This window comes from Aplidium turbinatum, chromosome 1, assembly GCF_918807975.1.
Source record: "Aplidium turbinatum chromosome 1, kaAplTurb1.1, whole genome shotgun sequence".
In the NCBI taxonomy this organism is placed as follows: domain Eukaryota; kingdom Metazoa; phylum Chordata; class Ascidiacea; order Aplousobranchia; family Polyclinidae; genus Aplidium; species Aplidium turbinatum.
The window spans coordinates 43,522,994-43,593,574 of record NC_137472.1 but is presented as its reverse complement, the minus strand read 5'-3'; the positions used below and the strand labels follow the sequence as shown (position 1 = coordinate 43,593,574).

Here is a 70,581-nt window from a genome sequence, read left to right as displayed (position 1 = left end):
AAAGTTTGAGCCCAAAATAACAATTTATGACAATTTTTGTCACTTTTCCACTGACATAAAGCAACAAAATTTAAAATCAATTAAAAAAAAAATCAAACACTTCGCATTCAAATAAAAACAAGAAAAAAAAAAAGCACTTTTGTCGATTTAGGCTATGTGCGATTGATCCAAACTTATCTGGCAGCCCTGCTTAAAAACTGACTAGGCTTGATTGCTGGCCAACGTTCGATTTTTATGTCAAAAACTAAGTAATTTATCATTAAAAACTCTTGCGCTGGTTTAATTAAATTGATTTATACTGATACAACACACACTAATACAGAAAAGTTTAAAAAACAACTGAATTTAAAACAAAAAATTTTAGGACAAACTTTGAACGGATTTGATAATGGGCAGCAAACAAGATGTTACACAATAGAATGTAAAACAATTAATCCACATGGCTTACTAATCATTGTTTGATCAATTTTCTACCGTACTGTACTTCAATTGCTTCACTGGATAATAATTTACTTTCCTCATCCCTATTTTTTCAGAGCTGAGGCTGGCGAGTCAATTGCTTGTTTGCTACATGCTTGTTTGTGTATGACCTTTCTGACTAACAGGACAAGTAACTACTAACACTAACAGTTTGGCATTTTTTTTGGCAGTTTTTTCTGAAACCCTGAAAAATTTGGCAGTTTTTTGGCAGTTTTTATGAAACATTTGGCAGGCAAAGCTATTTTGGATCTGGCAACCCTGGTCGCATATTTAACTGTTCGCTTGGTGCTTGCTAGCTGGACAAATTTTCCGTCTTTTATCTAAGTAATCTGTTCTGTAGTGACAAGTTTTAGTGGTGTACGGCATTGCATCCAATTTCGACAGCTTTGAGGCTATTTTTACAGAAATACAATTATGAAAAGACGTTTCGAAGGAGTGTTTCTTTTTCGGTCATTACATACAGACGAACGGATTCGGGAATCTTATGTTACAATTTTCCCACGAAGAGATTATGGTTTACCGCTGTGACCAGCTATGTAGCGTAGTAATGTGTAGGCCTACATACAGTAGGCTATCAAGCTAAGGTAGTTTTTACTTGACAATTTATACATTCTGTTGCGTAAGTATGTAATTATATATGTTTTGTAACTTGATGAGCAGTTTAGCAAAACATGCATCCAGGGGCCAATTTGTGAGAGGCTTTTGAGTAGCCTACTGCTAATAACACTAGTAGGCTAATGCTAACTATCCCTGAATGCTAATAACAAAGAGTTGTGCAGTTCAGAATCTAAACTTGCTTGTGTCTGGCAGTTTTATCTTCCATTAACCCACTTTTTATAAATCTTATCAGAAAAAAGCATAGAGCTTATTGAGAGAATTATGGCATTAAAAGCAACATCAGTCTTATTCTAACGGAATCATTTTAAAAGTAGTGTTTTTTATAATGGATTTTTAGGGAGCGACACTTAGTATATTACTAGGAGCGACAGTTAGTATAATACTAGAATTTTCTTGATAGGCACTCGCCACATATCAAAGTTGTTAAAAAACTCTGAGGCTGAGAGCCACTGCAACCAGACGAAGGAAGCCAGCGACAACGAACCGCGTGGGCTACTCCATGCTCTTTATGAGGACACTGGCGAAGACAGCATAGACGAGGTTGTAAAAGCGTACTTGGAAGAGAGGCCATACAAAGGACCATTAACCGTGGGCGCTTTTCCAACGAAAGATTTCCAAAATACTTTTTTTCGCTACAACACGCCAATACCTTCCAGTGCTGCGGTTGAAAGAATGTTTTCAATGGGCAAAGACATATTGAAACCAAAACGCAGCAAAATGTCAGACGAACACTTTCAAATGCTTGTGTTTCTTCGTGGAAATTGAAAATAAAACTTGTTTGTTTCGAGTGGTTTATACCGTGTGAATGTTTGGCACCTAGCAAACAAAATGAGTTTGCGCTAGTGTATGCGCTGACGCCGCCAACTTTTTTTACAAGTTGCGTTGACGCATGCGGCGTATAACTCAGTTTTTCGAACGTTTGCGTTTACGCTGACGGCGTCAATATTTTTTGTATGCGCGTACATCACTGGCTTTTATAGATGGTACCCACCGGTATAGCCGATTTTTTCTAAATGTTACTTTTGCTCAAGCCCAATTTTACTTGAGCGGTGTTACAAAATCATCTTCAGTGAAGTGAAGAGAACATATACAACTAGTTTTACATGGCCCATCCCAGTTTCGAACACTTGAAGAAAACTTTGAACATTTTTTTTTCAGCACCTTGTTTTGTGGGAAAGCGTGAAAAGATAGCACACGGTCTTTGTCACTGTCACATATACAGCAATTTGTGGGCTTTACCTCAACCATAAATTAAGGGTAGGCTACTGTTTGTGAGATACTGTTGTTACACTGCAAATGGCTATAGCCAGATTAGGATAAATCAAAAATTATCTAAATTGTAGCTCTACAGAAGTTTAGAAAAACTGCCAATTTCAATATTGAATTGAGATGCTGTTTGATAAAAATAAACTCTATCGATTTGATCTAAACCGGATAGTAATAATAAGTTGACTTTTTCATTTCGGTAATTCTCATTTTGCACATGCTTTAGACCAGGGGTCGGCAACCTTTTGCTAGTCACGGGCCAAATGTCGAGTGTACAACTCTTTGGCGGGCTGGAATTTTCATTAATACTATAATTCACACTCATTTCAGTATATTACGCTACATTGCTGCAATCTCAATCATACCAATCACAAAAGGAGCAAATTATATGTAGCCTATTCACACTTCAACAACACAGCATTAATGTGCTGCTTGCTTTGTGAAAGTTTTTCAACATCTGGTGACAAGTCAGATGAAGCAAGAACCAGAACATTTTCTAAATGGGCGTTGGAAATGTGTGATCTTAGCTTGCTTTTCGTGAATTTCATTATTGAAAACATTTGTTCACGTGTGTAGCCTACGTGCTATCAAACATCGATGCCATTTTTTTTGCATTGTTGGTCAAGCTGGGATAAAGACCACTTTCAAGAAGGTACTTTTTCTAAAATTTAAGCTGCGATATGCCCTTTGTATGAAATTTTGCCTTCAATTCGTCACTGCATTGCATTTCAATAAGGTCCATTTGAAATTTTTCGGGAATGGTATTGGCGTCCACATCAAACGAAGTACTGAATAGCCTGAATTTATTTTGTAGAGAACGAATGTCGGAAAAGCGTGAGGTAAATTCAGTAATTAAATTTCGTATCACAGTGACAAATGCAGTGTTGCTACTAGGTTTGCTCTCCTCCAGTATAGAAAAGTGAATATAATTTTCCTTGTCCAGTTGACATTCCCAGAGTCGTAGTTTTGTTTCAAATGCGAGTATGTGCCTCCACATCTCATGTAGCCTATCAGTTGTTTTTTCCCCTGAAGTTGCAAATTCAATTTGTTCAGATGTGACGTTAAATCTACTAGGAAAGCAAGATTAGATACCCATTCTGTCTGGATGTTTTTGGGAGGTGTAGAGAAAATTAAGCGGCAGCATGTATCACCACTAGTCGTGAAAAGGCATCTTGCTTATATCAGGTAACTTATAGCCTACACATCTTGGCGACAGGCCGACTGTCTCAGAATACGCAATTGTTATAGCCTACTTTTTAACTTTATGGAAAGTTTATTTATGAAAAGGTTTATAGAAAGATACCTTAGATCCTGTTTTGGGTGTGTCGCTATTGGCGACACTTCTGCGAGCTCACTAATGTACAATAAAAGGCTACACATTTGTATCTTTCACAGAAATTTTGTGCTGACTAAGCTAGTGACTACGCCCTTGAAGGCAGGGGTTTCGTAGCTTTGTGTCGTTTTTACGACCCATTATGGACTTAAAAATGTCTCTCTTTATTCGACGAACCAATATTAATAAAACTATGCTGTAAAAACAAAACGCGATTTAATGAGGACATAGTCATAAACATTTGACCCAAAATTTTTTTAACTTTTCAATAACTGCAGTAGGCCTATTTACTGCACGTTAACTAAAAATTCAACCGAGCTTATTTTTGAAAGCTGCATCCCACAACTTATGAGACTATGGTATGCAAAATTACAAGTGACATCGCTGAAATTACCTTGAAATCGCTTATTCAGTCCAAATTGTCCGCTTCTTTAAATAGCCATCCGGTGAGAGCCTCATTTTTTAGGTAGCCACTTTAACAAGAAAAAATTTAGCCATTGCCACTGAAACCTCGAACCAATCATGAGCTATGTTTTCCGTGACGTAAAAAAGGGCGAAATGAAGATGATACAAAGGAAATTAAGTGATGAATTCTCTGTCAACTGGTTGGCTTGGGGGTTAGGGTTAGAAAGTAGTCATTTCCATGATATGGGTTCGATTTCCACCTCTACCATTAGGCTACTCTTTTTTCTTCTGTAACTATCAAATAAAGTTCAAAACAAAAACCAACTTCTCTGACTGAGTCCTAGAAAGGTCACAATTAGACGGTAGCCGCTTATAACATGTTCTGATTGGTTCAGGTTTCAGTGGCAACGGCTGAATTTCTTCATGTTAAAGTGGCTTCCCATCTTTTATTCCACTCCAACAGCTGCCATATCTCGATCCGCAAAAAAAGATTTGGTGGATCAAAAGTTACATCGCAGAAAACGTAGGCCTATACAGCATATGTGTAGGGCTGTAGGCTACATCAAGAGCCGGAGTTTTGGAGTATTTAGAAGACGGAGTCCAGTCTGATTTTTTTGCCAGTTGATACTTTTAACAAATATTTACTCTGTAGGCCTACTTGACGCAGTTGTTATTTTTGGAAAGGCTGCTTTTATGGCATTATTTGGCAAGCAGTAGCCCTAAATTTTTGATTTAAAAACATGCTTTTCTTTTCATGACAGAATATAGAAAAGGTAAGGCTGTAGGCTTAGTTTTGTTCGTATTGAGCTATAACAAATCTGGTCTGATATGGTTTTTGTTTTGCGTTTGGAGTCAATATCTCCAAAATGTTTGGAGCAGGAGTGGATTTAGAGTCCAGAAAACCTGACTCCGTACACCTCTGGTAGCCTATATTGGCTTGATGTTGTCCCAGTGTCGCTTCGGTATCATTAACAATTTGATCACAATGCACTAGATTACGGGCCATCAAAGCTTTATTATACAGGGACCAGATTATTGTGAGAAGCATGCTCGTCGGATCCATCTAGCGAGCTGTGGTTTACTTGCTCCTAGCTCTAAGTCAACAACAGACCAGCTTTCTGAAAGTTAGGCAACTTTTTAAACACTGATGCATAAAGTAGCCTACAAAGTTTTAAGATAGCCTATTGCTTTTTGGAAAACTTGACTTTCCCATTACAATCCCACAAAGTTTTTACAACTTACAGTAATGTAGGCTACCGGCAAGGGCGCGGAAAGTAGGGGTGCTCAAGGGGCTTCAGCCCCCCCTAGAGCTAATTCAGCCCCCTTGGAATTTTCTAAGCTTGCTTCAGCCTCCCCTAGAAAATTCTGAAAATTGAAGTTACATAACATATTTTCAGAAAATTATTCGAGCAATAATTGCTACGATGAATCGAGTTCCTGTTAGCCTACGTGTGGTCGCGCTCATCATTCGCAATAAGAGTCGTCAATCACAGGGAGCTATAATACCTCGCAGTAGCGGTAGCCTACCAGCCACCCTCCTTAGGCTACTAACACGGCGGTCCATCGTTTATTGGACATCATTTTGCAATATCCACTTTGCAGCATAAAACAGCAAGAGATCTGGTTGTTATAACGGAGTGCGGGCCAAACTTAAAGCGATATGCCCTGGATCGTTATACATTCACTGCAGTAATAATGCTCTCGATTTGATTTTACAAGACGTTGTAAATGGGAAAGGGCTTATTGCAGATGCCTTAAACTTCGTTCACGGTGTTGCAGTTGTAATTCGTGAATCGATCGTCTAAACGTTAATTTTTATTCATGTCGCTTTTTGGTTCCGATGAAGTTGCCTGCAATTTGCTGGGTTTGTTTCCTACTCGTTGGTGCGTTCGTGCTTCTGCCCTCGCTCATGTTGTTTACTGCCTTCGCTCATGTCTACTCAATCCTAGCTGTTTGACTATTGCAATGTCTGACCCACATGACAGAAGATAGTGCAATGAAAGAAGACGCACGTGCAAAGATATTCAGCTTGGTAAAATAAACACGCATTTGCTTTATTTTGCGATTACCTGCAGCGGTAAAATTTTTCAGTTTGCAGAAGCCGTCGCAAGACAGCTCCAAAACAAGAAGATCTCTACTTCTTCATCTTTGGATTATCACCATTTTCCGCAAACGGATCAAAAATCTCAGAAAAGGTTAATCCGTTTCCATGCTTGTGGAAGCAGCGAACGTCTTTGCGTCTGCCAATAACCTAAAGACGCCAAAGAATCCCCAAGTGAGCAAAACTCTAGCAAGATTTCGAAACACAGAGGAATCGGATGCTTTGTCGTCTGCGGGAGAAGGAGCGTGGAAACGGCAAGAAATCGAAACCCTTGATTTTGTTCAAGCTGAGCTTGATCGAAGATTCGACCAGGTGGATCTGCTCACAGCAGCCAACAGAGAGAAGGCCCTTCTGAGCTGTGCAAACGGTGAGGAAGGATCTGATACTGAGATCAGCTTACCCGATGCCATCAGAAAAGATCGCCTAAAAACGGAAATTACCTTGCTCAGCGATGTTGTAAGTGGAAAAACCGCAAACTCCGTTCAAAAGGTTGCTGAGATACCATCGCAACTAAACCCTCGAAGACTAGATTGTTGTTGTGGAGCTCTGCCTTTGCCTCCCGGTTTCAGCTGCATCATCAGAACGTTCTTTTTCTGCTCTGTGGCGCCTGAAAACATGGTTGAGAAGCTCAATGACACAAAAAAGACTTAGGCTAGCCTAGCCTACTGGTCTTGCGTTGATGTATGTCCACCAAAACATTTTGAACACTGTCGATGTCAAAAAATCATCACGCAGCTCATAGAAAAAAACCTGAGCGAAAAGCAATCTTCGGAAGCGTGTGAGAACTCAGTTCCACAAACTGTCGTTTTGATATCACTTTCTAATTTGTTCGTTTTCATTTTAATTTTCTGAACAGCTGCTTTTGTTGTTGCCGTTCTTCGTTTCTTACAATGTGTATGTTTTTGGCGTCTTATTACACACAGGAGGGGACCGACAATACCTACTACCAGTTTTAAATGTTCAGGGGGGTCTGGGTGGCGAAGCCCTCCAGACGCTCACGACACTACGGCAGCTTCAGCCGCCCCTAGAGAAGAATAGTTCCCGCGCCACTGGCTACCGGTAAGTATATTTTCAAACAAAAACGTCAGTTTGTCTTTTTATATATAGTCTACATTGCCAAAGTCTTGATTCATAAAACTGAAACCATCAAATTGTCTTTGATCGATGTTCATGATGATTAGTCTGTTGCAAGGAGACATCTTCATCTTTTCATCGGTGTAGGCGTGGTTGAAGTTTGTTGGTTTGCGAAGATCTTTTGACTAAAAAGAGATCAAATCAAGGGGTGCATGCAATAGCAGGCCATGTTACAAATGACAGCATTTATACCGTTATGAAAACGACCAAACGAATAAAATCGTTAGTGTCCCGAAAAACTTTCAGGTGATTCACATCGCAGTGGAATCTTCTAAAAATTATTTGATTTGATCTTTATCCTCGGGCTAGAATTTATTATTTGAAGGGCTTAATCCTGGTAATTTGCACAACCTACTTGCAGAGGCTTTGAACCACTGACGCAGTATTACAGTGTTGTTGTCGGGGAACTATTCCATCCACTCGATGCCGCTGAATGGAGAGCAGTTCTGAAATGCGTTGCTCAAGCGCACACCCCGAGAGCTAAAACAGCGGCGCTTGATCTTGAGCGTAACCACTGAGTTATCGGAGTGGACAAAACAATACAAATTATCCTGTTAGCCACTAGAACTGTCATAAAAAGGCAAATGACATTCATCGGGCACGTCTATTTTAAGCACGGAATTGAGCACTCGGTAATGATGGGGTGGCTTCCTGGTCAGAGGCATCAGGGGCGTCCACGTTTAGAAATGTTTAATATGGACAAAGCCGAATGAGTCTATACAACCGTACTGTTCAGACATTAAGTTTTCATGAATTTTATTTTTAAAAATCTGTTGCAGCGCGTTCTATACCTTCCCAGCTAAAGATGATCACTGATCAATATACTGCATGTAGAAAGAACGGCTTTTGATTAGAGGAAGATAAAAAGACAACCGACAAGAAAGCTGACCCAAATGTTGGAGCTAACCATCACAATGGAATAAGGCAAACCAGCAATCCGGTTTGTTCGAATACTCGGATTTTTTGTAGCGGAGGAGTGACCACCTCCATGCCCTCTGCACCCTTATCTCCTACGGCTATGCCTTTAAGGGAGAGACAAGATCTAGATTCTGGAACCACCATATTGCGTTATTTTGGTTGATGACGTACGTCATATCAGAACTGAAAGGAAAGCAAGAAAATGGTGACAAATGGTATTTGAAAAACCTCCGTCTTGCCCAGCGGTTCTCAAACAGTGGGCCACAGACCTTTAAAAAATTGCTAAATTTATTTAAAAAATAAGTTTCATCTGTGCAACTATAGTTAATTTTACAATCGTGTTTTTGTTTAGTAGTTCTGATTGTAGTAACAAACTAACAATAAATGATGCTGCTGTTATTTGCTACAAAGTGGTAATTTTTATTCTAATCATTATTGAAATAAAAGTTTTGACAGCGTGGTGCTATGATCGCCTTCTATTGAATCACATACCGACGTTGATTTTAAGGAAGGGTACGATAACCATGTGGTTCTCATAGGGAACCAATGAGGAATTTGTCACCTGAAGGAAAGATCGTTTTGGGAGGAATGCAAACGAAATGAAAACTTATTTAAATTAATCTATTAACACGCCTAAGTTAATGTGTAGTTTAGTTTAAATATAGTTTAAATTTGCCTATAAATATTTTACGCAGCCAGTTAATATTTACGCAGTATTCTACCAGTTAGTTTTGGCAGTTAGTCTTGGTCAGTATCTTAGGCTACTGCAGATTCATTTATTTATTTATTTAGTGACAGTTTTTAGGTTTTGCTTTCTTATGTTTGCTTTTTAGGCACTAAAGATGCTCTAAAGTTAGAGCGAAATGCATATGCCAATAGGGCTCTGCTGATTTTCCATGTATTTTGTAATAAAGAATGACTAAGTTAATGTATTTATGAAAGAGCACATACGTTTAGGTCAACGTTGAGTTTTTATAAGACTTTATGACGTAATCGGCTACTTTGTGATTACAATAAAGCTATAACTGAAAGCGGCAGCCTACTTGAACTTCTGTAGATCCGTTTTCATTTTTGTTGAGGAACAATTGACAATAGTTGAGGCTTTCAAAGGAGGTATACAGCATAAACGTTTAGAACCACTGTATATTGATACAAGTTGGCCAATAATGTGTAGGAGAGGGTTTCCCAAACTTTTTTGGGCCACGGACCACTATTTGTAAATGTTTTTGGGTCACGGACCACTAATTTTTCGTCAACAACTTTTTAACTGCAACGAAGGTGCAACGAGTAAGATTTACGATACTGGATGGATAGCAAAAGCTTTTGAAATCATTTAAGTTGTAAAGAACTGCGGCAATTATCTTTGACAGGGTATGTAGCCTACTGTACAACGTAGATGTGCGACTTTTTAATTTCTTGTCATATTGCCACGGACTACCTGTGCAGTCATCGCGGACCACCAATGGTCCGCGGACCACAGATTGGGAAACCCTGGTTTAGGAGAAAGTATCTCACTAATGCTAAGTTGAATAAACAAACTGTTTTGAAATGTTCTGCTGTTTTTGCTTTGAAACCTATTTTGTCGTTTTCTCCTTGCATAAAAAGCACATGGGTCACAGAAATTTTGTACAACGAAAATAAGCGACGAAAGAAAAAAGGTTGAGAACCACCGGTCTAGCTACTTAATTCATCCTGAGTGGAGATGAACAGAGTGTTGAACTAATAATCTCTGCAAAGACGATTATTTACAGAAATTTTACATCGACACAAACGTAAACAACTCAACGTTTTTAATATACAAAGAAAATGTTATGTGAAGATACAATCGATGTGCAATGCACGCATTCAAACCACAAAGAAAAAAGTGTGTACTGCAAATTTTGTAGACGATGATTAGCTATAGAGAATTAATGCATTCCTAAATATAAGATTATATAAAACAAACAAACAAGTATAACCGTGTACTGAGATGGTCTAATATACGGGTGAATCAATGCATCAGTACCAATACAAGAGCATGCGACAAGCCCATTAATATCAATAAAAAAAAATTACTAACATTCATACAATAATTTATTCACGATGATTTTTCTTCTCGTCAGCTTTTTATTTCATTGTCATTAGAATTGGTGGAATTTCTATTTTGTGATTGAGAGAGAGGCGATCTTGATTGTAACAAAAGTCAAAGTTTGGGGCTAAACGAATAATTCATGCAATTCAATCGCTTTCACATGGCATTGGGCTTTGCTTACGATGCAATATCTAATTGCAGTAATAACTGCGTTTAACATCATGCATGAGATGTAGCTAGAAAATATGGCAGATACACTAAAACCGTAATTTCCAGACGTCAAACGCTATTACTATCTGTATAAAAACATTTCATTAACACAATTTTGGAAAGAGCTAGCTTTATCTCGTCAAGCATTAATTTTGTTAAATGGCCATGATTTTTAGGTCTTCATGTCCAGTCTAGTGGTTGAAGCACTCGACTCAAGATCACGCGGCGCTGGTTCAGCTCTCGGGGTGTGCGCTTGAGCAATGCATTTCAGGACTGCTCTCCATTCAGCGGCACACAGTGGAAGGAGTAATTCTCCGGCAACAACAACCGGAAATTTCACTCTGTCAATCTCGGTAACGGCCCTGCGTTAAAAGCCTCTACAGTCTACATGTATGCAAAACTACCAGGAATAATCTAACAAGGCTTTGCCAGTCCGAGAATAAAGATTCAAAAACCAACTAAACCAAACAAATTCGTAAAATTCAAGCAGAGAATAAGCTAAACAAACACCATCCCGTCTACGGAGCAATACAAAAATACTTTTAGATGAATGTAGTGTAAGAGTGAGTAAAAAGCTGCAAAATTGTGTTTTCATATAAATACTTAGAGATACAATTTTAACATCGTTTCTACGTCTAGCAACATTGAAAAGATACAAAAATTGTTGTTGTTTATTCGGTTTTTGATTCTAGTCTCAGGTGAAGTAAAACAAAATCACTTCGAACCATAATAGCGTGGGACCAAAATTCCAGTAGGCAGTGCAAGGAAAGCATAGAGAAGAAACAGAAGTGGTCTCCCAAAGCACAGAGACGCAAGTGCTTGTTGGTAACAAAGTTTAGCTGAAATCAGGTGAAATAAGGCACGGGGATCACCCTAATCTCTTTCATGGAATGGTCAAACTTTAAAGATGAAATATCGCAAAACAATCTCAGCTGAAAATGTTGTGTTTACGTAAGACATTTGTCATTAAAAGTAAATTTACAGGTGAATACGAGCCAATTGCAAAGCTAGCAGCGTTTAGAAAGGTGCCCTCATGTCAGATGCGTAAATACAGTACTTGAAGATGTTTCACTAAAAGCTGAAAAACTATGATACTGCAGTACTGAAAAATTGAAGTGGTGTAAGTCTTTAATTAATATCAACATGTACTACTTTACATTGCATGATTGGATGTCTTGGATTTACTTTCAATGTTATATTGATATGGTTAGTAAAATGCAAGACTTAGTGCTCTCTGTGCTATCAAGTGTAGAGGTGATTTGCAATAACCTTTCGTTAATTGAGCTTTCGAAACAGATTCTTACAAATTGGAGAAAATGGCTGAAAAGTGCTGTCAGAAGTGTCTCAAAACGTACTAATCGTGCATTTTCGTAATCGCTAAGACGGCAGTAAATAAATTACTCTTGTGCATGTAAAAATTTTAACAGAACACAAATTGCACGAAATTAAATGCTTATGACCTATAAATCTCAAATTACAAACTATCTACGATGTGATGAAATTGCGTGGTTTAAGGTAACTTGGAAATACTTTACTTGCGTGACTTGTTATCACCTGATGACGTCATTTCCAGTATTATATCGGTCACGCATGATGTTCATGACCCACAAAAAACTAGAAACTTTATACAGAAATCTCATTCAAGTGTTTGCAATCTCAAACGCAAAGCTCTACTTCTACAACACCCATCTTTCCCACACACAACACTGGAAGTCTGGAACAGCATTAAAGGTGTTTGTTTCATTTCAAAAATAGAAGTTTCATGAAAAATGAATGTCAACTAATCACGACTAAAATGCCAAATGCTGACTGAATGACAACTGTTGAAAACAGAAAGAATAAAAACAACCTGACTAACCGTAGATCATCGATTGGTGATTGAACGTTTGCAGTTTCGTGTCGAAATAAATGCGTATAAAAAAATGGAAGTTAGTTTTTATTACGTCAAGGAGATGAAACAATCTTTTTAACTTGCAACAGAATCAAGTTTATGTTGTTCTGCTTGGATATAGAATGATTTACCCAGATATGCTAGAGTCAATGGCAAGCTTTTGTTCTTTCTCGGCGATTTACAAAAAGTTATAGCACAGTTGCCAATTGTTGCATGGAGTAAAAATAAAAGTCGAAAATTACACGGGGACATGGACAATTGGACATACCAGACAGCAAAATCCGCCATTTTGACATTGAATCAATGTAAAAATGACAGAGGTATAACCTAACAATATCGCTCATTGCTTGCAGTATCCGTGGTGACACACGCAGCAGGGAAGTAAGTTTTCCAGTCCTCCATTTTTTACATTGATTTAACCTCTAAAGACGTTGAATCAATATGATTAAGGAGCGACTTTCCTGATTCCGTCCATTTCCCCAACAACATTTTGAAGCGAAGCACACAAAACTTAAATATTTCTTCTACTAGAACTTCACACTTTCATTCTTTACACAATATCTTATCATCATTGCAGCTATAACAGGTTAATGTAAGCTCCTGCTGCCAGACGAAGGATGTGAAGAAAATTTGAGGAGTGCAATTTTAAAAGCGCCAGTCACAAAACGTCAGTTTCGGAAAACAGTTTCAAAAACTCAGAATGCTCCTGAAATCATTTATATCTGACAGCAGTGAAAAATTGGCTTGGGTACTTTGCTTTCTTCGGAGCTGAAATTTAGCTCATGAAAGTTTTAGTTTCGCTGGAAACTTTTAATTGACTAAAATGTGACTTGGGCATTTTAAAGCTGCCTAGTCAGCAAACGTTGCGTTTTCCCACGTTTAGCGAAAACATTGTAAAAAGACAACTTCTACTGACTGCTGAAAATTGAATGAAGCTGTTCAACAGACATATAGTTAAATAACATGATGCGTTCTACTGGTGCAAATTAGGCTGAACTATCGCAAGATGTGTAAAGGGACCAGTAGAATGCGTCATGTTATTTTACTGACTGGGTACACTCTTTCTATCGTGATAGCGTCGGCTGTCTCAAAGGGAACCCGTTTGATATTATTTGAAACTGCACGATTTTTACTAAATTAAAAAAAAAATCACGCAATATCACCACCAAACATTAGCTTGACTACAAACTGTGACGTCACTAATGAGTTTAACAAAGCGACGTTCACTTCGTTGTTAGACTTGCTTTGGTGACCGGGACAAAATCTGTGTTGCTGTAAGAGAAGCCATCGAAATCTGCCTGGTCTATGTTTTTCAGGAAGGCCGAGTCAATCGGCGTCAGATTAGGCTTTCCACGGGTGAAATACTTGTCGAAATTCTCCGTGATGTTCTTCGTCTGTCCGATTTCGTGAATTCAAGTCATCAAGGAAACATGGCGACGAGGTAGCAAAGCCACAACGAAAGCCCGGAAAACGGGAATCAATCAATCGTGATTCGTGTGACGCAATGGTGACGTGGCAAAGCGCCGAAGAGAGTCAATCACGTGATCCGCGTCATAAGGGATGCAAACAACACACAACAGCACGAAGGAAAAACATGAAAAATAAAAAAAATCAAATTCAAAATAATAAAAAGGTACGATTTTTCAATTCAAAACTGAATATTTAAGGCAGATTCAGCACAAAACTTGTGCAAAAATTTGATTGAAATGATCACTAAAAGCTGCAATTGAAAATACATTTCAGAGATCCTGTATAATTTTAACAACAGAATATAACTTCAATTATTATTGTCATTGATTGCCAAGATGCCAAGACGAGATCATGAGAGATTCACAGCATCGATTCTACTACCAACAAAAATATTGCTTAGCATGCTGTTGATCTAATTTGAAGTAATTTTGGGATGCTCAATCGAAAGATGGTAATATTTCTCCCAAAGCACGTTCTTTCACTGTCTTTACCTCCGATTTTCTAGCCAGAGTGCGATTAATTCGTATATATCAATACCATAACGTCGGTACGTATTTAATTACATGTTTAAGCATTTATTGCAAAACCAGTACTTTTATGATTGAATCCAACAGGACTAAAAAATGGCATTATCATCAATGTAAAAAACGGCCGATTTGCCGTCTGGGTTACCAGCTGGGTGAAACTGTGCCCAGTGAAAAAAAGATAATCTTGTGAAAGGTACGTACGATCTTGGGCTTGAAGGGAGGTTGAATCTCTCTAGCGGCAAGCTTGTCCCAGTTGAGCATCCGGAAGAAGGCGTGATCTTTTATCTCGCGTTGATCCTTAATGCCCAACCTCTTGCTTGGATGCTTTTGCAGAAGCTGTGATGAGATAGGAAAAAAGATGAAACGTTTTGAACAATTTTTACCTAAGATTACCTAAACAATCTGTATGGTGTATACCACACTACTAATAATCACAAAAAACGCAGCAGAAAGTCATCTACAGCCACCTTACCTCGGTTCTAACATAAGTAAAGAAGTGGCAGATTTTGTTAAAAAGTTTTGATTTTGAAAGCCTCAAATCGAAAAAGCAGTAATTCTATTCCCAAGCAGAACAAACAAATTTAAAGACATCGAACCTTAACTTGCATTTCAGATAAAACAAAACTTTAAATTTAAGGCATGAAGATGAATAATTTATAACACAGAGGCACAAAATTAAACAAGGACTTTAACAGTTGTTTGAACATGCACCAAGCATCGGCGGAAAACTGTTGTGCAACGAGCCAAACAAAGAAATGTCAAGGTAAAATTGCTCGAGTGAAGTGTAAACATTTGTAAGAGATACAGTTCGGGTATCAATAATTGACGAAGCACGAAGGTTTCACATGAAAATCTCGGACGCTCGTTATCATAAACATTTGTTTTTTTTTATTTACAGTTTTCCTTGGTATCGCCCTATAGCTATGCAGGTGTATTTGCTGGAAAGCAGAATTTCAAACATCCGAGCACCACCTTCTTGTTGCCTAATTCAGTTTAAAACTGACGAAAATCACGCTTTGTAAGACTGAAGTTGATTCATGCCAGTTCTGCAACCTTAACACTGGAGTATACGTTTTAAATACTCGATCTCTAACCCCCCGTTGTCTTGAAGTTAATTAAATTATAATCACTTTTGATTTGACTGCTCTCCGGTCAGCCAAAGAATCATTTGCATGCTCAACACATTCTACTGCACGTGCTAACGCCAAAGACGACCCGCGCTCAAGAGTTGAAACATAGACGGTTCATACATCAATGCGATTAAACCAAAAATAAAGTCAAAGTTGATTTTGCTTGCAATTGCTTCCACTCTACGTGTGGCGCCCGTGAGAATAAATGATTTCAATGGCGTGACCCAATGATCGGTGAGATTGAGCAAGTCATCAGACAAATAAAAATTCGTGATGTAGTTAATTACATTTTGAGAGCAGAAATACAATAGAAAATATTGAAAACATTGGGCATGTATGTCCATTATGACATACTGGTCAGGGGTAACAGGGGCGTCCAATTCAAAAAACTTTTTAAAAATTTAGAAGCATGGATTAATAAGCACTTGGTAAATTTAAATTATTGTATTTATTAAATTAAAATATTAAATTGGTTTAATTAAATTTAGTGTGAACATTAGACGATCGATGAAGATGATGATGAATAAAGGTGCCATCACCATCACCATACTTATAACAGTAACACCAACAGTATTGAAACCAGAGGATCTCGTGTGCGATCATGTCGCTTTTGAAACATTTATCAAGTTATTTCTGCTTAAACATTACCCACGCTTTGTCACAAAGCAATTTGTCCACAAGATTTGGCTAGAAAAATTTCCGTACAAGACAACACAAAGCAACACACCAAGTTAGTCGTCAGCCGAACACTGAAGCGTGTACTGAAGGATAGAATTTACTTTAGCAAATCAAAACAGTGAAAATTCATTTCTTCAAACTTTTAGGACTGAAAAGGTAACACAATTCCTTACAACTGAATATACTTTGATAGAAGTACCTAGCCTCAATCATTTAAGGCATTCCTACAACGCTTTTTTGATTGAGATCTGGTCTTTTTTCTGGCAAAAACAACTTACTCCTTTGCAGAGGGCGACGGCTTCTTTGGACATAGATCTCGGATAGGAAACACAGTTTTCCATAATAGCTTGGAACAACTCATCCTCATCTTCTCCGTCAAATGGTGGCTGAAAGTGAACGAAAAAAATCAACTCCATCGTTTTGGAAATAGAATTAAACTTTTCTTTTTTATGCACTAATCAACGCCAATACACGTGTGTTCTTTTTTCTACTTGTCTTTACACTTGTTGCTATTTAAATCGTAAACAAACCTGGCCTGCTAGCATTTCAAACAGCAGCACTCCATAAGCCCACCAATCCACAGACTTCCCGTATGGTTCGTACACAATAATCTGGATGGAAGAGAAAGCAAATGCTTTACCCAGACGGCAAAGTGACGGGTTTTGCTATGTGGGTAGCAACAGAGTTGACACTTCATAAAGAAACTCTTCAGTCTAACGTGTGCACGGAGACAACACTCAACGAAAGTAACTCTAAGCTGCATTCCAAAGCAACAAACTGCCTTGGCGTACGGAAGCAGTATCGAGATTGAATAGAGTAGATTTCGATACATGAACCAGAGCAACTAAAACACCCAGGTATGACCAAAAAAATACGTTTCATCATCATACAACTTGGTGTGTAGCTTTAATTTACTCCGTAGTTTGGACAGAAACTAACACGGAGATGGTAAAATTACACAGGGCATCTACCTCGGGTGCGATGTAGTCCGGTGTGCCACAGAACGTGGTGGTCGTATTTCCGTCTCTTATGTTTTCTTTGCACATGCCGAAGTCGGCGATCTTTATGTGGCCACTAGCATCAAGCATGATGTTGTCCAACTTCAAGTCTCTGGCAATCGTAAAAAAGACGAATGTACTGTCTTATAACACAAACGACGGTCGTTCAAAAACCATTTGACTGAAAGCTACGATAACATCTTTCCTTTAAAAGTGTCTTATTCAATTTGTGATTTAACCAAAATGAGAAAAGAGAAAGAGACGTTTGCAACACTATGCACGTTTGGTTCAATCAAACAGTAGGGACCCCGTTTCATAATATAATGAAATTAATGTTTTGTTGCTTGTTCATTCTCAATTGGCGGCTTCGTAAACATTGTGGTTGTAGCACGTTAGAATCTTATGACAACAAAATGAAAGTAACGACAATGAAAAAAGAAACTAATTAAAAGTGACTTTGCGTCCTACGCAGAATTACCTGGGCCAACAAAACACGGAAGCAAACTAAAAGAGCAAGATTCCCCTGTGCATTGAACAAGCGAAATTCGATAAAATACAATAGCGGGAGATTAGGGTAACTTTGTTATGCAATAATGATATTACATACTGAGCATTGAAGTAAGCCACCCAAAAGTAAATTAACACTTGCTCTACTAACCCACCTGTAGACGATGCCTCGATCGTGGAGATAAAACAAGCCAAGAGCTATTTCTGCCGCATAGAATCTGAACACGGAACATAAAGAAAGTAGTTGAAATATTGCGCACAAAATATTCGTACCAAAACTTTTTCTCTGAGAATTAACCACTAATCACTGCAAAGCGGTTTCGAAAGATTTCTTCAGTAACAGACCACAGGATAGGCGCTAATGTTGAAACAGTTAATTTGTTGAAGTTAACTCACACAGCCTGTGGCTCCTTGAACTTTCCAGCTTGCTGGATGTGGAACATCAGGTCGCCCCCGTTGACGTATTCCATGACAAAGTACAGACGATCCTGATCGAGACTTAAGTTAAGAAAATGTGATCAAACAACGTCAAAGTCAATTTCAATTACAGCAAGCAACACGTGTAGCCATTCAGGTCGATTAAACATCACACAATGCAAAATCAATATAGTTTTCAGAAAAACAAAGCGGGTGCTGCTGTATTCACATAGCCGTTTTAGATGTTTGAAAATGTCGAGAAACGGAGAAACATTCAGATTTAAAGACATACATTGGTTTGAAAGCTGGAATGAAGCTGGGTAAGAAAAGGAGGCTTTTCTGGAAGGGCGAGGACCCTCTTCTCGATCATCGTGCATTCTATGTCATCGTCTTGTACTATAATGTCTTTCTTCAAAACCTTGATAGCGTAAATTTCGTCGGTACCTTTGCGCTCGGCTAGCAGCACCTTTGACCCAAAGGAACAGTAAATTTATTGAGATATTTATATATAAATATGGCATTCTAACATCTTTACAAGAAGTGACTAAATTAGTGGTCATGTATAAAGGTAATAACAATGTCACCAGCGCTTTCACAATATACTGTAGAAGTTCATTAAGAACAGTACCTGCAGACAGGCATCTGTTTCGACCTTCTGGTCTTTACCAGAAACCTAACTATTAAACATTTTATCGCAGAATGTGTGTCAACGAGATACACCGTCATATTTAATACCAGAAAGTTCCCACAGCCCATCTTATCTAACGCTGGTTGGGAAACTGAACGAACACACGAAGGAAAAATTAACGTCTAAAGTGATATACTACCTTGCCAAAGCTTCCCCGACCAAGCACATGGAGGAAGGTAAAGTCGTTTGGCTTCATGTGCTTCATCGGTTTCGACTTGCTCTCCTGAGAACTTTTCACGTTGTTCTTTCGTTCCTCCTCTTTCTTCTTTTCAGCTTCAATTCTCTGTTTCTGCGCGACAGAAATCGAAGTGTTTAAAATAATAAACTGCAAGGATAATAGGACATATGTTCATCTCAGATACCGAGATGGATAAACATCCGGCCCCGCAAATGAACCAACAAGATCAAGCAACAACCGTTTAATTCTGTGAAAAGTTGAGCAACGCACTTGAAGAACACCTCTCCGTTCAGTAAAACTTAATTTGTAGACGGTGAAATTTACAGGTAACAATATTGCAAATGCAAACGAAAACTTTGTCTTGTCAACTTGGGTGACCGGACCTGCGTTCACTCAGTCGCTGAATAAAGACTTCCACAACCAATCAATTGTGTCGTCTGAAAGTGTAATAATCACAACGACAATTTTAAATTGCCATATTTCAAAAACATGAAACATGTTTAAAGAGTCGAAGCACAGAAAATTCGAAGGCCGCAAAGTATCCGGAAATAAAAACTAGGGCGATAAACTGGGGTGCGTTTCAAAAAAGCGTACTTCTAGCTTCTCAGAGAGCGCAGCCATGTCGGCATCCACGATGATTGGGACATTGTAATATTCCCCTTCCTGTTGACTGAGCAACTTGAACCATCCTTTGACAGGGCTTTGCATCAGTTCTGCAAAAGTATCACAGTCAACGTTATGAGTCGACTCAAAATATGAATGACAAATCCGCTGCGAGTGCGAACAGACAAGAGACTTTAAAGTTTCAAAATAAACCATTGCAGAAAGTGAAAACCCTAAGGTCTAAATCACTAAGGTTTTCTACGATTTTTGGACAATTCTGGCAAACCATTTAAAAACTTTCGTTTTAACATTGTTCGGATTCCCTCTCGTCTCTGACTCAGTACTCTAGGTGTAGAAAAATCAGTTTGAGAATTTACAGCGAGTTTATGACGTTCTGCCAATGTCGTACCAGAGCAAACCATATAGCTGTGGAAGAGAGAACGAACACTCAAGAAACCCTTCAAAAAACGTATTTACTCAGTTGCTAAAAAGTGAATAGAAATTTAAATACACACAAGCTGTGGTAACAAAAAACAACTAGTAGCTGGATTATTAATAAATCGAATGCTCACAATTTTATTTTCAAAATAGGGTTAAGATTGAAATCACTCCAAGAAGCCGAATTTCAAACATGAAAAGTTTCACAAAGCTACGACACTTCAAGCAACCAAAACTTTTTGTGGTGGAAGGTTTGGGAACCAGACGAACGCAATGAATGCTTGCACTTGCCTGAGATACCAAAAGACAAAGAGCCCATGAAATCATTCGCACTCGTACGATCCCAATCCCAAACCTCAACTAACAGGCGTCTGTCCTTATCGGTGGACTTCAGAGGGCTGAAACAACATGAAATGTAAATCCATTGTACGGCTAAAGAGTGCGCTTTTATAAACGCAACATTTTGCCACAATACAATAAACAATTGCGTTTTGTGTGATTAGGAATTGGCAGTGCCAGAGTCATTTATAGAAGAACTAAGTGAAACCACAAATTTTCACCTGGAAAAAGTCGATTTTTTACGGGTAGCCTATATGTTTCACGAACAAGACATTGTTCTTAACGAGATTTTGTGACCAAGACACTTTTGAATCTACATTCTTCAATAGTTGAAGTAGTCGTTTTTAAACTCAGGTCTTTAACTTATAATAAGGTTTTCAGTTTTGTAGTAACCCGTAAATAAACAAAATATCAACAAAATATTATTAAACAAATACGAAAAAACAGTTTGAATAAAATTGATAATAAAGTTTAATATTTAACCTAAAAGCAGAAAGAAATTAAAAATTTAATAAAAACACATTAATTAGTTAATATTTTCAAACCAGTAAAATCTAAGTGTCACACAAACTCACGCCCGAACCAAAACACCAACCGCTTTAGTTCCGACGTCTATTCCCGGAACATTATTAAACTCACATCACTAATGTTTCGCTCCATGTAGGGTTCAAATTTTTTTCAATGATTGTTGTCTTCCTCTTCGAATTGCCGGTGTCGTTTTTTTGATGAGGAATCAATTTGATTTTGACATAAGGGTCCGACAAGCCGTTCGGATCCATTGGCACAAGATTTTTTCCTTGATTAACTGTGTGATACAATGTAAGTAAACATATGTTTAACATATAACAACATGAGTTTCAAAACAAGTTCTAAGTGTCGATTCCGCTGAACCTGAAAATGGTTTCACAATTATCGCTAGCTAGACGACTTTAACCACGTTCTTTCAACTAAGACGACGACAGAAAACTCCTTTAATCCTCCTCCTATTTGGTTTTGCTTCGAAGCAGGAATACGCGAACTAATAACCTCGGCCGCAGAACAACTCCAAAAATATTGCTAGCTAGAAAGGAACGGCGGATGCAATGAAGTAAGAGATTAGAAGTAAGTTCACAGTTACGCAATTAACACTGATCGAATTTTGTCAAATTTTGAAAGATTTTCGTCGGCAGTCGGTACACATTTTTATCTCCTTTTTCTAACTATAAGGTTACTTCAAACATGATTTTGCAAAATCGTGGCAAACGCGAAATCAAGTTAAGTGCGTAGCACAAGTGCATTTACCCAAGGGTTGAAAAATTTCAACCAACGCTGCAACTGTGGCAGGCTCATTCAGCACTTTAACTCGCTCGAAGCTAAGCTATTTTAAACATTGGCCCAATCACAAAAATTTTTACCTGGCGTCGGTAAAAAGGAATTATTAAAAAAACTCAACTTTGTACGTTTTAACTAAAACAGTAAAAAAGGATTGAAGTGGCAGATGCAGTGCAAACACGCCTGAAAACCACACAAAAGCAACAAATTAGTCAAACGTGAAAAAAGATAATTTAGGAGTGCGTCGAAATAATTGAGGCAATTATCTTTGACCTCTGGGGAAATTAGGAAGAAACTGACGGTTTTCCCTCAGCTGATTATATCGAACAACAGAACTGGCGCAAAAAATATAAATTGAAGTAAAAAACACAAGAACTGATCCTTATTGGCAAAATGACGTGCAAGTTGTTGTAATTTGAGAAGGCAACTCACATAAAAAAAAATAACTTAAAACCCAGCAACTAAAATACATTGCGCTTTGGTGGCAGCCACACGTCAAAGCCAAGAGGATGGAAATAACCGAATAAATCAAACAAGATTTTTCAACCTCAACACAGTTTGAAAATCAAAGTTAACCTGCCCTAAAATATGCAGTTATTTAATGTAGATAAAACGTCACGCAAAAGATGTTGAAACTTTACTAAAGTGCTATCAATATAACGTTGGAAGGAACAAACTGCATTTGCCCAAAAAGCGATGGTGGACCAATATGATGGAACAAACATATTCGTAATGAATTCAGACTACGCATAGAACGCTGCGTATTGAAAAATAGTTGCTTCAAAAAAGATTCTAAGACTAAATCAATCTTGCTTATTACCATCATCACCGGGACGTATCAAGATGTTAGAGCTTGACACGTGCTGTTTTGTTTTACTCTTTCGGTTGGTAGCGAATGTACAGTACATTTACACAGTAATCAATAGCCGAAACACATCTACCTGGTGCTGGACATTCGCCAGCTACACATGCTCTGGGGAAAACCATAGAAAGCGAGTCATGCGGCATGAGATAGTCAAAGGCTTGATTGATATTGTGCTACATCATGACGGAGACACGCTGAGATTAATATCCACAAAGCAGTAATTTGTCAGGTAATGGTGCTTTTCGCACAATTGCGTTCGTTTCAAAGCCACTATATACATTCGATTGGTTTTGCGTGCAAGGTTGAATGAAAAGTAGATTCAATTCACCAAACCAATGTAACAATCAGAAAAACAAACAGCGGGCCTTTTTAAAAATCCGGTAATTGTTATTTCGCAACAACGCATGAACAAAGCTAGTTTTTATTTAAAGGACTTGATTTGATTTGAAACTTCTAAATAAAATAATCATACGCAGCCTTGGAGACAGTCGTTTTGTTGCGAAGTTAACCTAAGCAAAATTCGTCCTTTCTACAGCTGGGAAACTCAATACACAGCACAACCAACTCTAATTCTAAAAATCATATGTTACCAACAACTGTCATTTTCCCCCCAGATACTTCCACAGAGATGTGAATCCTCCCTCGTTTTTCAGTGTGATCGCGGCCGCACAGCAATGGAACGTTTGGAATGCATTTTTTGTGGAAGTTCAAGTTACAACCTGCAGGTGTATGACGAGTAAGGTAACATTAATTAAAGGTTAAATTGAAGCACCACTAACATACCCGCGTATAGGTCGCTATTTCAGTTAAAATAATAATTTAATAAAAAATGACGGCTGATCACAAAGAAACACCCAGTAAGAAGCACGTGTGCCATATTGGTTGAAAGAAAGTGACAGGAGCCGACCAATCCCTGCTTCAGGGAGGATAACGTACGGGTAGCGTCGTAAAACTAGTTGACCAGAACGTCTTCGGACATCATTCCACCCATTCGGCCACATTGCACGGTTGGTCGCACAGCAGGCTGTCGATCATTTACTTCAATACAGAGTAACAAAACCGCTGTTTCAATAGGTTAACATGCTGTTTGAATTTTACAAGAATAAAATCGTTAGCACATTTGACTATCATGGGTACGGCAGAACTAGCAAAAATTAAAGACGCCACTTACAAGTGCACTTCATGCCTTGTTTCATCAACCCGTAGAGCAGTGAGCCGCAGTGGTCACAGAAAGTAGGAGAAGTGTAACTGGCCACTTTGAACTTGTGTTGATTCTTTTCATTCTACAAACAAAAGCAGCTATTTGATTCATCGAAGCAAACGTCATACACGTTACTGGTAAATTACGCTAAGATGCACAGTATGTCAACAATAAGAATGAATAACAAAGAGAGGGAAAATACAAATACGCTTCCTGGGTGGCCGACTACCTTTGGGTTACAATGCAATACAGCTATACAACAAGAATGTTTCTTCGCTTTGATGGTTCAGCCCAGGTGTCCCAGCTTAGATTTACCAGCACACACGACAATTGGAGCAAAAAACAATGGTTTGCGCCACCGGATGCGGTGAGATATTGGCTATCGCACCAACAGGCTTCCGTGTTCTTTTTCTCACTTGCAACATTGCATTCCACACAATCGCTATTTTCAAGATCTTCATATCGTGTCATTGCAGGAGCTGGGTCTAAGTGACTTCTTATATGACAGCAAAGGCAACTTATTTGCACAAATGTGGCCAAAAAGAGGTATAATAATATTTTGGCAAATTTTTATCGCCACGACATGCGAATATCAATCAACCAAGGAGCTGCCTTTATAATCCTTTCGGATGCCAGCAAAACTAGTGCTTTTCATAATTTATCAGATCATACTCTTTTTCTCGAATTCGTTTACACTAATTGTTTGCACCCACAAATTGTTCAATTTTCATGCCCACAAACCAAACTGGTACTTGACCAAAAGATAATGCACACTGTGGTTAGAGTGACAATATGCGGAACTAATTCAAAAGCGCTGTTGCAAGATTAGGGTTTGAAATACTTTCGGCTATGTTGCCAAGCTAATAAACTTAACCTTTTGGCCACTTGAAAGCTCTTTAAGCCTAAAAAATTAGTGTTCTTTACTGATTCATTGTACAAGATCTATCGCCGGGACAGAACTGTCTTCTTCAACTACCGTACCCCTTCTATTCGCAGATGTTAACGTAGACATGCAAAGCCAATAGCCATCAAAATATACCGACATCAACAATCGTTTATCATTTTTATTACAAACTGCAATGATGATTCTCAGCGAGATCGACGAGTAAAAACCAGCTTGTTTCTCCAGTGTGGAAGAAAGGTAATGCTTCATTGCTTCATCACGTAAAGTGCAACGTGCTGAAAGAAGTGCTTGAAATTTTGCAAATTCCATATGAAACCAGAATACATTTTTATGTTTTACAAGATTTATTGTAACGTACGTCTTGGAAAAGGATGCACGTAGTTCAGTAGCTACTTGACCTTCCTCTATGAACGCCAGTGAAGCAGAAACTACGTGAACGTCGTTACAAGGGAAAGTTTTTCTCTTGAAAAGTATAAAAATTTAAAACTTTCTGTGAGCCACTTGAAACTCGGAAGTGGACAGTTGGTGATCTACCTGGACCACGTAAGAAATTACAAGGTATGACATCACGAAATGGAATGCTTACACACATACAAACCGACTTACCCCGGAAAGACTCTTATCATCCAAACCTGGACATTCAAAGGAAACGTATTCATGACATCTCTTATGAACGACGAATCTGCAAACTACAAATATTGTAGAGTTAAGATTTTACGTCGTAGTTAAATACCGTGTAGGGCAGCGCAGAGCAACAGATACAAATAAATTAAGCGCCGTTGGGGCTCAAGTTGTCAACCTCCACGTGGTGAGCCCTGGATTCGACTGATGACAACAAACCGACAAGTAGCAAAGCAAAGCGCCGTGTATGCAAATGCAATTGGAACGTCTTTTAGGAGCAGACAGTTAGGTGACAGGTGTCTGCCAAATAGGTGCGCACACTGTGGCGTCAGGACATTTAGGTGCGGCGCCCGGTCATTCAGGTGCTATTCAATGGTTATAATTCAGATTATATCAGCTTGACAGGTAAGGCAATGCTTATCACACAAAATGTTATATTGAACAAAAAAATATATAGTTTTGTTTATGCGCGTGTCCAGCATTTATTTGTTGTTTGTTCAGGTTAGGGTCAGAGAAAGCTTTATCAATAAATTATTCAAGTTTCCGAACATGACTAAGTTCACTTCTAGTCAAGTCAAATAATAACTACGCTAAACATCAGTAAAAAACACACCGTATATTCAAGCGGGTGGTAAGCTTGAGTGAAAAGTAATTTAGTTTTCCCTCAAAAACGCCGAGTAGGTTTTAAAAACAATAAAACTTAGCATACCTTAACGCCGGTGGAAAATTTAGTAACTTTCATACCAGCTAGCCATTAGCAACAAAGCAGAATTGCGAAACAGTACCGATTAAACAAAGTCGCACCATTATGCTTGCAACTTGTAGCCAGGGTACATGTTCTGTGGAGATGCGTGTATAATCAAAAGTAGTAGAGCGTTGTCTTACACCTACTCCCCACACGACCTAAGTGGGTTCTTGGCTGTACTTGCATGATCAGGCACTGACCATGACACTTGCATAGTCAAGTGAATTTCACTTTGAAACACAGCGGGGAGAACTGTCGCATAATCAAGCATTTCTGATCAATGATTCTAATTGATAAATGAATATGTAATTTGAGCACCTAAATGACCGGGCGCCACACTTAAATATCCTGACGCCATAGTGTGCGCACCTATTTGGCAGGGACCTAACTGTCTGCACTTAAAAGTCGTGGACCCCTAACGCAGAGGGGTTTTCTCATTCCCAAGATCGCGACGTTGGAAATAAGAAACCAATACACTAACCAACCGATATGCATCGCTAACAGAGATGCAATGCCGACTTGCTGTGAGTGTCATTGTTTACCTAACTAGATTGCCGGCCGCGTGGTCAAGAGTTGACAGCTAAAAGACCGACAATTCAAAGATTATTGGTAATTGCAACGGCATGCTTGAAAGTGAACAGAAATATTCCTTTCGTCGCCATGTCTCCCAAATCTTACCACAAGAATAAGCCTAAGCATATTTATGTTCTTACCATTGCAAAATAACAACTGAAATATACATATGATGTTCATCAATGCACGATCTCTTTTCTGAATTGATTTCATTACATTTTAACCTGCCACAATTGCGCTGGTAAATATTACTTCTCCGACAAACCAGCATTGTAACACTAATATCAAGTGTTGGAAAAGTTTTTTCTTAAAGCTTGCCAGAAACAAGAAAAGCAAGAAATGCCAATGAAGCATCCACTTAGTTTTGGCATAAAAGAAATTCAAACGCTACATCCTAGCCAAAACCAAATAAAGGGCTAACACAAAAAATTAAGCAGACCTTATCCAGTAGCTAATGCCAACATACATTATTGATGAGAGCCCATAGAAATAGTCTATAATGTATTTATAGACTTCGATCCGATCCAAAGGCGCATTAGCCAATTGCGAATGAAAATAATGGAGTCAAGAATTGAGAGTATTCAAGTTGAAATATCTTCAGTACTTTCGACAAAAATCAAAATTTAATTTTGCGTGCAGCACATCTCAACAATAAAGTAAAAAGTCGATGTAGATATTGCAGTTATGGGCATATAGTAAATGTACCACGACAAAACACAGAAACTACATCATTAGAGTATCGCGTCTACACGGGACGACTAAAATATCCAACTTAGTTTTGTTTCTATTGGTCCAAAATTTTGATCAATATTCAAAATATCCCCTTTCAATTTATTTTTATTTTGATCAAGCACGTTAGGGTATAAGACAAAAAATAAATGAAATTATTTAAAGTGACATAAACGACAATTATCAAAAATAGTGGTTCGCATGTTATGACTGATAGACAGATAGACTGTCTGAGTGTCTGCTCTTGGTTGGACTTCGCTTCAGCATTTCTGAGCATTTATTACTTTGAAAAACGTCCTTGCGGTGAAATATCCGTCAGTCATGAAGTAGAGCACCTAATTGTCTTTTACGAGCAATGAGCATGCTTATTACGTCATGCACTACAACGTGATAGAAATTCTACTAGTTTCTTTTTGGCATTTGCGAAAGGCAACACTGGCGAGTTAAATCAAGATTTTTTGATTTTTTTTATGTTATTAGTAGGACACTCTCTACAATTTGTACAAAAACTACATGAACTATTGTATATGGGTTATGCAAAAGCGAAGTTACGTAGAAAAGGAGTTTGAAAACAGCACGCTGGGCGTGTTGACGCGCCAGCAATGACCTTTTGCATGTGCACACTGTACAACAATGATCCATATTGCTAAATGTATGTCATGTTTTTCCTACATTCGAAGGTAGCAGTTCATGACAAACTGTGATAGACTAGTCACAAAGGAACTGAATAAGTCTCAGGGTGCTTGCAAACACCAACAACCACATACAAGCTACAGCACTATGGACATTGTATCATCATACAAGCAATTGGAACGTATAAAACTATAACGCTTTGCAGTTTAAGGATTTTTGCGACGTGGCCAGGTCCCCAAATCCACTATTTGCCCAAAAGTAACAAGTAGATTTACAAAGTTTAATATCACAAAATTTAAGTTCTTAGACATGAAACGTTTATGCATGGATCGTTTCAGTTCTACATGAGCGACGCTCGGTTGCTCTGAAAAATGAAAGGGGATTTTAGCCAGCAAATGAGTCCTTTGTTACGTCGTTTCAACGTCTGTAGACGTTGCAACTATAGAAAGAGAACTAATTTACTAGCTGGGATACCGTTGCCTCTGTCACGAAGTTGACCAACTAAATTTACACATGACAATGTTAACAATCCTAACTTTTAGGAGCTCTTCAGTGGTTTACTGTATTACTAATGTCGATTTAATAGCGTGTACCTGTAATAATCGACAGTGGCGGCTCGTCATAAGGGACTGCGGGACTGCAGCCCCCCCAACATTTTTGTGCATTTGTGAATTATATTACATATAGATAGTGTTGCCATGTTTTTTTTTATTTATTTCGCTTGAAGAATTAAAAAAACTCTTAATATTAATTTTTTTTTTGCAATAAAAAAAAAGTTGTGTTACAAAAATTAATTGGCAACTCTGGGTCTGCAAATTCTGCAGGTCCGGTGTTTCTTGTTCTTTTTTTTATGACGTAGGTTTTTCAGAAAAAAGTTTTCTAGCGTCACTGAACGAGCGCTGTAGGGACTGCAAATAGAACAGACCCCGGTCAGGGATTCCAACTTTGGTTCTCGTAAATCTTTAGGGTAAGCGTGTGGAAGCTATCGGTGATTAGGTGAAGGGGTCGTAGGTTACTTTACTTGATCTGTGTTTTGAGAAGTCACTGAGACAGACTAGTTTTGATGTGAAGTAAAGCCAATTACTGTAATTATTGATGCTCTTTAACAATTCGTCCTTTTGTGATGATGACGTCATGATACGTCACACAAGTTGGAATGGACTATTATAAAGGAGGAAGTACGGGGTGGAAATGCACTAAAAAACACCTGAAGGAAATTGTCTCCCATTTATTCATTTGTTGTTCAATTTCAACAAATTTGCTATCGTTGGAAAGCACAAGCATAGATCTAACCAACTAACTTAATACCAAGTTCCAAAATAATACTAGCTCCATCTGGTGACCACCTAAACTTGACCAAATTCAAGCCATTATCAAAAGTATACTTTAAATGATAAAAACATTAAACGACAGCCAATTAAAAGAACATGTTACTGTGTTACTAACCCTAACTCAGTGCATTTATAACTCAGTCCGGTACAAGTTTATAATTATTTATATTAGGTTAGCCTACTGGTTGATGCAGCCCCCCCATGTTTTAAGACCACGAGCCGCCACTGATAATCGACATGCGGTAAGCTATTTACGTTCAGTGTCCTACGTTTTACCAATGTTCAAAATACAACATGCTCTCAAGCAACGCAGAAACCAGTACTGTATTTCAAGCCATCAGGTCAATTGACAACTTGGCATGGAAACGTAAGAAAAAGCGTTTGTTAGCAAGTCACTTCAATGGTGGAAAGGTGTACAGCTAAACAAGCCAGCAAGATTGTATTTTGTTGGCTAGATAGTTTATTTTTGTTGTCGAGTGCATTATTTTAGACCGGAATGGCCCGTTTCGGTGAGTCCGATTCGGTGAGTCCGATCCCTTAACGGGGGATTTTTTCATTTTTTTTTAATTATCGGGTACCGTAGCCAAATTATCATTGCCGTTTTAGGGTTAGGGGTTTGGGATTAGGGGTTAGAGGTTAGGAACTCACCGAATCGGACTCACCGAATCAGACTCACCGAATAGTAGCAGACCCATTTTAGACTGTATTATTCCTGTCGCTTTGCTTCAGAAAAGAATGTACATGTTTAAAAATTATGTAAGTTGCAAAATACTGGTTTCCAGCAGTCCAAGAATTTCAAAGTATTTTGGACATCAGCTACCGACAAAAATAATCACAGCAAATTAAATAAACTTAATTTCTGCGAAGTGTGTATGTTGTACGTAAAAAGCGTCGATGATGACAGACTTCAAGGAATTCAGATAAAATTAGAGCAGCGTAAAGCGCTTCGGCTGACGCGTCTGTAAATAAACTTATGCAAAGCACGCAGTGCTACGCACGTTTAAAACAAGCTATGTTGACGAAATAACATCGCTATTGATTTTCCAGATCTGATAGAACACAAAACGGAGACGACACACCTATTGAAGAAGCACATAGGTCATTCAATCAGAACTTTTATTCCACAAATAGAATACAAGAGTGAACATAATCTTTTTTTGACGTTTATGACGCAAGGGAAACCTACCGAGTTGAACGAATATAACTTTTGCGTGAAACGTCAGCTTCTGATTTTTAGATCCTGCGTTGCGCTTTACGCTACACGTGAACATTTCGATGCAAAACTGACGTTGGTGCGTGGGTTGTGGCATAGCAAGTGTCTGATGATTTATGTCGTTTTAAAAAAAATGTATACACAATACACACTTGTCTTAAGACGTTGAATCATTGAAAAAAGGACTGATTTTACTTGCTGGGATATGAACACCGAGAAGTCGACTGCAAAGTGCGATTTTCATCTTGAAGAACAAGTTGTTTCAAGAAATGCAGTAGCTCGCAAATGGTAGCAAGTTTGCTGAACGGGATCGAAAATGCGATGATACAGAAATACGAGTCGATAATAATCCACTTACAATATGGGCATTTACATCATACTTCTATTATTTTTCTTCACGAATATGTCAAAACGCATCGATTTACAAATGCCTGTAAAAAGCTTTTAAAATTATGGCTGAGAAATCCAAAGTGTTTACAGTTACCACAACCACTGAATGCATTTTTACCGATGCGTTGCTTTGAGTGCACAACTGTACATCTTAATGTGCATGAAAATAGCATTGCAAGATTAGCTTGCAACACAATAAAAAGTCGTTCCAGTTCAGCATTGATCATTGAACACGACTTTAACGACCAGAAAGAACGCAAAAAATGGAAAAATTAAATGTGTGAGACAGACACTGAAAATTAAGAACAAGTACCAATCAACTTCGCTAAAGCAAAGCTCACGATTTACAACAAACAACTTGGTTTAATGCTTGCGATGGAATAATGTAAAAATGGTCAGTTATTGACCTTCGATGAAGAAATGAAGATAAATGATGTTCAACCGACCTCATCTTTTACTTAGACAAGCTGGCAACAGGTTTCATTTGTGCTAGATGTAGCGTTGAAATGATGTAAAAAGAGAAACTTTTGCAAGCTGGGAAGAGAATGTCAATCAAGACGAAGCATATCACACTAAAAAGATTATTTCGTTTTCATTGCATTAAAGATCAAATAACTGACAAGACGTGGAATGAGATAGCGGAGGAAGTTGTGATGGGATTACTTAAAAATTCTCGGCAAGGGACGATGCATGAGGAAAGCAAGAAAGATATTGAATTAAAATCTGCTTCGCTAAAAGCATACTTTTAACCAACTTAACAAACAGTGATCAATGGCCAGATGGTGACTTTGATTTTCGCTAATAAAAGCACTCCAAGCCAAATATTCGGTTCTTTTTGCATTGTTGCAAAGACTGCAGACGTTAAATCAATGCAAAAAAGAGATATTGCTGGTTGGCTTGTGAATGTGGATCATGAAGTAAGACAATGTTATTTATATTGGAGCAGGGGTCACCAAACTTTTTTCTCTGAGGGCCGGATTGCTGCGAGATTAACAGCTGCGGGCCGGATGCAAATTGCGAAAAGATATACAACTATTTAGAATCTCTATTGACTTGAATTGAGCACAATAAATAACAAAGTCAGTGGTGGAATAGCAAAGTTGTGATAAAAATCGAAAGATTGCTGAAAAATTTATCCCCTGCTGTGATGCACTACAGGGCATCGTGCTCTTGAAAAAACATTACATCTTTCCAAATTTGGCCTAGGCTGTCCCCATTTGTGGTGGCCTAATGATGAACAGCAACATCAGTCCTTTACAAAAAGTTCGGTCACTTTTTTTCCCAGTTGTAGTGCAACTGTTATTTCCGCAGCACGTGGCGGGCCGGATAAAATCAGTTCGCGGGCCGGTTCCGGCCCGCGGGCCGTAGTTTGGTGACCTCTGTATTGGAGCAAGTGAGGTTATTTTTCTACTTTACACAAACAGCTTTGAACACACACGAGTCACAACAAACAAGTTGATGTTTGTACGAAAATATCTTCAGGTTTTTTACTGTTATTTTTTCCCAAGACAACTTAAGCAACCATTTAACCAACTTAAGCAGAAGCACTTAAGCAACCATTTCTTGTGAATTGTGATAATAATTGATCAACCTTCACCTTCAGTGCATTTGACAAGAACACTGAAGTTCAGATCAAGTACAAACTTTTTATCTATAATAACATGCGATCAACAGCATCTGCAAACAAGTTAAATGAATTAAAAAGTTTATTCCATGAATGGAATGGTTGTTTACCCGCAATTCTATTACATAGATCTGATTTTTCTAAAGAGTTTATTTTTAGATTATTTGCACAAATGTTAATGAGACTGGCGAGTTGCGTCTGTGACATTGGTTGATAAAGCAAAGCTCCTTCAGTTATGTAAAGGGCTGATCGATATATCACATACACTCTCGGGAAAAAGGGGTGGCACAACCATCACTGAATTTCGGAAAAAAAAATTTGAAAATTTTTCTTCTGCCTGAGAGTGACGTGAATGAAACTTGTGTTAAAATAAGAAAAAATTAGAAGTTGGTACAGTTTGGTACAACGCATCAAAATTTTCAAAGGGTCTCTGGAGAATTCGTGGGAAAGAATTTAATTGAAGACAACTTGACACGATGAAACACAGTGAGATTTTTGTAGAGATTCATGCACACGCAAATTTATGGAATCAGAACATTTCTTACCTTGACACTGGTATCCTTGCTTTCCGAAACCCCTGAAATAAAAAAACGTGTTATCTATGTATCCCAAGTCTGTATGCCAAACCATAAACAATTAACACTTTATGACTTGCGCAAGCAGTCGAGTGCATAACGTAGCAAAAATTGAGACAGATACGCCAAGCGCTGATGATCAAGAAGAATTTCATCTTTTTAGTTTTACTTTAATGAGTTGGATGGTTTGTTTGGTAGACCTATCCTTTTTATCAAAAATAATAAAACTGTCTGAAAAATCTTTGTTTAACATACAAAGTTGGGTTGAACCTCTTTTTTCCAGCTTTTTTCAAAAAGAACGTGTTCTAAATATAATGAATTATAACACTGAACATAGTAAACACTGAATTACACTAGTTTCTGTTAGTGAGTTTATCTAGATTCTAGACAGCCCAGGCAAGCTTTCATGAATATCATTGTCAGCTAAAGAGCATTGCAGACGTAACAATGTAGAGTTGTAGACCCACTGACAACGTTTACTGCATGGGCACCAGTTATCTCCAGACGCAGGTTGCAATGATTTGTAGGACGAGCATATAAAAAGCAACCTTGAAATAAGGTGGAATAAGGTTGGAGGTAGAGCTTGATGCTATGCACTTTATGCAATGGTTCAAGAACATACCGGGCAAGTCGGATACGGATTTGTATGGAAAAGGTTTGCACTTTCAAAAAATATTGCATCAGCATTCTTGTCCAAGTGTAATACGTTTGGGTCGAATTAATTGGTTTCTTAGTTCAATAATCCTTTAGGTCTACGTGTGACACATTTATAACATAAGTATTACACCTAAACAAGTATGTTACCGTAATGCCATATCAGACGTGGTAATGGGAAACGGTTAGCTTCTTCTACACACTCAAATAAAAGCGAATTGACAGAAACTATTCTTACACAATCAACAAAAATTCAAGTAAACACTGGAACCACTTCAGACTAACGGCAACATTTATTGATTAGCAGTTGCTAAGTATAGTTTAAGTGTGCGTGTACCAAGAAAATCGGTAATTAAACAAACAAGGATAAATCTCAGTTCAAACAAGAACCCATAAAATACCACCAACCATGGCCACCTAAAGATACGGCCTGATTTGTCACATTTTGCAGAAATTTCCAGGTTTTTCTAACTTTGGGCGAACGTTTAAATAAATTTTTCTAAAGATTAGATTTTTACGCTTTCTTTATTCTTTTCCCCAGATGACACAATAGGTTTTAACATCCTCACATGTTCAATAACAAAGAAAATTGGATTTCGAAGATTTTAGTCAGACTGTTAATTTTCAATAACAGTCTGATTTTGCGTTTTTCAACTTACTTTTTCTCATTTGCTACTGCTTCCCCAAGGCAACAAAAAAGTTTTTTGTCATTAGGAAACCGCAAAAAGTAAAAACATCTAAAAAAATGGCAGTCAAGCACTAGCAGTAGCTGTAATCAAAATCTGCAATATGTGACAAATCAGGCCGCATCTTCAGGTGGCCATGCACCAACGAAGTGAAACCTGTGTTGCGTCAAATATGATAAAATTCCACCGGCACATGCGCAATTCTTTCCGAAGAGAGGGGAAGGTTGAGCCATGTTGAGCGCTTACCAGACCAGTAAGAAGCGAACATACTTGTGTTGTTAATCGTGCACTGCACACTAGGGTGATGACTAAATTTTTTTTTGAGGAAATCGAAAACGCCTGCTATGGGAAACGATGAACTTTTTTATGTGCACCAAGAATGTGAAATTTTTTTTTGAAAATTTTTTAAAAACCTCCCCCACCAATTGATATTTCTGACGTCACCTAAGTACATTTTTCTCCTTTTTTACTCCTCATACATTGTTTAAACTTGTTACAGACTTCTTACCATACTAAAAAGGTGGCCCACAGTATGGTGCAGATTTTCAAAAAAAATTTGTCGAAAAAAGTCAAGAGGGTTCTGAGATTTTACCCTTTTTGTCATTATTTTTTGCAACAGCGCCTCTAGCGGAAAATTTTTAATTAGTGTAACTTCAAGAATTCTTAAGCGATTTCGACCAATTTTTTTGTCAGATGGTTTATTTTTGATACTGGGTGACTTTATTTTTACCACTAGATGGCAGTAATTTGTTTTTTTTAGTGTAAAACTTGCAAAATCCTCAAATCGACTGCATGATTCCCAAATTTATCGTATATTTCCATGTTTTTTTGCAATGTTTCAATATAATCAGTAAAAATTACTCTAGTTATTTTCCTAATGTACTACACATAAGTCACAATCAGTTACTTAGTAATATGAATGGCAAATTGTATTATTGTGACAAAATCATTTAGATGCAGTACAGGTGCACAAAGTATTAATACACACAATACTTTGTCCTTGACAGCTTCACAATTTGTTGCATGCAACAAATTTCACACTCAAATATTTTTCTTTGGTGCACTTCTTATGGAGTTCTTCCATCAGCTTAACAGCTCTTTCAGCAATCATATTCGAGCGAGGGATGTCGAGAACAGAGCAATCCTGGTTCCAATGTGTTTCAAGCATTTCAGTGCACCGTCACACTTAACATAAAACATATTTGTTAAAGCCTAATTTACTGTTGGTATTGGTAGTCCGATATAACCTTGAACTATTTCATAAACATTGTTTTGGCTATTCAAGAGTACAAATTTGATGAGGATGATGCTTTTATGATATAAATAGCACCGGTACCATAAAGTTACTTCAAAATATCACGGTTCACTATGGTTAAACACTAGTTTTACTTACTTTGATTCCTTCAACAGCCAATAACAATTTTGGGTATGCCTCCTCTGAGTATCTTTGGTCAGAAAACCATTGCTCTTGCCATCCATTAGCAATAAAGTGACATGGGATTTCTAATTTTCCTTTCCATTGCGGGATTAAGAAGTACGCGATTAAAGTATAAATTGCTCGTGAATTCCATCTAGCATTGTGCAAAGAAGGTAGTTTTCTCCATTTTATTTGAAAAAAAACATGATGCAACTGTAAAATTATGAATTTTAAATTGATTTATTAAAAGATGTACCTTTAGTAACCTTACAGCACAGCATGTTCAAATTTTAGCTCACCTTACAAAATTGAAAAGAACGACACAGCTCATATAAGAATTTGAAGTCATCTCTCCAACCAGGATTTTCACTGATGTTGACACAAACTTCTCCACTGTAATATCTCTGCAATTCTTCATATCTTTCGGAGATATCATCAATAAACTTGTAACTCAGAGTTGGTTTGATGGAATGTTTGCTGACAAAGAAATCCAAGACATGCTTCAGAATTCTGTCCAGTATATGGTGTTGACAACCAATATATTTTGGTCGATCCAGTCCCATTTCAACTATTTTTGTCTGTAATTTCACCACTATACCATTTAGTCGACCAGTATTCACAGCGGTTGTGTCACAAATAATCATTTTGATACTGGACCAGGCTTCATATTCATTCAAAATTCGTTCCAATTCATTATGAATATCTTGAGCAGATCCACTTTTGCACTTTAGTATTCCAAGTTTAACCTCATTTGTTTCTCTTTGGAGGCAAACCACCTGAAACTCCTCCCCAGACAACCTTTTTCCATCAAAATGGAGACAGTAATATTTTCCTTCTTTCAACAGCAACTTTATTGTATCCTTTTCGTTGTTTCCAGCTCTTATAACACTACGCCACACGCCAGACTGTGATGGAGTAGGGAGAGTAACCCCTTCTTCATTCAGAGTGGAGCACACACCCGATGCTTTGTACGTGGACAAAGAATGGCGAACCACCATTTTTGTTGCTGACAATGTTGACAATCTCATCTTCTTTTCAAACCCATCTTCTTCTTCTGATATTGTGCTCTCAGAATAACTGGAGGCCCTGTCACTTTCAGAATCGCCATCTTTGCTGGACTCATGATATGCAATCCAAAACAACAAGTTAAGCACCCCCAACTCCAAAACCCAATAGCGGTAACTAAAAAACTAACCCGATAACTAGGCTAACTTGAATTCAATTGCATGATAAATTGCATGATATAGGCCCATTAAATAGACTAGGCTACACTTTCAAGATTTTATGTACAGTACAACAAGCTGCTAATAATTAATAGATCAAATGATTTCAATTATTCTTTTAAATTATTAGCAACTTCCAATGCTATTAAAAACTCTTGTCTGGTCTAGCTTTATAGGCTATCAGTTCAGATATAAAGCACTAGTGCCCTCTAGTGACAAAAATATATCAAAATAAAGTAACAATAAACCTCCTCAACATTCAAAATGAGCTTATTGACAAAAAAATTTACCGAAATCGCTTTAGAATTCTTGAAGTTGCACTAATTAAAAATTTTCCGCTAGGGGCGCTGTTGCGAAAAATAATGACAAAAAGGGTAAAATCTCAGAACCCCCTTGACTTTTTTCGACAAATTTTTTTTGAAAATCTGCACCATACTGTCGGCCACCTTTTTAGTATGGTAAGAAGTCTGTAACAAGTTTAAACAATGTATGAGGAGTAAAAAAGGAGAAAAATGAACTTAGGTGACGTCAGAAATATCAATTGGTGGGGGAGGTTTTTGAAAAATTTTCAAAAAAAAATTTCACATTCTTGGTATACATAAAAAAGTTCATCGATTCCCATAGCAGGCAAAAAAAATTTTTTTTAGTCATCACCCTACTGCACACGTTGCAAAACATCAATTCGCTCACAACTTATCCAGTTTAACGTTGTGAAAGGACAACAACATTTTATTGGCCAAGGTGGAAAATCCATCGCTTTCCTTAGTGCTGACAACCGGCTGGAATCGGATTTTTAAAAACACGTGGTCAAAGAGCTATACACCAAACGCAGTCATGTGAGCTAGCGTTAAAATATAAACAACTTGATTTGTTATTATATTCTAGCGTAGTACTTCCCAACATTTTTCAGTTTGCGACCCACATTTAATGCAAGTTTTATTGTGCGACACACAATGGGATATGACATCTTCATTATGGCAATGAGTAGCGACCCACCAGTTGGGAAGCACTGTTCTAGCACAGACCTTAAAAAACATTGACAACGAGCAAAACAACGTTAGTGACAATCGGGTTCTTTGGAATGCATGAGTGGTAAAGATTGAGCGAGAGAATCAGTCAGTGCTTCCAGCCTCTTGAATGATTATTATTATGTGTAATGCGTCAAGCTCAACATTGTCGACTATTCAAGTTACAATCAAGGAAAGACGAAATGTTGGTACTCTGTAAACTAAAGCAATGCTGCTTTAAACTAGGTGCACTAGACCCACTGATGATGAAACTACACTTAAATGTGCAATTCAGCAACAACAAACAGTGGCAGACCAAGCAACAAGGAAAAAAGTAAAAGACATTTCAATGAATCAAATTTTTGAATCGTCTCCAATGAGACTCATAACATCGTTTTTACCCACGCAAAATTGCTGACAACGATTTAATATCAAGTTGAGACAGCGAACTAAAGTACAGTCGTTAAGAACGATGAGGGCTGAAACCAAAACAGGGTTATGAGTTATCAAAAGCACGAAAACGGATGTCATAAATCACACAATTTGTATGGTGTATACAAGAATCATCCTTCAGGCAATCCAATGCGTTATTGTAACGGTGAATCAAAAGACTTCTGCTTAGAAGGCCAACGTTGTATCGATTGCGTTTGAATTACATATAATTGAGCCATCAAGTTTATTTTTTTAACAGCTTTGTAGAGTTGTGACGCTCTCACCATTGGTACAAACCAAATTAAAATTTACTGGTATACAAACGGAGGATTAAACCAAATATAATTAATTATTAGTCCAAATTCGCTCTGCTTGGCTTTTTGCTTGGCATTGAGCAGTTTTTGTAGTATTAATAGTATTTATTGTTCAAACGGAGGACATATATATATTATTTGCTTCTGTAAAAAGTAATTTTAAATCAGCACAGGAGTCGTGATGTCATAGGTTAGCCTACACAATACACATGGTCACAAAGTTCAGCAATGTATATAACAGTAAATGCTAAAAGCATTGTGGACTTTTGACATATCAAATGACATTTACAACCATGCATAAACTACTGTGCAACATAAATATAATGTACATTGTACATACATGTCTGTTTGTTTCTTTTTTATGTCAAGGGTACTTGCAAAATAAGCAATTGTACTTGGTGTTTTTTGTTTTTTCAAAAACATCGAACTCATAGCATTATGGTGAATAAACACTTTTTGGGGTCACACTGATGAAGCAAAGAATGAAACATTTTCGAACAAATTTGATCAAAAGAAATAGTTGTGAATGAAGATAGAAAATGTACCAAAATTTATTTGCAAAACAAAGCTTCATTAAATTCCTCTAAAGGCAATTTTGTAAAAGCCATATTGGTCATTTAAAATAAATAAAACTGAATAGTTTAAACCAAAGTCAACGTTGTCACTAAAAGATTTTTTAATTTTTTAAGGTCACTATGTTAACTAATGTGTGGTACGTTAACCACACTGTAATGTAGACTATCAAATACGAAGAATCGTTTGTTTTAAAACACAGTTTCTACGTGACAGCTTTAACAGTGGTGCCAAGCGTGTTGGTAACACCATGTCTTAAAAGTTTTCACCAATTGTTACTGTTGCCGCCATACTTCAACATAAGCTGGTGTTCATGTGCCCATTTTCAGCAAACAATGTTTAGTTAGCAAATCTGTAACGGATGCATAAGCAAACAAGTGTTTTACACCAAAATGCAAAAACACAGTTTTTATTTTTAGATAAGCTACCTTTAAATGACAAGTACGGAAATGAAAATATTAACAAAATAAAACCAAAGGGAAATAACACTTTTTATAGCAAAATTTAACAGCATCAAAGCAGTAAAGAATACAGATAAGACAATATCTTAACAACGCATGCACTAGCTAGTTATTTTAATAACGCTTTGTCATAAAGATTCTGCACTCAAACTTGAATGTAAATAAATAGATATCATTGTTTTCAAAAGCACACAATGTGACAAAGTTCAATATAAGTCATTAAAATAAAATCGGTTTACTAGCGCTATTTCTCTGTTGAAAGAATGGTGTTCTCAAAATTACGAAATGATAGCCTATAGCACTGTACAAAGCAAACTAAGGATTTTTACTTGCAGTTATAATTAGCTTAGCACATAACAATACATCAGCTTGCTTTAAAAATTACCCAAAACACAGGGTAACATTAGCGCTGATGATTTCTTTGATTAAATTTTCAGAAGGAAATAACAATTGTTTCAACCTCAAGGGGCCAAGCCACTTTCACATATGAAAGCCTCTAAGCTCCTTTATTTTTCTGGCGACCAAACATGGCCTAGCTACTAAAGCTCTTTCCCGGCGGCCAAATTCTCGCGGTAGGAAACCAAAATAAAAATTCCGTTAAAACTTTGTGTTTTTAAAAAAACGTTTAAAATCAATATCGTGCTTTTAAGTTCATTCATGTAACAACTTTCATTTCAGGAGGTGAAATAAAAATGGCCGAGGACTAATCTTATTGCGGCAGGTTTACATCACCCGCAATTGCTTGATATCGGCTTTATATCGCATACCTGGCAAACACACCGAAACGGAAATCTTTCGGTTCAGGCGAAATGAAACGTCATGTAAACATAATCTTAGAAAGATAGCCGTGATAAGCTGCTTGGCATCTAGGAGATTTGTTTACGGTCAGTACACGGCATCATAAACTACAAAATAAATCGCTAAATTGGATTCCAACATACCGAATAGGCCTACTGAAAAGTTTGGGTGTTTATTAGGATTATTGCCTTTTCTTACAGTAGTTTTTAAAACTTTGGTCCTTGTTATAGTTATCAATCTCACTCGACAACTTAGATAAACTGGAGCAAAGTATTTTTTTAACACTTTATATGAGTTTAAGTTTCTGTTCATGAATGAAGTCAACAAGAAATATCTTATATTCTTTTTTTGGGAACCAACAACCAAACTATAGCATTAGAAAAAGGGTCCATTAAACAAACTTTCTCAAACATTTAGAACATAACATTGGTGCAGAAACACATACTATCAAATTTGGTCAGGGACGGGGTTGTTTGGAAGAACTGTGATGATGGCGTTTGAGTCATGAGTACGCCCGAATGAATAATGATAATCATCATGGATGCACAAACGACCTCTAGGCTACAACCACATGCTAAAGAAATCCAATGAGCTTGTTGTTAAATCCAATGTTACATGTTGCATTCATGGAGACGTACACTCGTACAGCCAGAAAGTTTAAACCATTATCTTCCATCAACACATCACAATTGTTAAGAAAATTTACCATTCAAGACCTAAGTTGAGTAAAAAAATCACTCATTGAAATGAAATTTATAAAAATTGTACAAAGGTAACTTATATTAAGTGGAAGCCTCTGATTAAGACATTCATCAATGAATAATCCCACAAGCACCTCCTACTTAGAATGGAAATAGTTGTACAAATGTATTGCTGTAAAGCAACGAAATCCTGGTGACAAAATAACAATTTCATCTACGGTACAAAAATGAACAAAGAATAGACAAACATCTATGACTACGGTATAAAGAATAGACAAACATTAAATCACAACCATAACTTCTTATATCTGGTATTTAAAAAAATTTCTAAGAAATTATTTGTATCTCCAATTTTATCTAAATTGTGGGAAGATCTATATTAACTGTATTGTCATGCTAAGGGAAGTACATATTGCCCTTTGTTAACTGTGTCGTTTTATACTTTTAAATTATAAAACTGTTTCATTATTTTACCTTACAAGTCTAATACATTTGTTTTAAATCATCATGAAATCATCTTCATTAATCAAATCGTCATCATCATTAAAGAAAAAACGAAAGACAATAATTTATAGCACAAACAAACTGAACATCTAATCATAGAATTATATTTGAATACTCACCATACAAATGCAGTGCAGTGACCACAAAAGGTGAACTGCTTGAAAAATCGAGGAACAAATTCATGACCTCGAACTTTATGCACTTTTTGCCTTAAGGCACCTCTACGAGCAAATTTATAATTATCTTTATCTTCCGACATCTTGCCTAATCCTGCAAGGATACATAAATATTTTAAGTAGAAGATAGTAGAACTTGCTAGACACATAATGAATTAACTTTAAGAAGACCTACAGGATAAACATTTAAACATCATTAAAAAAACACGCAAGTTATAGATGTTGTGAGAGATGATTGTTTCTGTGAAATTACTAAACTTTCACCAAATAAACGTCTTGCAATATAAATTTAAATTCAACCAGCTATGGAACATCTTTTGTTTTGTCATAAATCTGACAAAGCTGAGCAACTTACAACCTTTAAGATGTAATTAGTATTTTTACTTAAGACTATGAAAATGTTTCGTGAATGAACAATATCTAAACTATAAAAGGTCAAAGTCTAATAAATTACTTTCCATTGCTACATGTTTTGTTATTTTCATAGAAAAAGTAAGCAATGATCCATACTTAAATTTACATTTATAATCCAAAACTCTAATAAGTACTAAGTAGGCTACTGCATAGCCTATAATAGTATATCAGTTATACATCAATGGATATAAAGGGAATGGAATTAAAATCTAAGGCAGAAGTAACTGCAGTGCACGTGATTGTTTTGTACAACATTTGCAATTTTTAGATGTTCTTAAAGTAACTAGGGGAGTAGGAAACTAATTTTACAGCCACTTTCCATTGTATCGTTCTCATGGATGCACTAAATTCTAACCACGCACTTGAATAGTATTCCTTCTGTATTAAATAGCATGACTTTTTATTTATATGTGATGCAACTAATGCACAACCTTGATTGCATTTTTCGGTGCTGGTATACAAGTCTCCCCCCTCTTGGTAACTCATGACAAAGACAAGACTCAACCAAACATATAGGGTGAAACTACTTTAGCTTTGCTTTACTGTTCACACACTTCAATCCACATGTTTTGGTCAATTCCTCTTTGTCATAAGTTGCCAAGGGGGGGGGGGGGGGGGGGGACTTGTATACCAGCTCCCATTTTTTATAGTTTGAAATTAATGTCAATCTTTCTAGCACCACCATGCTACATTGCTATCTGCTTGATTGCTATCAAACCAAACCTTGAGCAGATTGAACTTTGCTTTTTGAGTCAATTTCAACTGGGCAAGTCTTCTAGTGGTTAAGGCATTAGTTCCTAGCATTTTTTTGTGTTTACAAAAAGAATGAATAATATCACATCATGCTTGTAAACTCCAACATGTCTAACATTGAGAGTGGTCATTTATAGGGTCACATTAACAACTTCTTGAAAGTGGTACCAAAAGTTATTCTTCTTTGACACTCAGCAAAGGAATGAATTTAGGTTTATAAAGTAGCCTATGCCTAGTTGCCTACACTGCACTGACACTTTGCAAAGCACAGAGAACAAATAGATATATAAAAAACACACGGCTATATAAAAAATGCACATTAGTATTATTTAAAGTGAACATCAAATATTAAAATTATTAGGCATAGCCTTCAAAAGCTTAGTTACATTGTGATCACAGATAGCAAGTTTTAAACTTATATGAGTGACAAAAATAAAATCATACAAAAAGCACCAGATGTCATTGAAATGGTCCCTATATAACCTTGGCCACATAGTGTGAAACAGAACCTAGCAAATATAGGAAAACTGGTAAGTGGTAATAGTCAATCAAGTATATTCTATATACATACTGTACACCTGTAGCTCAGTGGTTACGCGCCCGGCTCAAGATCACGCGGCGCCAGTTTGACTCTCGGGGTGTGCGCTTGAGCAACGCATTTCAGGACTGCTCTCCATTCAGCGGCAACTAGTGAATGGAATAATTCCCCGGCAACAACATTTTAACGATCGGAAAACTTCACTCTGCCAATCTTGGTAACCGGCCCTGCGTCAAGAGCCTCTGCAAGTATGCGAAACTACCGTACCAGGAATAACCTATCAAGGCTTTGTCAGTCCGAAGATAAAGACTCAAAACCAACCTGTACAGGGATGCAACCTATTCCGTTCCCTGAAAAGATCGAGAATAAAAATAGAACAAAGCCAATGTCGCTGACTGGAGTTTCCGCAAACATTTTAAAATTTTAGGTTGCACCCCTGTACGGTACGTACCGTACCTCACTAAAACTGTGAATGGAATGTACTAAATGGATAATCCTTAGTGTTTTGTGCAGGGAGTTTTCTATTAGGCTAATTATAGCATAAATTACAAATCTTACAAAGACATAGAATATCTGGATTCTAAACTACAAAGATTAAAAACTATCCTATATGCTAATTCTATCAATTTGACAAGGTCAGCTAAAACCACAGTAGGCTACAGTAATTATTTCCCACCTCTGCATACAACACAACTACTTGTAATCACATTCTAGATAACCTACAGCTCACCAACATTTTTCAGGACTTAGACTTTATCTACATTTCTACAGTGCTTGACTCAATTGAAGGTGTTGCAACCATGCCATATTTTAAAATGATTGTCCTGTTTTGATATTCTATTCAATCTATTAAGAAAGTTATAACATCCAGGTTTTATAGCATCTACCTTTTTCAAGACAATGTTTGGCAGGTTTTGTTTTTTGTTATGATAGTCGGAAAAAAACTAAACTGATTGCAGTCGGTGCACCCAAGTCAATGGCATATGCAAATACAATAAATACTAAAATGCCTAATTGCCTAATGCCACTGCACTCAATCACTCAGGAGTCAGGACTCAGCAGTGCTTCCACTTTCAAATTTTTAATTTCCCTAAATTTAGTTGTAATTTATCAGGTAGTCAGACAGTCTTAATATAATTAACTTATTAAACCTTTAATTTGACATATGTAATATAAATGTTAGCCTACCACATTGGTGACACTCAGACAAGTAAGTTTAGAAATATTCTTCAAACTAGCTATAAAAAAATTTGGTAAGTACCCTGTGCTACAATTTTTATCATAAATACCTTTTAAAAACATGTTACTTGATAACATTTCACACGTTAGTTCGACAATAAATTTTGTGTAGCCTACTGTACTCTTAAGCGCAACGCCGGCATTTATTGCTTGTCAAACGTAACTGATTTTTGTTGTTTGCTCATGGAAAGTAATAAAGCGAATTGTTCAGCGGCAGACAGCCCATTTAGACGCCGATGTCAACAATTTATTTACATGTTAAACCGCCATTTGCCACTTTTAATATTTTTAAACGTTCACATTAGAATAATTAGATTCACTGATTAGTAATTACCAACAAGTTGCCTTTTCAGGGAAACATAACCATGTAATTTTTTGTTTAAAATTCACAGTGTCAAATGTAACTTGAATTTTTAGCTCATTGTAATATTCCTTTTATTTTGCCTTACTCGGCATCGCAGATTGCAGGACACCCCGTCCCAATCTTATTTTATACAGACGTGCAGGCACCGCTCTGCAAAGCGTTGTGGTTTCGCTTCCAAGCAACCATCGTAATTTTTGTGCGTCATGGGGAAATCATGCGAAACCGCCTGGACACATAAGGTTGTTATCGTTCCCCCCATTTTTTTAGTATTATTAGGAGCTAACATGATTTGAGAAATTTTGTTTAGTTATTTTAGCCGCTGTTTTTCTTTTGTTTGGAATTGCAGTATATGCACAGTTATTTACCCTGAATATGGAACTTTTGTGTGTAAAAGCTTGGTTGGCATTTGGCCATGTAATTTTTTTGTTTCTTGATAAGGCAGGATCGCTGCCACGTTCTAAAATCGATTAAACAGCAACATTCATCCCACGTCGTTCAAACGTTGATTAACCATTACAAAACATGAAAGACGTTTTATGCCTACCGATTTTATCTCGGTATGTTCTATTGAACCATTACTGTTTCCTGTTACATAATTCTATTAGCCGTAAGCTTAGCCTACGCCATGACACTGTCATGTTACGTAGTATTCCCATTTATCCTATGTTATTATTTACCGCTTTTAGGCTACATATCGTAATTTAAGCTACGCCATGTCTCACTGACATTGTTCATTCACTGATATCGCATCACCACCTGTTTTTCACTACATTTTATTACAATTTTAGGTGCTCATCATTTCACCTAGCCTACGTTAACTAAGCTATTCGTTCTCAACGACTTCGCTCATTCACTGACATTGCATCCCCTGTATTGTATCACATTTTAGCCTACACACTTACATCAGTCTATCAATTTTTCCTGCCTGTTCTCAAACTTGAACAGCTTCTAGAAGCTCATAAGCTGGCATCTGCCGCCATGATTAAATCATGTCGCCCAGTCGTTTCAACAATTTTTGCTATAGGCCTACTTTTATGATTGTGTTATACTATCGTGTAGTCTACATACCATAGTTATTATATGTATCTTGCGGATGCTACTCTGTATCGAGTTTTGCAGATGCGCCACCTTACCGCATGGTTGCTGCTAGATGAGATGCGAGAGACCCTGAGAGACTACAGCACTACGACGGATGACACGACAGAGTTCTTTATCGCCACCACACGGTGACTCTCATCAACTTACCTCCACGCGAGATGCCTCTATTCAGAGATGCCTTTACTTAAAGAAGCTCTGCGCAGACGACGTCAACTCGGCTAACCTCATAGCCGCCAACATGCACCGAAGCTGCATCATTACCTTTCAACATGGTCAATCCCATGTCCACTGCTACATTGCGACACCACGCGTAGTTGCATTGTTACGCACTCAAGCCTTCTTCACACAAGAAGCACTGCTGCTTGCGACACATCGACGTGCACCACAGTTGCACTGTCTATCCAGCATTCAGCTGCTCAAGACGTCTGCTTTACAGCTTGCGACCTTACAAGCTGGCCACTCCCATGTCGTGCTCATCATCCGTCAACAGACATAAACTGAACTGCTCATCAGCACTGCTTGTCATAGTCTCGAACTCAACATGCTTGAACTGTATAGCATATCTGGTCCTCAAAGACATTACTTTCATGAACGCCATCTCGTCTAGTTAGTACAACCTTCGCGCACGCGTAGCTCACTGCTATTCTATTATTATTATGATTGCTTCTATGAGTGTCAAGCCTTATCTCCCCGGACGCGGGGCATGAACAGTCAAGAACACTCACCTGCCTATATAGCCTAGCCTACCATATTTGTGTATAACGTCCTAAGCCAAAAGGACCCCAGGGAATTAAGACATCGCCTTATCTCTTATGATAAACGACTGTTACCCCTGTAACCGCAATTACTGTAGCCTATTACAGTCCTGCAATTATTGTATACCGTAGCCTACTAAGCCAAAATGGCTCCCAGGGAACTTAAGACATCGCCTTATCTCTTATGATAAACGACTGTTACCCCTGTAACCGCAATTACTGTAGCCTATTACAGTCCTGCAATTATTGGATATCGTAGCCTACTAAGCCAAAATGGCTTCCAGGGAACATACGACATCGCCTTATCTCTTATGATAACCGACTGTTTCCCCTGTAACCGCAACTACTGTAGCCTATTACAGTCCCGCAATTATTGTAGCCTATATCGTAGCCTACCAAGCCAAAGGGCTTCCAGGGAACTAAGACATCGCCTTATCTCTTATGATAACCGACTGTTACCCCTGTAACCGCAACTACTGTAGCCTATTACAGTCCCGCAATTATTGTAGCCTATATCGTAGCCTACCAAGCCAAAGGGCTTCCAGGGAACTTAAGATATCGCCTTATCTTTTATGATAAACGACTGTTGCCCCTGCAATCACGTTATCTACTTACTTATATGTGTGTTTAATCTCCTCATCCCACGAAAGGAGGGGGGTCATGTGTCTTCCCCTAGCAATTGTTAGCCTACAATTGTCAATTTTCTTTGTAAAAAAACATATCTTATAACCACACACCTATATATTGTTGCAACATGTATAACCGAGTTATTGTAATATTATTTATCTGTTATTTTGCCGTAAGGAGGGAAGTGTGTAACATGTACCATGTTTTTAACTAACAAAATTATATTTTAACATTTAACCGAAAATTATCAGTATTGCAAAATGCATTTCAATGCTGCAAATTCAAAACCTAACGTTCTCATAGAACATAAGTCAAGCTTCCTGTTAACAAACGCCACTCACACAGAATCTAGCTCAACACATCTGTATTTCTAAAGCGACATAACTATGAAACCGGTATAGCTTTTCCCTTGATTCTTACGATAGCTGTTATTGATAAAAAGGCTCTACCGGTATATTATGAAGTAAGCGGGGAATTGAAAAAGACAGGCATTCGAAATTAGACTGGCAAAACGAACGGACTGAATTTTAGAACGAGAAGGTTAAATTCACGCCGGGAGAATGTCACTCATCCGACACCCGTCTCAATAAACTAGATTAGTTAGTCAATTTTCTCAACTCCCCGAATACTAAAACTTGTAATATTGATAAACAATAAAATGTATGATTCTATTTAATTCGTTTGCTTTTTGTAGGAAGTCATACCCCTAGACTAGACAGCCAGAAGCCTAAATTATCTTTTTAATTAGAGACAGAGAGCCTCAAAATCCCTTTAAATTATCCTTTTTAAATTATCCTTTTATTTTTTAACCAAATTACGACAGTAAGTTAGGCAAAACCCTACAAGTGTACAGTTCCCTTAAATTTCCCTAAATCAAACCTTCAAATTCCCTAACAATTTCCCTAAAATAAAAGAACAAATATGTGTTGGAAAGAGCATAAAAAACCAGGTTTCTAAATGTAGCGACAGATAAAAAAAAACAACAACGAATGATAGATAGTGGATACACGTGAGAACTTGATAAGCACACAAAAAAATGGCAAAAAATGAAACAACAAAAGAATCTCGCTCAATCAACAAAAATTTCTAAAATTATCCCATTGTTTCTGGATCTGCCACGATTCTGCATTTACAAAATTACAATATAGGCCTACACAATTCCAAACCAGACAAAATTTTGTTCTGAGTTCTCTTGCCTCTTCATACTGTGTGAAGCCATTTAATATCAATTCTTGATAATACAGAGAGAGAAAACTTTAAGGTTGCGAGAATAGCACGGTACACAATATGAATAAGATAGCACCATAGCAATCTAGATATCACAACAGACAGGAAGCAGCAAAAGACTATATCAGTCATCGAGTCAGCTTCCCTGTTTTTAATGTGACAAATGTCAAGCATCGGCAAATTATGTTTTGTTATTTTTCTAGTTTCCCTTTTGTTACTTTGCCGTTCACTTTATGTAATGTTTGCGCTAGCAATGAAAAACAAAAATGAAAAGAAATTAAAAATATAACAAGTTTCCTGAACTTCTTATTTTAAGAGTCTTCAAAGGCATTTTTAAAAATGAATTTTGATGTCAGAGAAGACTCCACTCTCCACCAAATAAAAAGTTACAACAAAATACAAGTGATACTTAAACAAACACGTTTTTAAAGATGGGCTGCCTAAAACACAATTTGAACTTTTGAAGGCACTTCGCAGCAGCCAGCTTGAATAAATTCTATACCGTAGCGAATCAGTGCAAGGCAATTTAAATTTTCAACTTTGCTAATTCCTGGCCTGAAAATGTCCTGCGAAATTTCAGTGTTTCAAAATGAAATTGAAAAACCTAAATTTAAAGCTTTTTTTTCAAAAATTAACAGCCAAAATCTAATTTATAAAAAAATAGATTTCGTTTTGTAAAATAATTTAAATTTCCCTAAATATTTCCCTAATACAAGCAATTTCCTAAAAATTTCCCTACAGCCAAAAATTTACTGCAAATTTCCCTAATTTAGGGAAATTTCCCTAAAAGTGGAAATACTGGGACTCAGCCTTAAAGTGCAATGAAGCGAAACGCATATTTCGCAAATCTTTTTCATATGTAATTGACAAACTTTAGACAATTTTTTTTTTCCTGTAGGCCTACAGGAGTTCCTGCTTTTTATCAAACTTAGCTTAATAAGCCTAATTTTCAATTACATTTGGTTGAATTTGTGTAAAAAAAGTCACAATTTACTATTTGTCGTCTTGCTTTCGACAATTTTACCGTTAATGACGCTGCTAAGTTAGTTCTTATTTCAACTATTTTGTGAAAAACCGTTTAATCGGGATCTCATTGCGCTGGGTTGTTGCCTACAGTTTGCTGACACAACTTGCAAAAAAAGCAGCTTTCAAAAAGAACAGAATATTGTGTAGCCTACAGTTGTCAAGATTTAGCGACTTTTAGCCATAGTAGGCTACAGTCGGCCATAGTTAATTATGCGTAGGGGAAGGGAAGGTAATTTGATACGGAAGGTAATTTGATACATCCCCCTACAGAAATGTACAAATAATATTGGTCAAAAATATTGTCATACGGTGGAAGATCTGTGAAAATAATGCCTACAAAAATTGCACCATGCAGCTAACTCGTACTTTTATGGCATAAAATTGTAAAAGTGTGTTTTTTGAGTATTTTCGTAAAATTTTTAACTCATGATTATTTTCGTCTGGAAAATTAAACAAAAGTTCCTAAAAGATGAAACCAAACTCATTTGACAGTTCATTGATAAGGCTTCAAGGGCATGTCACGTTTTTTCTGCAATGTGCATCCAAGCATACAAAAATCAGAATTTTATAACTGTTTTTTTAATAAGGTAAATTGATATATCTGGAGAAGGTAAATTGATACAGTATATTAAATTCTTTTTGTAACTGTAATAAATGTTGTATTGGTCTAGTTGATTTTAATAAGTTATTCTTTATTAACAAGACCTGCTACTTTGGGAAACAACTATTATATAGGCTTTCGTAAGCCTACACGCTATGAGAAAAGCGCAAAGCACCCCCCTTGAGTAAGAACTTTAGCCAATGATCCTTCCCACGTCCATCCCGCTGCAGAAGCTTCGCCGCACACATGGGCCTCAACAGTCATCCTTGCACCCAAGCACGCCAACCACATATTAAATTTTCATTTATTGCTTTGCTGTCAAAGAGGATTTCTGTATTAGTTTTACTGTATCAAATTATCTTCCGGGTGAATCAATTTATCTTCCGTGGAAGGCAAATTGATACATTTGAGTGACGTTTTTAAAATTTCAATTAGAAAAAGTAACAAAAATAGAAAAGTGAAAATGTTTTTAAAAAGTGTGTAAGGGATCAGACCTTCATTTCAGCTTAAAATGAATAGTTTGTGCCACGTAATTTTCAGTTAACAGTCAAGAATGTTAAAAGTGTATCAGAGAGAGTAAGAAACCTTTTATTTTGTCTGCTGCGAAAAATAGTAGCTATACGGTACAAATATAAACCGGTACCGGTACAAATATATTCAAAAACAGACAGGAAGTAGCGAAAGTCTATATTAGTCATCGAGTCAGCTGACAGCTGCTTCCCCTGTTTTTAATGTGACAAATGTAAAGCATCGGCATTACGTTGCAAACAAGATAAGCATAAGTTCCGCAAAAATGTAAACAAAAAAGTGGAATCCTGTGGTTTCATTGTAACATCAAAAAATATCATGCCCTACAAAAGTAAGTTAGTATGAGAAAAAAAACACCTATGCAAAAACAACAACTGTTGACTGCTAGCATAAAGGACGCAGCAAAAACACTAAAAGTAGGCCTATCTTTATAAATTCATACTTTAACAAAATCAGTCAGTTTATAGGCCGACTTGAGTAGGCTACAGTTAATAAAATTGCAGTCGTTAATAAGTAGTAGGCCTACGTAGCACAAGTTCGTGAGTACTAAGCCTATAGGCCTACGTATAGTAGGCTACTAACAATGTTCAATCCGAAATAATCGTCAATGTTGTGACAATAAAAACAGTCACGGACCAAGTTCATTCATATAATAAATTTTTAGTTTTTTCTTGAAAGTTTTAATACTCGTAGCCTAACTATTTCTGAAGGTAAACCATTCCATATTTTTGGGCCTAAGAATTTCAAACTGCCTTGACTTTTTCTTGAGCTGACACTACGTAAGTGAAAGTTATTTTTTTGAGAAGCCCTCGTGCCATGGCAATGCACTTCAGTAATTTCCTGAAAGTAAGGTTCAAAGTAGCCAGGTAATAGCATATTTTTAAATTTAAAGACAAATTTAGAAGTTTCTATTTGATGCAGATTACTGATAAGAAGTATGTCGAGATCTTGGTACAGTGGTGAAAGTTTTGCTCTTCTGTTGCTAAAGGTTATTGTGCGAATGATTCAATTTTGCATTGTTGAAATTTTCTTGAGCAGTTTTTGTGTGCTTGAACCCCAACATAAAATGCCATATTGTATTATTGAGCGTGCAAGAGCATAGTAGGCTACATGCGTGCATTATCAAATTACCTTCCCTTCCCCTATAGGCAGAGATGGGCAAGATCACCTGTTTGGGTGATCTTGAAGATCAAGATCAAGATTACTAAGAATACGTGATCTTGAAGATCAAGATCAAGATCACCCAACAATGTGATCTTGAAGATCAGGATCAAGATCGTGATCTTGATAATCAAGATCACTTTCAAGATCACTTTTTGGGGGTAGGCCTACCATACGGTAGGCTACTTAAAAAAATGCAGTTTTTGATCAATGAGGGTGCAAAAAAAAGTTTTACTCTTATGCAACCCAGTTAAAGGTGTTTGGTATTGCAAACTTTTGTTTTTAACTACTTGAACATTGGCCTAAAATTTGTACAAAGTTAATGACTGTTGCTATCATCAATCGTTGCTGTAGTTTGAGTAGGATCAGGGCCGTATTTAGCTGATGGGGGGCCCGGGGCACTTTTAGATCGGGGGGCCCCGTGCAAAAAAATTTTTCAAGCCTACGGCGCGTAAAAACCATCTCTACGTCTACAGTAGCATCAGTCTAGTACTGCACAGCATTTTGCAGAAACTTTAAAGGTCAAAAGGAATAAAATAACACAAAATCACATTTTTTTCCACATAGGGGGGCCCTTCAAAAGTCGGGGGGCCCGGGGTAACTGCCCCCTCTGCCCCCCCTAAATCCGGGCCTGAGTAGGATCGAAAGTTTGCAACTTCAAGGCCGACGGTTATTTTTGGACTACTTCGGTCGTGTATAGTCGACCCGTATTGGATGCCTGCGCATAATATGAGCTGCTATACAGTTCTTTAAGGGATTTCAGACCATCCAGCTCTGATAGAAGTAGGCGCAAACGGTTGTTTTGATTTGCATTTTAAAGTATAGTTCTCCAATAGATGACTTGACAAAGAAACCTCAAGATCGAACGGCGCTGGTTCGGCTCTCTATAAACCGTTTCAAACAAAATTAAAACTCTATAAAAAGGGATAGCACATATTTACACATATTATGTACTATTTTTTATTCTTAATCTATATTATCCTAAACAATTCTCTGTCTGGTTGGTGCACTGCAGTGTGCAATAAGGCACTTTACGTGACCAAAGTCGACTAGAGTCCATTTTTTTTTATCATCGCCAACCTAAACTTTTCAAATATCTAAGATTAAATCAACGAAAGCAAACAATTTTTTAGAATTCACAAAACAGATATGTAAACAAATTTTAGTAATTTTTTGTCATTCTTTGATATACAGTCGTGGGCTAGGTTACCACAGAATGCTTTTTCGATTTTGAAATGGCAACACTAACCAAACTCGATTGAGACTTCAAATCGATTTTATTAGATGCAAGAATCACATTAACAGTAGCTAACAGTAGCTAAATTTTTGGACTCTACTAACAAATTCTTAGAAAATGTAAATAAGTTTCCGTGCCACAAAAATCAATTGATGGTGAGTTTTGATGTGTCTTCTTTGTTTACAAATGTACCGTTGGTTGAAAGCATAAATATCATTGCTAATTACATTTTTCCGGATTCCCAACCTAATTATCCTCCAATCAAAAAAGAAATTTTCATTAAACTCCTCACGTTAGCCACACAAGGCATGTTTTTGTATAAAAATAATTTATACAAACAAATCTACGGCGTAGCAATGGGGTCTCCATTAGGTCCTACCATTGCCATTTTTTTCTAGCACATATTGAAACAAAAATTCTTGAAGAGTCGAAAGATTTCCATCCGAAACTTCATCTTAGGTATGTAGATGATATTTTTGCAATTTTTGATGATGAGTATTCGTGCTCAACTTTTCTAAATGTGCAAAATTCCCAACATAAAAACGTAAAATTCACAGTGGAAAAAGCTAGAGAAACTATACCATTCTTGGATGTTGAACTAAAGATTAACGAAAGTACTTTTGACACATGAGTTTGTCGAAAACTTAGTAACACTGGATTATTATTAAGTTTCAACTCAGTGTGACCTATGAAATATAAATTTGGGTTGGTTTTAGGTTTGCTTAATCGTGCTCGTTCTATCTGCTCAGACAAATACCACTACATGAATGAAATCGCCAAAATTAAATCTATGTTATGTGCTAACGGATACTCCGGGCAGTTTTTTGATAAGGTTTTACAACGTTTTAATTCAGTATCGTCACCGAATACTGACGTCATAAATGTCCAGAACTCTATATCCATACTTTTTCTAGGAAAGGAATCACTCGTAGGCTATACGCTAAAAAAAAATATCTAAACTCTTTAAGTGTAAAATTGATATCGACATTGTTCCTCTGTACAAAACTTTTAAAATAAGTAGATATTTTTCGCTGAAATCTCCCTTCCTTAGTCTCTTCGTTCCAACATTGTCTACAAATTCACTTGCTCGTGTGACACGAACACGACATGCATAAGCATGTCCACAAGACACCTGGTTACAAGAGCAACGGAACACCTAAATTTAACAGACATCAACAAACACAGTGCAATTAAAGACCACATTTATGACTGCAGTATTTTGTTCCAACATCAACTTTACATTAGATTCATTCAAAATAATTCGCAACTGCTGTCAATCAGAGGTTGAAACTAAAATTCATGAGGCATTCCAAATAAAACAGCACAAACCCAGGCTCAACAAACAATTATTCGCTGGAGGAGCATCTTTTTTGTTAAATTTGTATTAGATTACGTTTGTTTTATGTTGCTTAGTGGTTTTTCCTTGATTGCCTTTATGTTGTTTCGCTCACTATCTTGTCTCATGAACACACTCCCGCATAGTTTATGACAGATTGTTACCACCTTTTGTGTTTGTTCGTCAGTAGTTGCTTGTACGCAGGTCAGTGCAGTTTTATTTAATTTCAGTCATTTATTATTAACACTTCACGAATATTTGTTTTTGTTTAGATGAATTATAAGGTATTTTCCTGACGAGGGCAGAAAGTTTTGCCGAAAACGTTTGAAGTTATGTAGCTATTTTTATTTTATATATTATTTTTTGAATTATGCAATTCAATCTTATAAAGCTGTTATCGATTATCTGTCTATGGTTTTCAAAAAGTATCTCTCTACCAAAGCTATACTAAATGAAAAATCGTAAGATAAATTTGACTTTGCACTATAACTGTAACGACACTATAACTGCATAGTACAAAGTCAAATTTATCTTACGATTTTTCATTTTGTTGATATTGCAGATTTAATTCCTGATGAGGACACACGTACGTGTCGAAAACGTTTGAGTTTATTTTAATTATGTTATATTTTTTTGTGGGCAAAAAAGTATGTTAAACCCGCTAAGGTTACTCTGTTTTATTTCTCTATGGTAATAAGCTTTGGGCTATTATTTCTTCCGGATTTCTTCAAAGTGGCATTTCTGTTTAAAATTTGAAAAAAAATGGTATGGCTCCTCTTCTCAACACACACTTTTATTGGCAGGTACGCTAACGCAGCCTACATTATAAATTCCTATTTTGTGGTAACGTACCGGTAGTTCAGTTTATTTTAACTCTCATTTCCCTTTGCTCTTTATTTTTCATTCCCATTTCCCATTCCTCAGTTAAACAAATAATTCGCACAACAAGAATGGCAAAAAAATGCCAAAAGGTCACCAGAGTCAGCTGCCACCTAAACATATAAATTAAACACCAAAATTTGGGCACATAACATAATAATACCGGTATTTAACATAATACTTGATAGTGATACATCAAAAACAAAGCAACATAAAACAAAGACTATAGTAACAGCAGACAGTGCACACCGTTTTGGTCTCCTCAGTGTAGTAGGTACACTGGTATGGACATGGAGATATATAGCTCCATGTGACATTTTCCTAAGCTCCAAAAATGATACTACTGCCTGATGCCTTGCCAAAGTGCTTAAACTGCAAGCAATGTTTTGCGCAATGAATAGCAAGGTACCTCCAGCTTTCTTAGTGCAGTAGGTATACTGGTATGGCCATGGAGATATATAGCTCCATGTGACATTTTCCCATTTGTGGATTCTAAACTCCAAAAATGGTAGGCCTACTACTGCGTACCTTGCCAAAGTGTTCAAACTGCAAGCAGTGAGCTATGCGAATTGCATAGCAAGGTGCCTCCAGTAAAGTGCTTAATCGGCGTAGCCTAAGCTAAGAGCGTCCATAACTGCAGACACTGCACACCGTTTCAGTACGTGCAAGAAGATAAACAAACGGTAGGCTATGAAAATTTCACTTTTGGCAGTTTGAGATTTAAAAGACAATATACAGTAGGCTAAGTTACTATAGAATCGGCAATATTCCAAAGTGGCCCCTACAAACCTAAATCCATCACTGTCTGTACCTAAACCTATCGCTGCACTCAAGTTCACCTTCAAAACCTTTATTGTTTTAAAGGTGCCTTTTTTAGAGTGGCCGAATATTTACTTGGTCCTACCGGGCCTAACATTTTATTTCAACTGCCCTGCAAACTTCTGTTAGCCTACTCCATGTGTCACAAGATAAATTTTAGCTATTAAAATAGCAAATAATGAACGAGAATGTTTTCCTCACAACTATTTATTTTTATAATTTTTTTTTCACTGCTTTTCCGTACTTCCTTATTTTTGTTAGGTAAGCCTAAGCTACTTAACAATTTATTTATTTTTAAGATTATGCTTTTAAATTTGTCCAGCTTTCTGTAAGATATTGATGAGAAACTTTCCATTTGAACAAACACGACCTTTGATTAAAATGGTTTATAAGTTTTCAATTCTGTTTATTGTGAACAAATACAGACATACAAAAAATAAACGACAGAGTAAAAACAAGAATTTTTGACAAAAGTAATGGAACAATCAAACAACTTGAAGTTGTTATCGTTTCGCTAACCAACAAACAAACTGTCCAGTGAGCAACCACATTTCTCTACAACCATATTAGGAAATTCAGAAATTTCTACTTCGGTAATGTCTCCTCGTTTCACCAAATACATAACTGGCAGTGGAGAACTCTCAGCAACAGAACAAGACCGGGGTGCACCAGGAGAGCTTTTGCGTTTACTCGGCATGCACTTTCCCGAACATTTATAGGCTTCGTATCCAGCAGGTTCTACAATCCAATATTGTGTCCAGGCCATTTCTCTAAAATTAACGTAATGCTTCTCTCTACAGCATCTGTTTTTGTGCTTTCTTTTAGGATTGGATTGGCAGTTGTTAGTGCTGTAAAAAAAATATTATATTGCATTTAATTGCTTAGTACAAGCTAAATTCATTTAGCATTAAATAATCTAATTTAAATGTAAGCTTACAATAAAAGCTAAACCACCTTTCTTGCATTTTATTTGAGTGTTATTTAGGCTAAGTAATTTCTAAATTAATTTTTACAGCATAGGCTAGCGTACCCTGCCAAAATTCGAGATAGGCAATTTACGACACAAAGATAATATTCATTATGACTGTAAGTGAAAAATGTTACTGAAGCCTAATTGCTGTTAATTTATTACAAGAATTATTGTATCATTCAAAATACTTTGTCGTTAACTTAAACTTTTACAGTTTCATTTTTACTTTATAGCCTAATACGTAATTTGATCTTATGTTTACTTTGCTTTGGATAAGATAAACCAAGGCAGTCAGCACACTACTACAAACTTTAAACTACATCACACTTCAGCATTATGCCACTACTATTTCCGAAACGTAGTTGGCATTATATGTTAGGTTACCAGCTTACATCGTCTTGTTAATAACAAAATACAGTAAAATGCAAAGTAACAAATGCACAGTACAATAATAAAACCAAGATAGAAGCGAGCTCCAATCAGTCGATTTATCTTACCCAGTTTTTTCCTCTTCTTCGGTGAAAACAACGAGTTCTGGTCGTCTTGGAGAGGTTGAAGCCACTTGTTGCCCAGTGAATCGAACCATTCTTGCTACTTCTGCTGCTGCTTTGCCAGGCCTCGAACCTTCGATACGAAGTTCTAACGTTATGAACATAAACTTGACCGGATGCTCTTGCCATTGTTTGACTGCCTTTGTGATGTCGAATGATTGCCATCCGGACCCGTTTACCATAATCATCCTGAAACAAACCAACGCGATTTTTAAAAGATAGTTTTAAAATGTTTTTGCTGTCCGTTAGGCTACTAAACGATTTTGTAAAATTGAAAGTTAATTATTTAATGTTCTGTCAATCGAAACTGTTCTGTCAAAAAAAGAGAAAGTTTGTTGACGCTGTTTTACCTCGAATCTATAAGCTGGCTTTTTTCCAAACCACCCACATGCGTTAAGGTGTGGTACACAGATACTCGCGCATGACGCACAGCAGAGGGACGCCATCCATCCCTGCGACCATCGTATCTACGATTTAGAGAAGACAAAGAATGCAGCCGGTTGAAAGTGGACAAACGCCGATTGAAGTTTGGAAGCTTCTTGAATAATCGCAGCTGAGCCATGGTAATTTTGCTCCTTTTTGGAATTCTACCTTCCATGTCAAACTGAAGTTTTTCTCGAAAAGTGCCAGAATACACAACATCTCCCGATATGCCTGTAATATAAATAAATGCAAACTATTCAATTTAGTCTGTACAATACAATAGTTTTCAGTTTTTCTTTGGAGTGAATAAAAACTTTTACCTTTTACTTCTCATAGCCTACGTGTATGCTACAACGTTGAACCTAAGTAAAGGAAGTTAACCATTGCCAAAAATCAGAAAAACAAAATCAATTTTAAAGTTCAGAAATTGTTTCTAAATTAAGACATATTATCACACTGATGATGACAATGGAAGCTACTTTAAACAAAAAATATTTTAACAAGCTTCCTATTTCAGTAGACGAGAATATAGTCGCTTTATAGTTAAATATTTTTCATCCCTTTTGTGTCCATTAGGTTTAAAGTTACTCAAAAAGTGTTCTGCTGTAGATCAAATTGTTTGTATAAAAACTTGTGTCACTACAAATACAAGTGAGCAACATAATGCAATGCAAAAATACTTAATTGATAATTAAATGTTCATCACTTCGCATTGTTTCATTAGAGCACTAACTGCTAATGGATGACAAATGGACAAAAGATGTAGAACGAAAGCACATCCAACGACAAGCGAATTAAAATTTGTCCGCTCGGGTCAAGCATTATTCTTCTAGCGACGACGTTTGCTCAGCCAGTTGCGACCGGTTTGCACGCAATACACAAAACTGGCCAGACAAAGACGGCATTTCGAACTGACAGTAAAACTAATTGATGGGACGCGCTGAAATTTTTGGCTGAACGGATTACACTTGTGATATGACGACTGTCTGGAAGATAGACTATAAATTAATCAGAACTTTGAACGCAGTCTTTGTACTATTGCGCTAATTCAGACCTGTAAACACAAGATCTTTTCCTAATTGTTGGTTTGATGTGCAGTCTTTTCAAAATGTATAAAGTCACAATTACAATACAACTTCATACTCTGCCGGTCTGCCCTATGTCCACCCAAAACTGTCCAAAATTATTAATAACAAATTGTAACCTACAACCCTTCCAACATCAGCATAGCAACGGTATGAGACGTTCAAGTCTCAATTTGTTAACGTATTTTTGCATAGCCTTAGGTCCTACACCATGCTTCTTCTTGAGGAAATTAGCTTTCATTTAGAAAACACTTTCAATTTTATTAAAAGAGATACCGTAGCCTAGTTTATATCTATTCCGCCTTGATAGCTTAGTTGGTTTGCGCGTGACTTTGTGAAGGAAGAAGCTTCAACATCAAGCGGCGCTGGTTCAACTTTCGGGGTGTGTGCTTGAGCAACGCACGTTGAGGACTGCTTTTCATTCAGCGGCGTCTAATGGATGGAATAATTCCTCGGCAACAACACTTTAACAATCGCAAACTTCACTCAGTCAATCTGGGTCTGCCTCAGTAGTTCAAAGTCTTTACAAGTATGCGAAACTGCTATGATTAAGCTCTCAAAGAAGCTTTCCCAGTCCGAGAATAAAGATTGAATCAATCAATCAAATGTAGGTTAGTTCTTTCAGCTATTTAAGAAAGCGGCCTTTGTCCTGACAGACTTTACAACGTAAACCCATCATCTTAAAATTCATCAAAACTTCACTTTCCGCCGTAAAAGCATATTTAAATATATTGGTTGAAGGTTGATGGTTACTTGTTTTGCAATATATCAAGTGAAAGCTAGTGTTGTCACATTTTCAAATATTCTGAAAATAATTTTGAAATCAAGATTGAATCAAAAATAACTGCGTCTATGATTTTAAACAAGCGAAATTCTTTGAACAACAAAAACGATGTTGATGATGACGATGATAATAAATTTTGAAACGAAATGTTTTAAATTTATATTTATGATTGCTAATTTTTGTTGCACTTTTATAAATTAATTTCCACTCCTTATTCAGGAAAACGGTCCCGAAGCTTTTGCTGGTCGTAAGCTTATGGTTGTATGAAACAACTAAGCCTAGTTAGCTTTGCAATATAATGAAGTATCGGCGATAATTATTTAAGAAAAATGGAATTTATTAGAATCTTAAAGGAATTTATTAGAATCCTAATTAAACGAAAAAGTATTCTTTGAAATATGTTTTAAAAAGTTAACAAAAAGAAAACAGAAATTGTGAATGTTTATTTTGCGAAACATTAAAGTTGTACAAACGTAACCTTACTGACCTGTCGGCAAGACATTGTTTTCAAATTAACGATGGACTGGTCCCAATATCATACTCATACAGACCCATCATTCTAACTTAGGAAAATTGAAAAAAAGAGAGTTTTCAATTCTTAATGAGAAAAGTTTATATTGAAAAATAAAACGCCATTATCATTAATTCACACAATTTTGTAAGTTTTAATCATGGCTACCTAGAGATATTGGAAGGTGGCCTTGGTTTTAATTAATTTTGCTTACTTGGATTTTGGTGAACAGCTTTAAACAATCCGGCAAGTGAAGGTTCTTCTGATCTTTTTCGTCGTCGTAGAATATTCTTTAATCCAGTTCCGAAACTGTGTTTCCTGACAAGGCTCTCATATCGCTTCTTCAAGTGAGCTGGTACTTCAAAGTTCAAATATTCTTTTTTAGTAAAACTTGGTAGTTGATCAATTTTTAAGTGGTTTAAAACATTTTGAAACACTTCATAATTTTCAGAAATTGGTGACTTTGAGGTTTTTGTTACTATCTCAGCCCTGATGAACTTCATCAAAAATACAAACCCAAATATTGAGAAGGTATTTTTCTTCATTTTTTCTAGTTAGAAGAGAAGTTTTGCTGTTCACTTTCCAAGTGCGAGATATAGCTTTGTGTTCTGTCTTTTATAGCCGATACTTCGTACGCAGCAACAGAAAAAATCGCTATTCAAATAAAGCTATTGAATGAGATTATGTCTGGAAATTTGTAAACACAAACATTTTTAAATTTGTCTGACGTCTCGTTCTAAAGAATATTCTATTATTTGCAATAAATTAACGTTTGACAAGTGTCTTGAACTAATTTGCAATCACTGGATTTTGTCTGGCGTTTAGTCTATGAATTTACTTTTACTGTCGGTACGAGAAAACACAATGAATTCCCACAGAAAAAAACTAAAAAGCTAAATGTGATTTCAGCGGGAGGTTCTGAAGCTTGCATTCTTATTTATTTGTAGTCTGGGTTTTACAAACATCTCATTCTAAATCAAAGTTTGTGACATATTGTTCCAGTCCGATCGATTACGATAACCTACTTTGCTATTTTGCTGCAACGGTCTTTTTTTAAGGAACGAACTTCTCACGTTCAAGTCGAAAGATGTTTCTAGATGAATTTAGCAAACTCTTAATAGGAAATTCAACCAATAGGAAGAAGTTTTTTGTCGTAACCAGAATTGCGCCAGATTCAGATGATTGGTTTGCTTTTGAAGGCATTTACACTCAACGAACAACGTTTGATCAATCAAAGATGCATAGAAAAAAATGACGCCATTTTCAAAATCTATAAGTTAAGTTTATTTTAGGTTGATATTAGCTAGCTGCGCAGCCTACACTTAACTTACTTCATTATAAATTAGGCTAACTAAGCCCCATTTACTTCGTAGCACGCAGCATCACTGCAACCTTACAGCTGAACTGACTCGGTTCATGGAAAGCTATTTATTTAAAACACTTCTGTGATTTGTGTTTTTGCTTCTTTGAGATTTGCCATGTAACGAGATAGTCCAAGATAAGAAAGTTCCGAAACCAGACAAAAGTCTTTATTGCAAATAACTAACATTTATCAATGAGCTAATAGAAAATGTTGTTGGCAAACACGTCATTCTAAACTGACAAACCAAGCAACCGGGAATAGTTTTGATGTCACTAACTGTCAAAGACTTAATTTCTTTCAATTCAAGGCTTCTTAATCAGGGCCGTGCTAAACGCCCCACGTACCCCGGCCCGGGGGAGCCCACCGGCTGATTATATGCCCACTCATTTTAGTTTGTTAAATGTTTTTAGACCAGGGGTGTCAAACTCAAATGCACCCCGGGCCAAAATTAAAAAATCTGTACAAGTCGAGGGCCAGACTAGTTCATTATTTATTGCAAAATATATTTCAAGGAACTTCCGACTTTGCAACAATAGGTGGTTTTGCTAGCGATTTTGAGCATATGGGTTGCGCATTTACCGAAACATGATTAAAGTTTAAAAAAAGTAAATTCAGGTCAAGTCATATCTAAAGTCAAAATAGGGCTATTAAATAAAGAAAAATATCAGTTGTATTTCTTGCTTATGGCTTTCAGTACAGCCTATTTAGAGCAGCGAAGGAAAACAATATTCAAACTAAAACCGAAAAACACAAACATGCCTCTAAAAAGCAAGGAAAAACCTACACGAAAGTTTACTTTGCGCATTTGTAACGCATACTACTTTAACCCCGATATTTGGCTTCTCATTTTGGATGCAAGTTTATCAATGTTAATTTGAGGTTAAGCTCTCAGCTGAAGAAATCCTCATGATTGAAGACAGGTGTTCATCAGTAAGGCGTCTCCTGTGTGAAGTTTTGTTTATTTTCTTAACAAATTGCCAGATTTCTTGATTTTGGTAATAAATTTGTCAATAAGGTCTACCCAGAACGCAGTAGCGTAGCCAAAAATTTTCAAAGGGGGGGAGTTTTGACCACCCAGCGGCAGGGGGTCTGGGGGCCTCCTCCAGAAAAATTTGAAAAATTACTTTGAATTTGGTGCATTCTGAGAGCATTTTCAACAAAAATGTGGGTATAAATATTCCTGTAAAATGGTTGCTGTCCGGTAGCATGGCAAAAGGATAAGATCATGTATTCTTGGGCATTTTTCGGAAATAAAGCTAAGTTTCTATGTTTTCTTGTTGCTAATTCCAGGCTGAGTTATTTGAATGTTTGGTATTGGCAAAACTCGCTCTTTTAATGCAGTTTCGTTTAAAATTAGGCAAACTTTGTTTTAGAGACATAGAGACTGAAAGCATCATTCTCAATATCATGACGTCACATGCGTGCCAAAGGGGGTTTGAGTTACAGTTACATAGACAAATTTCATTATTAATCGAGATATGCTATGAAGTTAAATGTGCAGTGAAAATAAATGCAATCGTTTAAGCAAAGATCAGGACATCTCAAATAGAAGTTTACTGCTGAAAGACTACACCACAATGCTGGGATATAGCCTATAAACTTTCAAGAAATAAATTATTGAAATCTTTCTGTGGTCGTGAATGAAATTTTTTGAAATGGCAAGTTAACTTAAATTTTAAACCAAATCTTCTACTCCAATCCAATTTTTATTTGATAAATTTGGTTAAATACCAAAGGAGCATCTTGATAAAAAAAAAATTATGTTTCTAAAAATGCCAAAAAAGTGACCAAAACAAGATTATATTTGTCAAAATGTTCTGGAAAGCAAGCCTCCAATACCTCCTTCAATGTTTTCAACTTTTTTCTATATCCGCAAGTGCATTGTCGGGATAACCTATTAGGCCTACCGGTAACTATTGTTTTCTAGAAAATCTTAAGAGTTGTTTAGCCTACTCTTTCCTAAAATGATGAATGTAAATTTTTCCCCACCTTGAAAGAGTTTACGGCATTAAATGCTTTTCTGGCTTATTTTTAAGCGCCATCACTAAACATAAAGGGCCCTCTAGAGGTTTTCAGAGGAAAGGGGGCGAGATGGTGCTCACACGGCCCTGCATATATAAAAGAAGCCTAGTCTATATGCAGTGTTGTACGTTGACGCTAAGGTTAGCGCCGTCAGTTCATTTTTAAGTTGACGGAAGTGATAGCGCCGTCAACTATTTTGCCGATTTTAAGCGTCAAGCGCTATATGCGTCATTTTTTGTTTTCATGGAAAGTCTCGTTTCACAGTGAGAGTTTCACAATGTATTCTGGCCAGCGCGACTCATCCGAATTACCCGCTTTCGCGTTGGTTGGAATGGTTACCTGGAACACAAGCGGAAGAAGTTCGCCAAATGGTGATCACTCATATCGTGAGCAGTAGCTATGCGAGAACGAGGGAGCGGAGAGAGAAAGCGAAAAATCAATGAATGTCATCGCGGAGGTTGAAGAAACTTTATTTCAAGAGCTCTATGCCCCTGAAAAGAGCGATGTTGGTGCAGTGGACCTCGTTAAAATTAGATTTGCTGCAGTGCCACACCATCACAGCACGCTTGGAACAGTGATAGGCTACCTTTCCGAGTAAACGTTTTTTAGACTTGTGTTTGAAATACAACACACCAATACCATTCAGCGCTGCTGTGGAACGCATGTTTTCACTTGGAAAGGACATTATGCGTCCTAAATGCAGCAGATTGTCAGACAAAAGTATTGAGATGCTTGTGTTTCTACAAAGAAATAAATAATAAACTAAAGCAGCTAATTAGGCCTACAATACAGTCCCAAAACATACAACCTGCTATTTATTTATAGCTATTGTTAGCCTACACTTGGTTGAAATACTTCCGTTTTGTGAGACCCTGACTAAAATAGCGCTGACGCTGACGCCGTCAATTTCTGAGCTGACGCAGTACTTTACGCCGTAAAGTTTTTAGACAATTCGCGCTGACTCCGCCAATTTATTTCATTGACGCGTACAACACTGCCTTTATGTTTCGGTTGTTATGGTGTATTTACATTGATTTGGTCTTTATAGTGATAGCAATTTTTCTCAATTTTTTTAATTGGCCTTCATATTTTTGAATTTTGAACCATGGACAAATAAAATCTAACAACCACACGTCATTTAACATGATATAATAACATAAAAATAAACTAAAAATTACAAACGTTTTACGCCATACTGATGTTGGCCCTCATAAAGTAACCAACTGACTGATGTTCTACATAAGGGAACGTTCAAATATTACGTAACGCCTTCGAGGGGGAGGGGGGGTTTATGCAAAGCGTTACGTTAGCGTCACATCGGGGGGGAGGGGGTTCAAGCAAAACGTTAGGCTACGTAACGCTTTCGAGTACGGAATGATAGTTTTTTGTGCTGAATTTGTAGTGAAAAAGCGTTACATGGGGGAGGGGGGGATTGAAAAAAGCGTTACGTTGGCGTTAGGGTAAGAGGGGGTGAATTGGCCATTTTTTTGCAGCATGCTACCTTATGTACGCTATGTCATTCCAAATGACTTCATGCAGAGTTTTTCAGTAGTATGCACAAGAGGCCTCATCTTAAAAACGTTGGTTTATGATCTCGCACATTTTTTGATGAAAAATTTCCGTTATAAAGTTTGATAGTCGTCGTGTTAAAGCAAATTTTTTTGGGGGTGAATTGGCCATCTTCCTGTTTTAATACTAAAAAAAACTTGCAACTGTACAAAAAAACGAATAATTTTGTGTACTAACAAAGCAACATATGTTCAATGCAAATGAAGCAAATAAATGGTAAAACAAGGCCTGAAAAGGTCTTTCTAAGCAAGTTACAATTTTCATCAAAGTCTAATCCAATTATTCACAGTTATAACAACGATCGACTCCAAAACAGCTCTCACATGACCAGGAACTGCAATCAGGACACTGTAACCAATCTTCACCTTTATCCGATGTGTAATAGTCGGTCCCACACGTGCAGCAAGCCCACTGCTTTGGTTTGTCAGCACCTTTTTTAGATCTTTTTGGAGTTGCTAGAGATGCTGCTAGCTTTGTTTTCTTTGCATCTCTAGATGTTGATGGCACTGATTGTGTGGATGATCTAGGAGATTTAAAACTCAATCGCACTTTTAGATTTTGCTTTTTAGCATGAAGAAGTTTGACTGCAGATGCTTGGTGAGGCTTAATGTGCGTCAGATTAATAGATTTCCTAGGACTTTTGAACACACTACGAATAGATGATGGTGTTGTACTGCATGATGGCGATGACGAATTATCTTTGCTTGATCCAGCTGGTGATGATGAATTAACTCGTTTTGATCCAGCAGCTGCTGGTGATGTATCTTGCGCTGAAAAAAACACGTGAGATTTTGAATATTCCTCATCTGGGACAGCATCTTTATTCAGTGGATACAATCCACAGTAGGCAAAAGAGTCGACAATAAGACCTCTTTTAATCACCATGTCTTTCCACACAAAAAAGAACAACTGGACAAAATCGGTCCTTGCAAGAGCTGAGCTGTTGCTGGTCCTCAGAAATTCTGCCACCGCTTTTGCCCAAAGATTCTTCAACGTTTTGTTGAAGTGAGTATCCAGCGGTTGCAATCGATGGGAAGTATGTGGAGGCAAGCAAACCATGTCTATACCATTATCCATACAGTATTCGATAGCCTCCATTGAGAAATGAGAGCTGTGCCCATCCAAAAGAAGAATGCATTTCTTTCCTGGAATCTTAATTCGTTTACTTTGGAAATGAACTAAGAAATTCAGGAACACATCGGAATCTATGTAACCTGATTTCGTTGAAGTACAAGAAATGCCTTGATCTTTCAAAAGATCTCGGACTTCCTCTGATGGTGCTTTTCCCTTAAAAATTAAGAATGGAGGCAAGCATTCTCCCGAGGCACTAACTGCTGGAATGACTGTTGTTAAACTCCCCCGTTCTCCCACTTGGATGGAATGCACAGCTCGTGATCCTTTCGTAGCAATGACTCGATTAGAATTGCTTGGAACAGAAGATAAACCTGTTTCATCAATGTTATAAATTACCTGAGGGTATTCTTTAATGCTGTTGCTGGTGTAAATGTCATCCAGGTCACTGTAAAATTCTGTCACTCTCTTTTTGTTGAAAGCATGTGCACGTGAAATGCTTAAACCTTCTGGTCTGCGAATTGAAAGAAATGGGTGCCTTTTTTTGAATGAGAACCACCAATCTCTAGAGCACATTTTGTTAGTTTGCCAGTTGTTTGGCACTTTTCCCGGTAGTAATCCGCGTCGATTCAGTTTGCAAGCATATTCATAAGACAACTGCAGAAACCTTTCAATACTTAAAGGGAAGCCTCGATTTTCCATGTACTGCAACCGTAGTGCCATCTCGTCTTCTTGCATAGCTGAGAAAATAGTTGCTCCACCAGGAGGTCGTGATGTTCCAGGATTTCGGAGATGATTGGATAGCGTTTTTCTTGGAATTCCATACACCCTTGATGCAGAACTTGGAGTTTGATCTCCACATTGAATGGCCAAAATAGCAGCTTCAAGAGCACTTGAATCGTAGTTACCATACTTGTTTTTCGATTTGTAGGTGCGCGGCATGTCTAAAATTACAGAAATATGCAATTTATGTGTTATACAAATCACAAGATCACCAAGTTATTTGATGACTAACTACTTCCATAATCAGTATAAACTGTCGACGCCAATTTTGCGTTAATGGGGGTGAATTGGCCAGTATATGAATAGAAGGTTAATTGTCGACTTTGAAATGAAGTGGTGTTAAAAACAGTGAATTGCAGCTGATGCTAGACTGATCAACTGGTCTGACTGTTTTGTGCCGAGATTTGAGCAGTTTCAAAATTTTACAATTTGGCGTTACATGGGGGAGGGGGGGGTCAAAAATTCGGAAAAAAAGCGTTACGTAATATTTGAACGTTCCCTAAGTTGAAATTACAAAACTGATCTACAATTCTACATAGCCTACACAAAATCGAAACGCATCAGAATGAAACGGCAAAGCAGAGGAGAGGTTATGGTTCAAGAAAATTATCTCTTCATATTTTGGTTCCTAAAATTGGATTTTCTGTTGGTTTTGGTTGTTAACTTTGAAATTAAGACTCGCAGTTAGGCTAGTGGTCGTATTTCGTAACGCAGGTTATTAACGTTTTAAATTTATGTTTCGTGCTTTTTTCCATGTTTAAAATACCATCAGGGGTAAAAAACAGGTATCAGAGATTGGTAACCCAGGGCATTTGAGAATATTAAAAGTATTTTTGTTCCCTCTATTTTTACATAAATATTGCGCATTGTATAACACAGTGCTCGTCAACCTTTCAAACAACAGCAGGAGCTTTTTCATCGTGGCTTGGTTTTGAATTTTTATTCTCGGACTGACAAAGACTTCATAGATTATTACTAATGGTAGTTTCGCATCTTGTAGGCCTATTTGTAGAGACTTTTGACGGAGAGCGGGTTACCGAAACTGAGGTTTCCTATAGTTGGGATTTATTCCATCCATAGCAGTTGCCTCTGAATGGAGAGCAATCCTGATATGCGTTTCTCAAGCGCACACCCCGAGAGCCGAACTAGCGCCGCTTGATCTTGAGTTGGGTGCTTAACCACTGAGCTAACGGGGGGAAAATTTTTTTCATTCGCACAATCTAAAAATAGTTTCCTTGCAGTTACTTGTTTTCCCTATTTTTGGAATAACAGGAGGGTTTCAATAAAAATTTTAAATTGATAGCTGAAGTTGCAATGGATTGAGCTTGATCCAACTCTGATGCATTTCACTCGTTACTGCTTTTTGTCACTTCAAGACATGTGAAAGGAATTCTGTTTTATCAACAGTAGGCCTAACAACAAAAATTATTTGCATTTTTTTATTGAACCATCTAAGTTTAACGATCATTTGCTACTGAACATTTCTGAAAGTTTCAGACCAAAGCCTCAAGTAGGCTATGAGGTCATAAAGAATAACATAATGCAACACGAATAACTGACTATAGGCTACAGTAAACTAAACACATTAATTCCACTCAAGTTCCAATTAAACAAAACCACGAAAATACAGTTACGAATAATGTCAAGAAGAACAAACGGAAAGATTTACCACCTTTGTTTGTGACGTGGTGCGTGATTTCAATAAACCAACGCCATTAAAGTTCATGAACAATGCAACTTCTCTCAATTTGCCAGCAAACATTGTGCTGTCAATGAAGCGAAGTAATTGAAATCGTTTTTTTTTTGTTTTTTTGATGATCTCTTGTTTGCTTGTTTTGTCTTTAATGGTTGCATTGCACAGTTTGCACCATGGTGTTCTTATCTTTATCAGCGCCTGCATTGCAAAAAGACTTTTAATGTTGATGTGCGGTAAAACCTTTAATTGTTTCCTTCTAGCAGAACTCCTAAAGTATACCTAAGAGTACATTGAAAAGTTGCCATACCAGTGGACTGCAAAGCGCGGAAACGGTAAATTTATTAGAATGCCCATTAACCTAATTGTTGCGAAAGACTGATTACTGACGTTCGTTTTTCGCACAAAAAACAAAACAATCAGACTATATTTAAATGCTACTTGTCCACTGAGCAAATGCGAGCTGTGAAGCTATTCAGTAAATATGCAAACGAGTGCTAATACACAACTTGACATACACAAAAGTTTAGGTTAGTACAAAGCTAAAAATTCATCATGTTCAAATTTCAATTCTTTCCACTAATTGGGATTAGGCATACGAAGCCGAGTAACGTGATCAAGTTTAACATCTTCAAGTTTATTACATATAGAAACACAAAACTACGCAACAAATTAAGTATCGAACGTTTTCGACATCACAAGATGTCCTCTTCAGGAATAATATACATACAACTTAACTACATCTGAATAAAATACAATGGTTAACTAAATCTATAACAGAAAAAGACAAAAACTGCACAGTACTTCTGACTAGCTCAAACTCAACGATAGGCTCCACGAGAATCAAAGGCAACTGCATCAAAAGGTGTTAAACAGATCACAGATATGGTAGAAAGGCAAGGTGCGAAAAAACTAATTTTACAATACAGACAGCAAGAAAGACGAGCCGCAAGCATACAATTGTCTGTTCAAAAGTGGATTGTGACGTTTTATGTACAAGGCTTCCAAGATCTTAGTTTGATACCCAGACCTGCCTCTGGACATGATCTCAAATTGCTTGATAGAAACGTTGTTTTGACATTCTGTACATGAG

At 37.1% G+C, this 70,581-nt stretch overlaps 3 protein-coding genes across 4 annotated transcripts in view; all 3 read right to left on the bottom strand.

Annotated features, from left to right (window-relative positions):
* Nucleotides 1–10,028: 10,028 nt before the first annotated feature.
* Nucleotides 10,029–42,149, bottom strand: LOC145780451 (protein kinase C alpha type-like). The gene is made up of 17 exons (XM_082592083.1): nucleotides 42,005–42,149; nucleotides 33,086–33,117; nucleotides 25,288–25,370; nucleotides 23,748–23,859; nucleotides 23,167–23,295; nucleotides 21,040–21,205; nucleotides 20,353–20,459; nucleotides 19,615–19,733; nucleotides 18,982–19,131; nucleotides 18,447–18,620; nucleotides 18,134–18,225; nucleotides 17,893–17,955; nucleotides 17,204–17,342; nucleotides 16,763–16,843; nucleotides 16,511–16,618; nucleotides 14,626–14,760; nucleotides 10,029–13,821 (listed from the first exon to the last, which is right to left on the bottom strand). The coding sequence occupies exons 1-17, from the start codon at nucleotides 42,142–42,144 to the stop codon at nucleotides 13,651–13,653; spliced, it is 2,001 nt and encodes a 666-aa protein (XP_082448209.1). The 5' UTR covers nucleotides 42,145–42,149; the 3' UTR covers nucleotides 10,029–13,650.
* A 15,028-nt stretch (nucleotides 42,150–57,177) lies between these two features.
* Nucleotides 57,178–61,532, bottom strand: LOC145766131 (left-right determination factor 2-like). The gene is made up of 4 exons (XM_082577791.1): nucleotides 61,202–61,532; nucleotides 58,535–58,838; nucleotides 58,131–58,373; nucleotides 57,178–57,511 (listed from the first exon to the last, which is right to left on the bottom strand). Exons 1-4 carry the CDS (start codon nucleotides 61,530–61,532, stop codon nucleotides 57,178–57,180), a joined length of 1,212 nt encoding a protein of 403 aa, XP_082433917.1.
* Nucleotides 61,533–69,226: 7,694 nt separating this feature from the next.
* Nucleotides 69,227–70,581, bottom strand: part of LOC145778456 (uncharacterized) — a 5,928-nt gene continuing 4,573 nt past the window's right edge. For both annotated transcript variants that reach the window (XM_082589937.1, XM_082589945.1), the window contains exon 4: nucleotides 69,227–69,689. The gene's annotated coding sequence lies outside the window, so the exon portion shown is untranslated. The remainder of the gene's footprint in view (nucleotides 69,690–70,581) is intronic.

Coding starts and splice junctions, on each gene's coding strand:
- LOC145780451 (XM_082592083.1), bottom strand. CDS start 42,144: ATGTCGGAAGATAAAGATAATTATAAATTTGCTCGTAGAGGTGCCTTA. Junction 25,371..33,085: donor GCAAGGATACCAGTGTCAAG/GTAAGAAATGTT, acceptor CAATATTTGTAG/TTTGCAGATTCGTCGTTCAT. Junction 16,619..16,762: donor TTGAAATGCTAGCAGGCCAG/GTTTGTTTACGA, acceptor GTTCACTTTCAG/CCACCATTTGACGGAGAAGA.
- LOC145766131 (XM_082577791.1), bottom strand. CDS start 61,532: ATGAAGAAAAATACCTTCTCAATATTTGGGTTTGTATTTTTGATGAAG. Junction 58,839..61,201: donor AGCTGTTCACCAAAATCCAA/GTAAGCAAAATT, acceptor TTTATATTACAG/GCATATCGGGAGATGTTGTG. Junction 58,374..58,534: donor AGCCAGCTTATAGATTCGAG/GTAAAACAGCGT, acceptor GGTTTGTTTCAG/GATGATTATGGTAAACGGGT.